Source organism: Peromyscus leucopus, chromosome 16_21 (assembly GCF_004664715.2).
Source record: "Peromyscus leucopus breed LL Stock chromosome 16_21, UCI_PerLeu_2.1, whole genome shotgun sequence".
NCBI classification, from domain to species: Eukaryota; Metazoa; Chordata; class Mammalia; order Rodentia; family Cricetidae; genus Peromyscus; species Peromyscus leucopus.
In genome coordinates, this window is record NC_051084.1 from 40,185,889 (window position 1) to 40,257,977 (window position 72,089).

At 46.1% G+C, this 72,089-nt stretch overlaps 1 protein-coding gene across 1 annotated transcript; it reads right to left on the minus strand.

Annotated features, from left to right (window-relative positions):
* Positions 1–22,835: 22,835 nt before the first annotated feature.
* Lonrf2 (LON peptidase N-terminal domain and ring finger 2) lies at positions 22,836–54,083 on the minus strand. Its single transcript, XM_028865745.2, has 12 exons — positions 53,403–54,083; positions 42,440–42,558; positions 39,282–39,404; positions 38,158–38,313; positions 37,169–37,370; positions 36,707–36,800; positions 35,475–35,589; positions 33,662–33,783; positions 32,865–33,023; positions 30,022–30,184; positions 27,619–27,768; positions 22,836–23,494 (listed from the first exon to the last, which is right to left on the minus strand). The coding sequence occupies exons 1-12, from the start codon at positions 54,064–54,066 to the stop codon at positions 23,300–23,302; spliced, it is 2,262 nt and encodes a 753-aa protein (XP_028721578.1). The 5' UTR covers positions 54,067–54,083; the 3' UTR covers positions 22,836–23,299.
* Between the last annotated feature and the right edge of the window lie 18,006 nt (positions 54,084–72,089).

Here is a 72,089-nt window from a genome sequence, read left to right on the forward strand (position 1 = left end):
TTAACAATTTTCTGATATCATACTAACACCAGCTAATTATTCCCTTGGAGACAAAGCAGACTCACAGAACGCCACTAGTAAAGAGGACACACCCCGCCCAGAAGCTCAAACACACACTGTGACAGTTACATTGCCAAAGGGTTCCCAGACAGGCTTGGTGACCTGGAATGTGGCTGTGAGACAGAGGTAAGTGAGTGTCAGTTACCACTGTGGGAGCCCAGCCTTCTCTCTATTAGGCTTGCTCCCTTCTGGCTCAAAACCACCAGAGTTTTAGGGACATGTTGGCCATCCTGCCAGCCCTTCACTGACACCAGGTCTAGCCCAAAGCAGTCCCAGCCTGGTCTGAGGTCCTAGGGTGCAGAAAAAGAGGCCCTCATCTCCACCTCTTCCAGCTGCCCAGACACCCTAACTGCACCCACCCTCTCTAATGTCCGTTTGCACATTATCTGAGCGGCACACCGACCAGCCCAGGCTCACAGAGGCACATTAACACAGTCACTCCTCACCTCTGCAGGCAGGACCTCTCACAGGGGTTCTTAACACAGTGCTGTAAGAGAAGGAAGGGTCTGGGCCCAGACTCGGCTCTCAGACACCTGGGACAGATGGCCACCTCACCTCCCGTAACACCTCAGCTCCCTAGTGAAAACAGGAAGCCAGAAGCGAGAGCTCTGCTCACACTCTGACATGGGACAAACCACAAACCCGCAAAGACTCATTTGAGGAAAAGAAGAAAATCAAACCCAAGGCTATTTTTGCTGAGGGGCTGTAATGGCCCAAGTGGACACTGGGTTTTCTTACCTCAGTTACTCAAATGGCAACGCCAATGGTGTTTTCCTTTCCCAAGCAAGAAAGTCCCCCCTGAGGGGAAAGTTCAGTCAGCTCTTACCTGATGCCTCTCTGTGTTCAGACACTGCTTTTAGTAGCCGATGTTTCTTAGAAAAGTCTCAGTTCCAGCAAACTGGAGAGGAAAGTACAGAGATTTGTTGGATGTCCGAGCCCCACACATACACAGCCTCACTACTGCAAACAGCCCCCACCAGAGCGGCCCATTCCTCACAACTGATGAGACCCAGGACACATCCTTACCACTCAAGGTCCACCGTGCCCTCAGCGTTTGCTTTTGGGGTTGGACAGACAGTCTATGTGTTTGGTCCAAGTTGGATGACTTGGGGCCACCCCATAATATGCATGGCATGGTGGCTTCCCACCCTAAGGACTCTTGCTTTGCTTCTGCCTCCCTTCTTCTCTGAGCCCGACTCGGCCACCACTCATCTTGTTATTGTCTTCCTAGTTTTGAATGTTCCAGAACTCAGAGCATATGGCACATAGCCAATTCAGACTGGATTTTTTTTTTAAATGTGGGAAATTACCCAAAGTAGACCATCTTGGACTGGAAAAACGGCTTAGCATTTAAGAGTGATTTGCTCTTCTAGAGGTCAGTTGGCTCACTACTACCTGTAACTCCAGCTCCATGGAAGCTGACACCTTCTTCTGGTCTCTGAGGGTACGGCACACATGTGGCATACACTCATACAGACACACACATACACATTAATAAAGATAACAAAGTGAACCATCTTAGTCATATGCCTGAGTGACTCCATGTTCAGGTCTTAGTAATTCATTTCTTTCTGGCACTGAAGAACATTCCACTGTCAGATATACTACCATATCCTTAGTTGTTCAACAATTATAAGATACTGTGTTTGCATCCAAGGTCAGGCAATTGCGAATCAAGCCATGAGTAGAGTTTTGTGTGAATGTAGACTTTCAGTTCATTTGGGACAAATATGAGGAGAACAGCTCTGGATTGTGAGGTAAAGGTGCTCAGGTCACTTTCACTTCTTCATGGAGGAACAGCAGACAGACGACACAAGGGATGTACTCAGGATTAAGGACAAAGGAGTTGAGCTGATGACTCACTCACTGGTAAAGTGCTTGCTGATGCCTTTGGTCTGAGTTCAAATCCCGAGAGCCTACCTAGGAGCAGGTCAGGCAGCTCCTCCTCAATCAGTGCTCCTACTGGGGTGGGAGATGGAAGGAATTCCCGGAAGCTCCTGGATTAGCTTAGCTCAGCTAGGACAGCATCACAGCAACAACAAGACAAGACAGAACCACAAACAAAAGCAAGACCCCGGCATCAGACAACGGTGATGGAGCGACAATGTCTGAGGCTATCTCCTGACCTTCACATGCATGCCTAACCACATATCTACATGTTCATCACACACACACACACACACACACACACACACACACACACACACAAAATTCAGGGTGAAAATGAGCAATTAAGACTTCTTCCTCCATCTTCAGTCTCCTCAGAGGAACCCCACATTCAGCAGCATCTACAGTCTGCATGGAATGGGACCTCTAAACTGCAGGACACCAGAGCTGAGTGAGGCTCATCACCACCTGTGTACAAACGTGTGTGTGTGTGTGTGTGTGTGTGTGTGTGTGTGTGTGTGAACACACACTCGGAGGGGAGACACATCAGTCTCAGCACCTATGAGGCATCATTTTTTCCCTATTGCTTTATCACCTATAATTTCTCATTTCATAAAAATGAATATGAACCTAATGAGGCATGTTAGGATTTGAAAGCATCGACAATGAGGCCAATGGCATGGATTTTATCCTTTGCATTTACATGGCATTTCATCCCCCAAATTGGCCCCTAGGTCCTGTCACTATTACATGTCATAACAAGAGGATGATACGAAATGAAAGGCTCTGGAACCTTTGCAAATGGAGCTCGCACATTCATCCTGGACCCTGCTTCTCTTGACAGGGTTATCATAGGAGCTCCCAAGACAGGCTGGTCCTTTGGATGTCTTGTCAAGTGGACAGTTGGGGAGTCTGCATCACTCTCCAACCAGACTTGGAAACAGGAAGCCAGAGAAAGACTTGGGACTCTAGAACCTGCAGGGACAGAGGTAAGAGATATAGATAGATAGATAGATACATACATACATACATACATACATAGATACATAGATACATAGATAGATACATAGATAGATAGATACATAGATAGATAGATACGTAGATAGATACATAGATAGATAGATACGTAGATACATAGATACGTAGATAGATACATAGATATATAGATACATAGATAGATAGTTATATAGATAATAGGCAGACAGATAGAGGAAGCCACTCAGTGAGCCCCACCCATACCATCCCACTTCATCTGCACCCAGGTAGCCAGCAGAAAACAAGCCCCAAGCCACAGGACACACGCCCTTAGATACAGAGCAGTGATGGGAACCAGCCATCGTCCCGCGGCCTCACTTCCCTTCACAGCTGTTCATGCTCTGCACCATTAGGGACGTTCCCGCCCCCTGCCTTCTCTCACACTGCCTCTCAGCAGGAAGGTGGTGGGCTGTAGGGACGAGATAGGCAGTGTGGGTGTGGATGCTGAATCAATCCTACCGAAGAGAAAACAGAAGGAAGGGGCTGTAGCTCAGGTGCCTAGCCTGTGCAGGGCCTCAGGGGTGGGGTGTGGGGATGTGGGGGTGTGGAGGGTGTGGGGTGGGTTCCTATTCCAAGCACCTAACAGCTCATAAATGAAGTATGTGAATATGTTCCATTCCCCTATGTGATTTGCACATGTGACTGACTTTGTATTTCAATTGTTTTGAGGAAATCTATATATGCTAAGGATGTGGGCTCTAAAAACTTTAAATAAAAAATGGGGGCCGGGGGGGGGGAGAATGCCAGTGATCAAGCTGGTTTGCTTTGATGGCCTGAGCATCCCAGTGGTGTGTGTGTGGGGGGGGGTACGGGGACATTGTCCTCTTGGCAGGAAGAGGTACAGTGTATAGAGAATTTAAAAACAATAATCCATCCAGCTCGAGCTCATCTGCCCTTCACCACCCCGCAGGTCACTACTGTGAATAGTGTAGGTGACAAATAGTTCCCACAGGCCCATGGACACAAGGCCTCTTTGCCTGCATGTGGCTCCTGGGGTGTCCTCCTCTGTAGAGGTGCTGGGGGAGAGTGGATCCCTCCTTTCCTGACCACTCCCACTTTCCCTTTCTTCTTTTCTTCCTTTCTTCCTTTTTTCCACCTTTCTGTCTGTCTTTTTCTTTTTCCTTTTACTTTCTGGTTTTTCAAGACAAGAATTCTCTGTGTAACAGCTTTGGCTGCCCTGGAATTCGCTCAGTAGACCAGGCTGGCCTTGGACTCACAGAGATCCACCTGCCTCTGCCTCCCGAGTGCTGGGGCTAAAGGCGTGCGCCACCACCGCCTTGTGGCAGTTTTCTTTAATGTGAAGTCTTTCACCTTTGCCTTGAGTCAGTGTGCAGCCATCCTCCTGCTGCCGAATCTAAAGATTTGATGTCCTAGTTCTGAGGGTGTAGGACCAAGGAAGAGTCAAGGTCCCAGTTCTGATGCAGGCAGTTGGGTGAAAGTTGCCCCAGCTCCCCCGGGGGCTCTTCTCACTCTATCAACGGATTGGCTGGGACCCATGACATGTTGTTCCTGCTTTCTTGGTCTATATGTTAACCTCATCTCCAAATACCCTCACAGAGACACCCAGACACGTGATCAAGTGACAAAATTTCCCATCACAGCTCCTCACCTGCAAGAGATGAGGGGGAAAAAAATACATTAATTGATGGTCCAACTGTATGATTCAGATTCTTGGCTACAATACTGCTCACACCCGGGCAGGCCATTTGGGTTCTCTCTGTGCCTGTGTCCACATCTCACTCGGGGCTCTGCCAACACCCACCTCTCAACCAGCATATGCAGAGAGCCGGTTCCCTAAATGTCATTACTGGTGGCTTTATAGTGTGTGTGTGTGTGTGTGTGTGTGTGTGTGTGTGTGTGTGTCCCAGATGGCTGGGGAATTTCTGATCAAGGGAAACAATAAACTAAGGCAGGCTTACCCAAGGCTCCTGAAGAAAACTCCAATTACTCCCATGGCTTTGTCTTATTATTTTTTTATTGCATCTAGCTTTATGACATGGGGCCTCTGAAGGGGAAGAATCTCATCAGATCACAAACACAGCTCTTTCTGAACTAACTAACTGTGCACATGTGGGTCAAAGTCCCGGGAGGCTAGAAATCCTTTCCTATGAGGCCCAGCCACCCCCTAACCTGCACTTCCAGGGTCCCAGGCCTCACCGAGTCCTGAATTTCACCAGGATGCTGAGCCCAGGTCTTATTCTCTAACTGAAGCTCTTTCTAGCCAGGCATTCTGGTTTATTTGCTACAGCACGTGTGAATTCAAGCTACACTCGGGTATCTACCAGCACAGGAGCGAACAGCCCTTAGAAAACAGACTATAGGCACTTGGAAAAATGGCCCAGCAGTTAAGAGCACTGGCTATCTTTTAGAGGACCCATATGGCCTCCATAACTCCAGCTCCAGAGGATCTGATACCCTCTTCAGACTCTTTGGTCTATATAGGCATAAGGCACACATGCATGTATTACACACACATGCATGCAGACAAAGTACTCACACACATACAATCAACAAAACAAAAAGAAAAGAGACTGCAGGATCCACAGCCCAGCAGCTTTGGGTTGATGAGCAATTATGGGTCAATATGTATTTATTGAGTACCTACTGCATACAGGACATTGGAGGCAGAGACCACAGTGTCCCATGAGGGCAATGGTTCTCCACCTGTGGGTCACGACCCCTTTGGAGGGTCAAGCGACCCTTTCACTGGGACAACCTTAGACCACTGGGAAACACAGATACTTACATTCCGATTCATAACAGTAGCAAGATTACAGTTATGAAGTAGCAACAAAAATAATGTAAAGATTGGGGGTCAGCACAACAGGAGGAATGTAATAAAGGGTTGCAGCATTAGGAAGGCTGAGAACCACTGCTCTAGGGCCTCAGAGGGAAAGGTCACCCACTTCACTTACCCCAGAGCTGCTCCTCCTCTGACTGGTTAGAACTTGATATTTCCAGTCTGATATACCTGTTCTCCTCTCCTCTTGGGTGGGTGCTCCCGTTTCCTTTAGGGTGGGTGCTCCCCTCTCCTCCTGGGTGGGTGCTGTATGCCTTCAGGGCCCTAGTCTAGGTTTCTCTGTAGGAAAAGAGCTGATGATTCCTTTCTCAGACCTCCAGGAAACTGCTGGGAACCATAGATAGGTTAGCACGAGGCACATGCCCGGCGGCCTGTAGTGGTTGGTCTCTGGACTGGGGTGCTCCGGGTTGTTGTTTCCTATGTGTTGGGGTGAGATGCCCCTCTAGGGTTTAGGGGCACAACGGCAGAGGCTCAGAGGGGTCGGTAAAAGCTCAGACTTCTACTCCTGTACAGAGGGTTGAAAGGAAGTCAGTACTGTCCAGAGTCACTGGGGACATTGCTACCTCACTGCAGTCCAGTGAGTCCAGGGGCTCAGGAGGTAGGGGTCTCCAGTCAAGGCTCTGTGCTAAGTCCTCAGGGAGCACTGTCTGGCCAGAGAGGGCACCCCTGGCAATTAATAGGCTCGGCTTAGTCCCCTGCAGGGACATTTCACAGCCACCATCTCATGTAGTGAGGAGGAAGTAAGGGCAATGGAGGGAATGTGTGCCTGGGCCCAGGCCTAATCAGAAGATGCTGGGCACAATTCTTCCGGCTCCCTTCTGCGCACTGGTGCTGAGGAGGAACAGCCCCACACAGAGGCTCAGGGTTGCCTGTCCTGTTCTCCAGCATGTGCCAGGTCTAGCACAGGCCAGCAGAGTGTGTCCCTGGGGATGCTTTCAGCATCGGTTGTGACAGCAGGTGTGGGTGGTCTCAGGAAGGAAAGGTGGATGGTGGAGAGGGAGCAATCTACCTCCAGGCCTAGGTGGTACCCACAGTCGAGGTGTCATTAACATCCCTAGTCTCCAAAGGTGAAGAAGAGTCATGGATTGCTAACTTTTCTCACTTCTTATCTCACCACTGGGAAGTGCTTGATTTATCCCACAGATGATAAAAAATAAACCGACTACTACCATCATGAGTGCAAAGACATTTTCAACACCCAAGGTTAGTGAGAATTTCCTTAAAAAATAAAATAAAATAAATGATTGCCTTAGAAAAATGTATGAGTGTGCATAAATTATTTAACATATCAGGAAATAGATTAATCATGTAATACATCATAAATAGAATAAATGCCATGTACATTTATATAATAAGTAGTATATAATATACACTGTGAACTATATTTCTTAAATTTCATTTTTCTTATTTATTTGTTGGCAATGAGTGCCTTGCTGGCATTTGGAGAGCTCACAAGAGCTCCCAGCAATGCTGGATACATCTCCACTTCCTCTACAGCAGTGGTTCTCAGCCTTCCTAATGCTGCGACCCTTTAATACAGTCCCTCATGTTGTGGTGACTCCCAACCTTAACATTATGTTCATGGTTACTTCATAATGGTAGTTTTGCTACCATTATAAATTGCAATGTAGATGTTTTTTGGAGATACAGGTTTGTCAAAGGGGTTGGGAATCACTGCTACGCTGAGCTGTGGCTCACACTGACTGCAGCATCCTTGAAGATGTGTTTTACATCATCCCACCTGTAAATGCTGCCCAGCTGGACTCCACCAAACCTGTCTGAGATGGGCACAGGCTTGGTCACCCCGCTGCACCTGGGCACCCACAGTCCGGGGGGTACCCCTGGCTGGACTCCTTCAATGCAGTGAAGGCTGGACCAAGATTCAGTCTTGCTTTGGAGGCTTCTCTGTGAGGTACCGTTACATGGCTGTTTCCTCAGAATTGAGACATTCCCGTCAGAAGAGAGTGGGGGAGGTTCCAGATGGGAAGGGCAACATGTCTAGGAAAACAAAACTTGGAAGGTTCTTGGGGGGGCCCTACCCTGCCTGTACAAGAAGTAAACAGCTGTAAGGGTGGAGATTCTGACCACAGAGCCGGAGCCAAGAATTCTGTCTAGCTGCCTGTAAGCTGTGCAGAACTCCAGGCTTGCCATTCTCAAAAGTGGTCACCATGTTGGGGGGGGTTGTGTTCCCCCGAGACCCTGCTTCTGAGTCATCTCTGCTTCTTGTAAGTCACCCCTCCCCCACAGTCTTGTTAGTAACCTGGATGCAAACCCATTGCCTCGCCAATTTGGACCTTGGTGCAATTGTCTGTTGTGGGCTTCTGGGGTGAGTAGATGTGTGTGCGCCGTCTCCCCAGGAAAAGTCTCACTGCAGGAACCCAGATGAAAGGAAAAAGCGAATCTGGCACAAACCCTGGTTGTGTGCTCCTACCCAAAGAGCCTGTGACGTGTGGAAGTGAGAATAAGAAAATTGCCCGAAGTCCCGAGTAGGTGACCTTGAAGGGACGTGGCTTGCTGGAGTGGATTTCAGCTGTCAACCTCATTAGCCCTGCCTAAGGCCAGCTGGAAGGCTCTGCTGTGGCAGCAGGGGGAGCTACGCAGGGAGGTTCCACCTCGGAGGCTTGGAACGCAGATCTCAGAGATGTACAAACACCCCTGATTCCCTCCAACTTTCTCCATGAACCGATGGGAAAATAAAATGTCATTGCAGGTGGAAGGTGCCTGAGACAACTGTCCAAGGCCCTTCCTAGGACACGTGCACCAGCCAGACCACCCAAACCTCCAGCAGACCCTTCTTCACTCCGTATCCGGGCTTCCCTGCCACCAGCTCCGTGACAGAAGGCCCCGGGGGTGGCTGTGGTCTGGCAGAGTTTCCACAGGAGGTGGCCGTCAACCCCTAGAACCAATCTCTCCAACCTTGGGCTAGGCCAGCGGTGCTGTGGGATAGGGGTTGCTCTCGGGGGTCTTCTCCCAGAAGCCCCGTGGCTAGACATGTCTGTTTTCTCCAGGAAGTAAGACTGGAAGCTGGGGTGAGCTGAGAGCTGCCCATGCACAGGCCTCTGTGGAGCCTGGAGCAGGCTCCTGCCAGACAGACGGATGATGTGGCTCTCTGGTCTCACAGACTCACCTAATGTTCCACGCCTCACCCACATTCACGCAGCAGCCCAGAAGGAATGAGACTTTTCATCTCCCAAGTCACAGAAGACAGACACCCCAAAGTGGCTTCTAAGTGTAGCCACTATGCCCCACCCCCCTTGATTCACCTCCACAGACTGAACAAATCTAGCCTGGGGGGTGCTCACGCACTAGATGAGTATCCAGACAAGGGGTGCAGATCTGGTCAGCCTACAGGAAAAGCTCTTCCAACCAAACTGCTAATGCCCTGCCTGCTGAGACCCTGGGCTCGGGGGTGACGTTGGCCCAGGGCAGCGTTGCCTAGGGTGGGCTGAAAGGCCTGCCCTCTCTTCCCCCCAGTGTGTGAAGGTAGGTAAGGCTGCCTAACTCTCCCAGACGCCTTACTGCCTTCCTCTGGGAAGTGTAACCGTAACTGTGGAAATCTCACGGGCTCCTGTGAACAGCCCCCACGTGGCAGCTGCTGTGGCTTGCTGGGATTGTCACCATTATCACTGCCCCTCTGATGATGGCTTAATCAACGGCGGCCATTCTCATTAGCTCTTCACCCTCATCTTCATTACGGGGCGGGGGCGCTGTCCCGACACCACCGCATACACTGGCGCCTACATCTGTCTGGCTCTGCAGTTGGTTCTTACTCTGCTGTCTTTAGCAGTTCCTAAGGAAGCATGTGCTCTGCAGGTGGAAAGCTGGGCAGGAGCCACATTCCTTCCCTGTGGACCGGGGAATGTGAAAACATTGTCAGGGGCTGATGAGGGGAGGTGGGCAAGGCAGGGATGGGGATGCCAAGGAGCAGAGGGCCCCTCTGAGGAGGGTGGCGCCGCCAGCAGCACACTGATGGCCCCCTTCCTTTCCAGCACGGCTTCCCGGACTCTGAAATGCAATGTGTCACCACCAGCTTGTTAACACTTGCTGGCTTGTCTCCATCCCCAGCTTGTCACTAAGGGGTGAGAGGGGCCCAGGGCTCACTCGTACATGTGAACTCCCAGGTGATGCCAATGCTGCCCGTGTGGGGACACAGACTTTGAGAAACGCTGCTTTGGGTCCAGGCCCGATGACGTATCCGTCAGACGAAATCACTGGCATGCGAAAATGAAGCAAATGAACTAAGCAATGATATGACAGCTTTTTTGGGGGGAGTGGGGGCCAGGGGGGCACTCTGGACACTACCAAGGCACAGTTCCAAACCAAACAGAAATTCACCTTCGGCTTTAGATCAAGCAGTAAAGAAAGAAGAGTAAGTCCAGACCTCATAGGGTGCCTCCTCAAAGAATGGGGTGCCTCCTCAGAGAATGGGGTGCCTCCTCAGAGAATGAGGTGCCTCCTCAGAGAATGGGGTGCATCCTCAGAGAGTGGGGTGGATCCTCAAAGAACAGACTAGTACCCCTCTATCACAAAGGCCTTGCTACACAGGAAGCCCCATCCCTGTGCCCACAGCTTCCCTGAGAAGGCAGCGGAGGTCCCCGTCAGCTTCAGTAATGCTCCAGTGGTCCTTCCCTGCCTCCCCCAGGCTACACTGAGCCCACCTCCTCTCCTCTTCCTGTGTTCCCAAACCTGCAAGCGAAGTCAGGGCCAATCGCTCACCCCAGGCTTCCCCTGACAGATGTTATGTGCATCCATCCCAAACCAAGGTATATGTTACAATCCCTAGTGTGGAAATAAGACAAGAAGGATGCGCGATTCCAGGCAGCTAGCCCGAGGTTGCTCATCTTGAAGGATGGTTCTTGAACACCATCACCAGCACATCAAGCCAGAAACTGATTCACCACACAGGACTCCCGGCTCCCAGGCCTTGACCTTGATTTATTGGATAGTTGTTTCCTCCCAGAGAGAGGCTCTGTAGCTTCCTGAGCTGTGAGCCAATGCAGAAGGTACAGGAATTCCAGTCACTGGAATAGCTGGCAATAATCAGAATAACATTTCAGATGGCTACTTCCAGGTTCACAGCCCACCATGTTAAGACCCTTCCTGTCCGACGGCAGAGGGCACTGAGTCCCAAAAGTTCAGCTTGGCTGGAAAGGGAAGGTCTCATCCCTTTCATAGGCAGTTGGTTTCCAAGCTAAACCAGTCCAGAGAGCGGTCTAGCTGGTGTTTCCTTCATTCTTGAGGATGCAGTGCCCCCATGTGGCCATTGCCCAGCATAGCCACCAACAGGCTATAATAGCTATTTCTTCCCCCATCAAACTGTTGTGTGTTGAGCTTTGAGGACAATTTGTCCCTGGTGTGCGTGAGACCATAGCCCCCCAGCATGGTCTAAGCACACCCCTTCAGGGACTGCTGGGGAGGCTGTGAACCTTGTGTTCAGGGTGGCTGACTTTCAGGTCTGTTTTCTCCCTGTAGGGTACCACCCTCACCCCTTCATCCCCCCCAACCTGCATCTTAGTGACAGGTGAGACCAAGGGAACTGTTGTGTGACCTCTAGATGCAGGAGATGGAAATGAGGGGCTTTTACACAGAACAGAGGGTCTATAGGGATTGGTTAAAGCTATGTCCACATTTATAAGTGCAGGTGGGCCAGAAGTATTGAAGAAGTTTCTCCCAATGCCACCCAGACCATGTGCATGGATCCAGGAGGAATTGCATGTGGCTGTGGCGGCTGCTGACGCTTGCTGAGCTTGACACAGCTTAGGAAGGGTTTTCCCCTCCCCCACATAATCTTAAATCCCTGAACACAGGTAGGTGGATCGGTGGGTTATGACCTCCCCTTACCTCCCCTTTCCGCACATCACTTCCCTTTCTCTGGCTATAAATAAAACCTGCCTGAGCCACAGGGCACAGAGCTCTGAACCACCCCTCCTTGTGTCTGTCTGGTTCTGTTCTGAAACGGCAAATAAAGTCAATTACGATCCTGCAAAACTAGACTGTCGCAATTTATGTGGATTCTTAATTGTAAATGGAAGGAATGTTCTGAAACATTCTTTTCGAAGAGGATGACTCACCACTATCTGAAGTGAGAGAGACGAGAACACTAAAAAAAAAAAAAAAAAAAAGCTATTTTCCCCAAACTCTTTTTTTTTTTTTTTCTTCCCCCAACTGTTATTCCTGTAATCTCAAGGAGAAATTCTCCTGGGAATGAGTTGTGACTGTGAACACCTAGACAGTGTTGGTTCAATAATGACCAGTCTGCCATATATATCTCGTATGTGTGTGTGTGTGTGTGTGTGTGTGTGTGTGTGTGTGTGCGTGTGTGTACATATATATACTTGGACCTGCACAATCCTGATCTTGCAGCTTCCAAATCTCAGAACTAAATAAGCTTCCTTTCTTTATAAGAAGAGATTTGAGTATTTTGTTATAGCAACAGAAAATATGTTGTGGAGTATTATTTTAAGATGCGTTTTGTTTATGTTGCATTTGTTTAACTGTGGAACTGTGTTACTGTGCCTGTCTAATCTAAAACGCCTGATGATCTAGTAAAGAGCTGAACGGCCAATAGTGAGGCAGGAGACAGGAGAGGCGGGGATGGCAGGCAGAGAGAATATAGAGAGAAGGAGAAATCTGGGAGGAGAGAGCAAGCCAGGAGCCAGAGAAGGAGGAGGACCCCAGGGGCCAGCCACCCAACTACACAGCACGCCACAGAGTAAGAGTAAGAGTTACAGAAGTAAGAGAATGGGAAAAGCCCAGAGGGAAAAGAGAGCCGGGATAATTTAAGATAAGGAAAGCTGGCAAGAAAGAAACCATGCTAAGACCAGGCATTCATAAGTAATAATAAGCCTCCATGTGTGAATTTATTTGGGAACTTGGTGGCAGTTCCCCACCCCCCCCCAAAAAAGAGCTAAAAAGCAAACAAGAACAAAACCACACTGAGATCTTTTCTAAAATCCATCCCTCTCCCCACTCACCTTCCTTCCGGTCTTCCTCACTTCCAGTGTCCTGTTCCAGGAACTCTATTGGGTTTTGAAGACACAGATACCGCAGGCCAGTCCCTGTACTGACTGTATTCCCAGCCCAGTGAAAACGGCGCCATCGTGATGCTCTGCCACCCGGGGCCATCAACACCTGTGTAAACTTGAACATGGGCTTGAGGACCCCCTGGTGTCAGGGGCAGGGCCTGAGCCAAACTGAAGCGCACTGAGGTTTAAAACGCTGGCTGTGGCTCGAAATGCACCTTGGTTATTGACTGCCGCAGGCCAAAGAGAGAGCCTCAGGTATCAGGAGTCCTCAGATGACCTCACCCCTCCCTCTTGCTGGTGATGGGAGGGTGTGAGACACTGCTCAGGTTCCTTCCTGACTGAACAGTGGGTATTCTCCTATTCCTCTTTCCCCGGATGGACTGCTTAGGCTTCTGTAAGAAAGTACCTCTGACTGGGTAGCTTAAACAAGACCTTCGTTTAAACAGTTCTGGAAACACAAGGCTAAGGTTACTGGCTGCTCCTGAGGTGCCTCTTTGGTTTGCTGACGGCAGCTCACACGGTCTTTCCTAGGATTGTGCATCCCTGGGCTTCTGAGAACACAAGGGTTTGGATTCGGGCCCACACTCATGACCCCACTTAACCTCAGTTATCTCAAGCACATTTAAATTCCCATCTCTCCACAGTCCCATTCTAAGTCCCGGGGAGGTAGGATGTCAACGCGTGGGGTTGGGGGAACAGGATTCAGTCATAGGAGAATCATGCAAATAGGTCTAGGGTACGAGCAACTTTGTGAGAGGGCATTATTTCACCAACATGTTCAATCAACCCATCTAGACGGGGACCAAGCATTGATCTCTTTATCTCCAGGCCAGGAGAAACCCGAAAGCATGGGAGGGCTTCCCCGTTTGCCTCAGCCAGCCCCCCTGGGTATGGAGGGCTTATCATTGACAGGCAAGTCCACACAGCCCTTGCTTGTGCCCCGCGGGGTCTTTAATTGTCAATACCCCTCCACTCCTGATGTGGCCACTAGCTAGTCCTCCGATACTAGTTTTGGTTCTCAACAGTCTGCAGCCGGTGCATTCCACATCTGTGAACGATGTTACAGCTGGAAACCACCAGATGGACTGTGGCGCACAGAATGGTTATTAAGGAGAGTCCCCGGAACTGACATTGACGGACGAGAAAGGGAGGAGACGTGGGTCAAGAGAGCAGTCAAGTGACAATGCCAGCCCATCAATAACCTCAATAGCCAGAATGATCCCTCCGTGATGGCCTGTGTCAGGCAGAGCCAGCCTTTATAGACCCGTATCGATCCGTCGCAGATGTGAGCTGCTCAGGAAGTAGACTGACCATGGGCGAGGCGGCTCTCTGTTGCTCAGCCAGCTCTAAAAGGAGCAGGGAACAGGAGCCTGTAGACAGACAGCATGGCTGGCCGGTGGCCAGCGAGCAGCGTTTCACTGCAAGAGCCAGGGCAGTGCATCCACATGCTAGCTACCGTCCACACTAAGCCTCTCTGGTTTGCGTCTAAGTGTGGATTCTGGAAGCATCTCTGGCAAGATCCCCCTGTTGATGTGCCTTCTTAGGAGGAACTTAAGGAGGCAGGGTGTAGGTACATGGCTCAGGGGCAGAACAGATGCCTGGTCGTGCAGGAATTCCTGTCTCGGATACAGGTCCTTACAAAAAGATGATAGAAAGGGGGTTCAATGTCAACATCTTTGGCCGTGTTGCTGGACCTAGGGCTATCGCTGGTGTTCCACAGTACCCATCTATACTGTCCAGTCTGCCCTTGCCCTCAGCCATGTCTCAGCTATTCCCAGTGGCTTTCCTGAGAGGTGTGAGGCCCTCATCTTCTGGCTAGGGTAACTACACTTCGCCATTTACTGTCTACCCCGAACAAGAGACATCTCAGGGGGTCACCTCTGTTCCACATTTCTCCTTCCCTTCCCCAGTATATGACAGCATCTGGGCATCCCCTTCCTCTTTCTGGTTAGACACCACCTCTCCCATCAGGACCACAACTACTTCTGGTCATCCTTAAGTGCCCAGATTGAAACTGAAGTTCCAGTGTGTGATTCAGCCAGCTTTTTGTCATCTTTCCAGACAGAAGGCTCCCTTGAGAACCAGATATTTTGATCTTGAGAGCTTGCACGTAGGGCTTTGGGAAGCATGTATTTTCCAAGAGGTTACTGGGAATTAGAGGTACCACTCGTTGGTTCTCAGACCCTTGGGTCCTCCTCTATGGAGACAGAATACTTTGTAGATTGATTGACCCTAAGTGTCTCCTGCATCCTGGAGAGTGGCATTCTGTTCTTGTATCTCTTGAGCTGGCCCTGTGCCTTTGACAGGCCACACTGACTTCCTGTGAGCCTCGATGGTTCACATGGTGTAGTCCCCTGGTTACAGCCAGTTTTCATACCTTTATTCTGTAAGGAAGTCCTTTGACAATGATACCCAATGCTAAATAAACAAGCACTCTGGGGGCCCTCTAGCGGCGCTTCTGAAGAGCTCTGTGGTCAGAACAGGCAGGGGTATCTGTCTGTTTCTATCAGAATGAGTCACCGGCCTTAATAGGGTGAAAGAGGTCCGTTGAGATCAGTTTGTTGCAAGCTCAGACTCGTCTGTTATGGCAGATTGGGGATTTGTAGGGTAGACCAGGCTGATGTCAACTTTGGCAAATGAATGCCTGCACCATCAGACCCATTCACAGTCTCCATTTCTCCCACCATTGAGCCGGCCCTGGGGTGGCCAAAGTCATCTTGTCTACTAGGTCACGAGGCACCTCTTCTGTGGTAGAGGATGGCCTCCAGCAAACTAACATGAAACATGACGGCCATTATCCTCTGTCAATAGCCCACAGATGCTCCAACACCCCTCTGCATCAGACACCCTGTCCCGAATCTTCCAGGCCTTGTCCTTCCAAGTTCCTAACAGTAGGAAAGCTATTGGTCCTGCCTGCGGATCCATCTATATTCTCACTCGGCCTGCTTTCCTTCACCTACAAAGTGAACTGACAGGTTCCCTGCCCTCCGTTCTGCCCTCTATGAGGCGTGTCCTGCACAGTTCTTCCAAGACTACCCTTGAGTGGGGCTACATGGAACTGTCATTATTTCGATCATGTATCCATATCACGCCCACTTGGACATAAACTAAGCTTGGCCATTTTCTTCTTGTCGTCTGGTCTTATTTGGAATCCGTTACATAGCATGGGTATGAAGATGGAAGGGTGGCATTGGTCCATGAAAGCCTGGGTCACCTGTTTGTGTGGTGGCTGTGCCCTCTGGTCTTGCCTGTGTACAACTGTGAATATTCCTCCTCCGTCTTCAGATGGATTCTTGCTGTCCCACGCCACTGAATCTTTTCTGTTCTGCATCAGAGAAATGATCTTGAAAAGTAATGTTTTGTTATTATTATTGTTGATTTCTTTTTGTTTTTAGTCAGGGTCTCGCACAGCCCAATTTGGCTCTGAATTCACTAAGTGTGATCTTGACCATCTGACCTTCCTGCCCCGTGTCCCAGGTACTGGGATTACCCACAGGCATGCACCATACCGTCGATGTGGTGCTGGGGCTCAACTCAGGGCCTTGTGTATACCTGGTAAACATTCACTGAGCTACATTCTCAGCCCAATAGAGTTTTTTTGTTTGTAATGAAAATCCACCGATAGTCTATTCCCTTGTTTTTCTACTACTGAGTTAAGTAGTAGATGGAGTAGTAGTTAAGTCGTGGACTGATTCCACATCTCTACTGTGTTGAATAGCGTTCCTCCAAAATTCATGTCAGAACAGAGTCTGTGAATGTGGCTGTCTTAGTTAGCTTTTCCATGGCTGTGATAAAACACCATGACCAAAAGCAACTTAGAAAGGAGAGGGTTTATTTGGCTTACAGGTTACAGCCCATCACTGAGGGAAGCTAGAGCAGGGACCTGGAGGCAGGAGCTGAAGCAGAGACCACTCAGGAGTGCTGCTTACTGGCTTGCCCCCCATGACCTGCTCATCTAGATTTCTTCTATATACCCCAAGACCACCAGCCCAGGGGTGGGACCACCAACCTAACATCAGGATAGGTTTTCCCATATCAACCATCAGTTTGCTTACCCACAGGGCATTCTGATGTGGGCATTTTCTTAACTGAGTTTCTCTCTTTTCAGATGACTATAGCTTGTGTCATGTTTACAAAACACACACACACACACACACACACACACACACACACACCCATCACAGTGGGTTTATCTGAAAACACTGCTTTTGTGGGTGTAATCAAAGTTGAAGGGCGTGTTCTAGAAGGAGAAGGCCATCTGCGCATGTTGGGAGCAGAAGGCCACACGCTCATGAACAGGAGGTCCGAAACCTTCATGGAAGAGCCGAGGAACAAGAGGGACCGCTAGAAGATGCAAGGGAATTCTCCCTGAAGTTCACAGGACGCATGGCTCTGCCACCACCCTGATCTTCATCTTCTAACTTCTAGGATTCTGGAATGATGCAGTTCTAGTGTTTTCAGCCAGAAGTCTGTGGCAGTTTTGTTAGGACCACACCAGAAAGCTAATTTAATAGCCTGCACACATCTAGCCATTGACCTTGTTATCTTGGAGGGATTATTTATTAATGAACATTTACAACACTGTACGTTTCATCTACCCCAACAATCACATATTAGATACACAATTTCAGTTAATTAAAATGAACAGGCAAAGAATACAATGAGGTAAACATTGCAACATTTAAATTGGCCTTGTGGAAGAAACAACAAATGGGCAAATGTTGGTGCTAATGTCTTCCCCCCCTCCCCATCTCAAACAAGAAACAAAAGCGAATCTGGTGAATACGCCACAGTATATGAATGTACCACTACTGATCTCTAAAGCGGCAAAAATCTTGACATTCATTGATATGGGCTAAACTTGTTCAAACCTGCTCTAAATAAAAAAAAAAAGATTACACACAATTCTTAATTGGTAACAATCATTTCACAAGTACAAAATCAGTTGCTAACATCTCGTAGTAGAAATGGATGAGTTGTGAATATGCAGCTTTCCAGCCTACCTATTAACCACTTTCTCCAAAGCTCAGTGGGAAATAGTGTGTCGGGGTCCGAGCTGTATGAGAGGTAAGGTGGTCCAGGGACAGCCTGTAGACAGTAAAACACTACTAAAGTCAAAACAATGCTGTAAACAACGGAGACCCCAACTCAACCTGACAAAAGCCAAGATTCAAGATACCTAGCTGCAAACGCCATATTCTCCTGACTCTGGGACCTGACAAAGACTGAACGAAATAGAATCCAAGAAGATTAAAAAACCATTTCATCAAAACCTCTCCAAGAGGAGGGCCATGGGGACTGAAAGCCCTTGAAACTTCTCCCCTGGAGTTTTCCCACCGAAAACTAGCTTGCAGGCACAGACAGGAACGAGTCAGTTTCAGACTCCAGATTCCCTCAAACACCATAGAGCATTCTGAGCTAGAAATGAATCCAGGATGTCTCTTGTGGGGAATGAAAGGGCATTAACAACTTTACCTGTAAATCACTCTGGTCCTGAACTAGCAGTGAAGAGACAGACGTCTGGGCATGGTGGTAGATCTTTCAGTGGACTCAAGCCCATGTCTTCTCAGCTAGAATTACAGGGTCAGTCCCAAGTCAGAGTGACTTTCCTGTTCTTATTTAAACCAAAGATGAAAGCTCACAGAATGAGGAATTCTCTACTTCTGGGTAGGTGTCTGCCTCTGCTGCAGGCAGACACGGACGCCCTTCCCCCTTTTACATCAACCTGCCAATCATCCTCTCTCCTTTGCACCAGACGGTTTTCTCCCTACAGGCAGTCCACAGGAAAGAATAATCAACATTAATGGGGCTCTATGAGATTCTCCAACACAATAGTCCCTACGAATACCCTCGAGTAAACAGGAGGGAAAAGAAACAAGGCATCTTAGTTTGGGTTTCTATTGCTGGGATGAAACAGCATGACCAGAAGCAAGCTGGGGAGGAAAGGGTGTATTTGGTTTACACTTCCCACAGCTCGGTTCATCAACCAAGGAAGTCAGGGCAGTGGCTCAGCCTGCTTTCTCATTATCACCCAGGACCACAGCCCAGGGATGGCACCACCCACAATGGGCGGGGCCCTCCCCCATTGACCACTAATTAAGAAGATACTCTATAGCTGGATCTTACTGGAGCATTTTCTCAACGGGGCTTCCCTCCTTTCATGTAACTCTAGCTCGTGCCCAGTTGACACAAGACTATCCAGCAGAGCATCCTGTACCATGCTTGGTGGATACTAGAGCCATTTAATACCACAAAGCTCTAAGTCAGTGAGTCAGTAGGTCCCTGGAGCAAAAAGGTCATTTTTAAGGTGGAGGATTCAATTCTCAGGTTCCATGTCTGACTCTGTCTGGTTGACCGTGGGGCCAAGTTTGGAAGAAGATGCCCTGTTTCGGTGAGGCTGTGCCAGTGAACTTGTGAGGGCAAGACTTAACTCTTCGAGACACATGTGTTTTTATCCAGAAGGTAAAACAATCCGAGTTTCCTGACTTCCCTGAAAGAACCGTGGGTCTCTATAGGCAGAAGTTGGTATGCATGGATCTCGGGTCTCTCACATCTGATGTTTTTTTTTTTTTTTCTCAGTGTTTAGGAGTGTTTTCTTTTGCCACAGGAAGAGTAAAAACAAGGAATCTGCAGAAGTCCAAACAGACTGAACCCCACCCAAGGGAAGTAAGCCCCCCGCCCATTATAGGAGACAAAGCAGCAACCTCCAATTGTGTGTAACAGTCCCCATAACACTCACGTCCAACCAGGAGAGAACTAAATGGGTGAGGATGGAGATCTGGGAATAGTTAGGAAAACACTGTGATAGCTAGCTTTCCTGGGGCTTCAAACCCCAAGACCCCATTGTCTAAAGTCCCGAGGCTTTCAAAACAGTCCACGGTACTCAATCTCCATCCAGCTTTAGTTCATATTTCCAGTTGTGAGAGTGCGTTATTTCCTTTCCCGTTGCTCCGATAAACACTATGACCACGGCAACTGACAGAAGAAAGGTTTCCTTTGGGCTTATGGTTCCAGGGGGCGAGTCCATATGGCGAGGGAGTCATGGCAACAGGTTGGCCAGAGCAGGAAGCGGAGAGCTCACATCTTCAGTTACAAATGTGAAGCAGGGGAGCACACCAGAAGTGGGGTGAAGCCATACAGTCTCCAAGTCCACCCCCAGTGACATGCACCCTCCAGCGAGGCTCCGTAACACTGGCCAGACAGCGGCTCCAAGTGGAGATCACGTGTTCAAATGCTGGTGTCTATGGGGGTGGGGGATGGGGGTGGATTTCTCATTCAAACGAGCACACAGAGAAAGTCATTACTGTTTGTCTTTTCTCTGGAAAGCCACCAGCACACCTGGAATGCAGCACACGGTCTACTAAAACCGCGCCTTCTTTTCCAGGTACTGCCATGGGGCCTGGCCGCCCTGCGAGCACAGTGTGCAGCTGGTCTGTCCATACGCTCTCCCACTAAAGAGGGCTCTGAAAATGACTCTGGCTACCACTTAGAGCGATTCACAGAATGCCAACGGGAGCCGATGGAAAAGCATCCGGGTGGAAGGCAGGACTATCCACTAGGGAGGGAGCAATCTGATGGCTGAAGGAATTCCTTCCTCACCAGGGAGAATTAAAAACTATTGCAGTTTGCTTTGGCCTACAGCAGAGAGAAGCAAAAAGTCCTTCTGGATTTTTTTTAATTATTATTATTATTTTTTTTTGGTTTTTCGAGACAGGGTTTCTCTGTGTAGCTTTGCGCCTTTCCTGGAGCTCACTTGGTAGCCCAGGCTGGCCTCAAACTCACAGAGATCCGCCTGGCTCTGCCTCCCGAGTGCTGGGATTAAAGGCGTGCGCCACCACCGCCCGGCCCTACTTCTGGATTTTGTGGGATACGACAGGTTCCAAGTCCTTTAACTTTCCTTCACTTCCGTAGGAACTCAGCATGAGCCCTGGCCTTGAAATCAGGATGAGCAGCTTTGGGCCAGATGAAGCTGGCCTTGTAAACAACCCCCACTATCCGACTTCCAAATTACACTAGGCCTTTCCTGTCATTTGTTTGTGAGCAGAACCATCAGGAATCAGGGGTTTTAGGCAAGGAGTGAATGGGGAGAGTTGAGGACCACTGTGTGCTGTGCACTTGGCCTATCTGGAGTGGGCCCTTTCTGTCCACAAATATTATGTCAGCAACTCAGAGAGAAACCATCAGGCAAAGTGTATGCTGCTGCAACCCAGTGTGAACAACAGAGAACAGAACTCTAAATTCTGAGTTGGCTCAGGCCACAGAGCTTGCTCAAGTTTGCCATAGGGACAAGAACAAATCAGGAGACTTTTTAGAGAGCTACACAGCTACTCACGAGCTTTAGCATTGTCTGCAGTTCTGGCTGTAACTCTGGAAACAGGGCTTTGCACGTCTAGTGGAGGGCTCTTCTGTTGCCTGATGCTGTTACACATCGCCACTGTTAAGACTGAAGCCCACGTAACAGAACCCGAAGACCACCTCCACTCCCAGCCTGACTTGAGCGCTTCCCCACACGACCCTAGGCAATGGGCCTCTGATTTGTAGAGAACCCGGGACAATCCACTTTTCTCTCAATGGCATCCTTCATTCACTCGTTTATAAATTAAGTACAATTCAGAGAGAACATCTCCAGCTGGGTTGAGCGCCACGGTGGCATTCTAACTTCATTATTTTGTGCCACAGAACTATTGTAACAAGCAGTTTCCCCCGCAAAGCCTTCAGGGAGTCCTGGTCTGCTACTGCGCAGGGGCTGGAGGTGTGATGTGGAGCCCAGCGTGGGCGGGGCAATCAGACCACATTCCCTTTGGTATTGAAACCCCGAACACTTGGGTCTTTCCTCTTCGAATCACTGTGGTGTGGGCTTTTCCACAAGAACCCTGGGGGGTGAGAAGACTCTAGAGAGGCAGACAGACTCAGGACGAACAACATAACAGCTCTGAGGCCAAGAACTCAAGCAGTTATAACACGTGACAAGTCAGGGGCGAGAGCAGAGCCTTCCGAACACTCACTCAGCACAGACACTGGAGACGCCACCATCACACTGGCTGGACACTTCCGGAGGGAAACAGTAACAATACAACTTCCTATTTGTTTTTTTCCAAATAAAGCAGGAGAATACGTCAAACTAATCTCACGAGTAAATTCTAGTAAAGGATTTCAGTCACAGGGGTTGCAGTTTTGTTTTATGTAGCTGAGCTGATGTCATAAATGCCAAAGAGAGTTGAATGGCTAATGCACGGAATTGCTTGCCCAAAGGGCTTTTAAAAAAGCCTCTTTCGAGATGACATTGAAGATTCACAGTAAATGAGATGGGTGTTGGATTCTAAGACCCACTATGGAGAAGTTGAGTTTCAGTGACTGGAAAGAACAATAAAATACATTATCACTGTGTTCATAAGATCTTCCTAATAAAATGCTTGATGGATTGATAAACCGTCAACATTTTGTATAATCAAGTGTACTTCTAAACTAAAACCCCACACCTTGAAGGAATAAAGCAGAACTCATCACTGGGGTTTGCTCAGCAGGGTCTTGTCTGTCAGGATTCTCACCTTACAGACTGAGCAGCTGATGTCTGGACAAGCTGTTCAGGACAGCAGCAATGTCTGGGTATTCCCATCCGTATTCCCAACATGCACTGGAGGTCGGGAATGACACCTACATTACCTGATGGAAAATTCCCAGTTGAATACACATAAAACTTTGCTTAAAAAAACAAGTTTGGCTGTGTGTTTGACACCCCAATGCACATACAGTTTTAACTCATTTTTGATTACTCTTTTGGAGTGTTTATAAATATATAGTCTCAAAATAACTGCTATTTTCAATCTTTTCTATGCGCAAGATACATATTGTATTTCCACGTTCATTTAATTACAACATGCAATTTACAACACCTGGAATGATAGCAGGACATGAAACACAAACACAGCTCCGTCCAGTAATTACGACTTCTTGGGTAAGGGCTGGACAATGATTCCATTCCTTAAGTTTTGTCAACAGGTTCACAGCGACACACAGAGCCCAAGTCCTTTTTTTGGGGGGGGGGGCTTGCTTGTATTCGAATAGATCTGTTTCCACTTGAGAATGTGGTTCTCACTTGCTGCCTAGCCACTGGCACACACGTTTTCCATCTATCATGTCAAGATGCTGACTAGGAATGTAATCACGTTCGACACGCAAGTCACATGTTAGCCACGTGTGCGTCCCAGGCTGGTAGTGATCTGGACTCTCGAAACATCTGGTTCGAAGAGATTTTTCTCATGGGGTTCCCAACTGCCCCTTCCCCTGGAACTTCGGGCTAACCTTGAACAGTGTCAGAGTCCGACAGCCATACTTCTAACGTGTGAGAAAATCGGTATTTGACAAATGTCCCATTTATCACCTTACGGACAACAAGCATTTTTACAAAGAGCAGTGAAGACGATGGGAACTTGTCCCTGCCTGGAACTCATAAAAACACAGGGGTTTCCAGCAACCTTACGGTAGAGGAGAATCAATTATCTCTCTCTGTGTTGTTAGCCAGCTCCTGGCGACTATTCATCTTACGTGTGATGATGACTAGTATCCGTCGGATGGCAAGCAGACGCTCTTTCAAGGAGGCCATGCCGAGAATGGCCAGCTGGGCCTTGCGCTCCAAAGGCAACACAGCCAGAATCCACCAGGACCAGGCAGGGCCGCTGGAATTGCTCTGTGAAAGACACGAGGGGATAAGCAAAATGAATGCCTATCACACAGGCGTTCCCTAATTCAGTTTTTTTGTTTAACCAGAAAATACGGGCATGAACGGCCCATACATTCTGTTGTAGGGGTAGGTCACGACTCATCAGGTCATTAAAATGCAGAGTTCCAAAGGTAAAAAGGAAAGGATACGAAAGAAAGGACTTGCTGAGAGAAACGTGTTCCTCAGAGAAACTCCATGAACGATCTGTCTGTGTTCTCCTAAGTGTCCCGATAACAACGTACACCCATCAGAAAGAAAGATCACAAATGTCACCTCTAGGTACCAACGCTGTATGGGATTGCTTTTTAAGCTGTAAGTGGGCTAGCTATCGCTTACTGTTATGAAGGTCAAAGGTGTTTGGATAAGTTTGAGTGCCATGGGAAAGTTGACCTTAAAGCCAATGTGGTAAAGCATGTGTACACACATCACTACATGTGGTAACTCTTGTGAATTTATACATACAGATAATATATTTAAGTTTTGTTTAGGTACATGTGTATATGATGTTAGTCTTTGTTGCATGTAACCAAATGAGCATTCCGGCCTGAACTCTAAGCAAACACAGATAGATGCTCAATCGGTTTCTGGTCTTCCTGGTACTGGAATGAAGACATTTGAGCCTAAGCCTCTCTGCTGACAAGGTTTGGATTCTCCTCTACTCCCTTTAAAGAGGTACCACCCCGGAGCTAGGGACAATGGACCCCAGTGGCTTTAGCTTTCGAGTTGAGTAATTTCACCGGAGGATTAGGAATAACCCATTAACCAAAGCTCAAAGGGGCATCTCAAGCCACTGCCAAGAAGATCCTGGCCTGCCCTTCAGAGGTAACCTCTAACCCAAATGCTGGGCAAACACCACGGGACTCAAACTCTTCCCCTTCCCGTATCCCACGAGATGGGGAAAAATCGGCAACATGCTCAGTGAGAAGCTCCTCACATAAAGACTCCTCCCTTAACTAAAACCCTCGTCACTGGCAGGACTACGGTCTTCAAAGATCTCGCGGCCTAACGACTCAAGCCTGTGACTATGCACTGTAAGTGGAAATGGGGGCCTTGGGAGATGTGATGAAGTCATTACAATGGGAAGATTATCCTGGGGCACTGACGTAGCCACAGGGATCCTTCCGGGGCTGTGATCTGGGGGGAGATGGGACATAAGAGAAAGAAAGGGCTAGAACTGGAGCGCGGCTGGCTTTGCAATGCCGAGGAAGGCCGGCAGCTTCAGGGGCCAACAATGCCGGAAGCAGTCTCTCTTACAACCACCAGAGGGCGATGTGCACCGCCAAGGCTATGCCAAGCCTGGTCCACACCTGCGGGGCTTCTGACCCACACAACTGTAAGATAACACACGGGTGTTGCTGCAGCCACCACGGCAGTGACAACGTGTCACAGCAGTGGTGGGGGCACGTCCACCCGTCAGAGATTGATCTGAATTGATCAGTCTAATTGCTTTCCTGGGAGTGGTAAGAAGGGGTAGGTGGCCAGGAAGGACTTGGAGGTGATTTTGGACTCTAAAGCATTGCCTCCTAAGCTTTATCCACTCATGACATTTTTTTTTTTTTTTTTTTTTTTTTGGTTTTTCGAGACAGGGTTTCTCTATGTAGCTTTGCGCCTTTCCTGGAACTCACTTGGTAGGCCCAGGCTGGCCTCGAACTCACAGAGATCCGCCTGGCTCTGCCTCCCGAGTGCTGGGATTAAAGGCGTGCGCCACCACCGCCCGGCCCACTCATGACATTTTTAAACTAAGAATTTTTTACAACTCTAGGCAGAGTTACCCTGCATCTACTAATACAGATTGAGCATTTACTACTAATAAATACATTTATTCTTAAACAGTTCTTTTATATACACATAATTGTACCATTTATTAAAGGGTAAAGTACATTCCACACTAATTAGATATATGTGACTGCTTATTTTTTCACATAAAATATAAATCTCGGTTGAGAATGAAATACTGTAAGACACAGAGCATCATCGATGTTTTTTCAGAACCAAATGATACTCTGAATTTAAAATAACTATCAATGTCGAGAATGCCAACTTCATATAAATACAGTGTGCTTAGGGTCATTTCAGCAAATGCTGGAATACTGTTCTAATCCCAAGCCAACATTTATTTATTGTTGTTGTTGTTTTTTTTTTTCCAATGAAAACCAAGCTAGCAACTGTGCTAGTTAGCTTCACCTGTTGCACTGACCCAGCCTGGCATCATCTCAGGGAATCTCAATTGAGGGATTAGCTACATCAGATTGGCCTGCAGCCACAAGACAGTCTATGAAGCACTGTCTTTGATTGTTAATTGATGTAGTTGGGCCCAGACCACTGTGGGCAGCACTGTCCCTAAGCAGGTGGCCTGGATTCTGTAAGAAATTAGCTGCTTATGAGCAGGCAAGCAAGCCAGTGAGCAAGCCAGTGAGCAGCCAGTGAGCAGCCAGTGAGCAAGCCAGTGAGCAAGCCAGTGAGCAGCCAGTGAGCAAGCCTGTGAGCAAGCCGGTGAGCAGTGTGCCTTCATGGTTCTCCTTCAATCCCTGTTTGACTTCTTGCCTTGGCTTCCCTCAGTGACAGACTGTCTGTCACCTGGAAGTGTAAGCCAAACAAACCTTTCCTCCAAAGTTTCTTTTGGTCACAGCACATCCTACAGCAACCGAAAAGAAACTGGAAGGGTGACCCAGACAACTTTCCAAATCAAGCATTCTGATCCAAAGACACACGGATGTGACAGAGACCAAGAACGATGGTAGGAGAGGACCGAGTCTTTGTTTTCTGCAAATTAAACCATGATGTTGCTGTAAAAGCAGAAAATCATACGTATGGGGGACAAAACACTGCAACATACAACGTGCACACGCCTCGACTCTTGGGTCAACAAGATTCAGGCAGCATCCACTGGCACTGTGCAGCATGGCAGCATGGACAGGCAGTGCAGAGTAATACACTGTGTGCTCAGAACCAAGGCTGCAGCGAAGACCCTGGCCCAGCACAAGCCAAGCGAATGCTGCCCCAAACATCCCAAATTCACCATGCACTCGACTTAGAATTCATGTTTGATCATGGTGCACTCAGAAACCTTTACCTTTGGCAAATTTTTCTTAACCCTCACATTTAGTTAGGTGAGCCCCAGAAGGAGTTCATCCACTGTTTAGGAAACTTGTATTGAAAGCCCTCTTCTGAGCCTGAGGAACAGCACTGAGGTACAGGGTAAGACAAACACACACACACACACACACACACACACACACACACACACACACACACACACACACACGAGAGCCAGAAGACAGAAATGGATGGGGGAAGACAAAACGCCTTTCACTTTATACTAAACATGTTGACAGCCGGTCCTCCCCCTACATGCACGATGTCTGCCATCCAGATATGCACCTATGTGCAGCTGGCAGGAACTACATACTTCGTAACAATTCCAAACCTGAGCAGCTCTGCCATTAAATGGCCAGGCATGGTGCTTAGATATATATACTCCCTGAACTGTCCCATTGGTTTCCTGAAGGGCCAGCAGCAACAGAAACTACCAGACAGCTAACAAAGAACTAGGGCTTCCAAGGTCATGATGACCGTGAGGCTTTCTCTTAAGGCAGTGAACATCTTGCTTGGTATGTGCAAGGCAGAGATGCAAAACATGGTGTGTATGAAGCAAGGTGGTGGTGGCCCACGCCTTTAATCCCAGCACTCAGGAGGCAGAGCCAGGCGGACCTCTGGGAGTTCAAGGCCAGCCTGGGCTACAGAGTGAGTTCCAGGAAAGGTGCAAAGCTACACAGAGAAACCCTGTTTTACTGTTTTAGAAAAAAAAAAAAAAAAAAAGGTGCGTTCGAGCCAATGGAATGATTTTTGTTTGAGGCGATCTTCATGCACAGCTAGAAAACATTAATGCATCCACTCTGCTACACGAGGCACAGGGTGCCGTATTAAGTTTCCTTTGAGCAGCTGGTGCACGAGCTGGCTCGTCATCACGGTGGAGTCCGGTGCCACGCTGCTGAATTTCCCGTCAGAACGATGAGCCTCGTCACAGTGCTGCACTGGACACAGCAGCATTGCATCCAGCAGCACTGCAAGAGGAAGGAGGAAACGCCTACCTGCGGCTCAGGCTCCCTGTCCGGCATCGACCCAAAATGGCTGAGGATTTGTTTTTTCATGTGATCCTGGAGAGAGGCGAACCAGGAAACGGACTGCTGGTACACCGACTCGTGGAGGGCGGCAAGTTCTTCATACTCCGGGCCTTCCACCTGGCCAGAGGAGAGGGGGGAATGTTTCGGTCATCCACGCAGACACCAGGTCTCCGCACGTCGGCGACCTCTAACAGCTGAGTGGGTTTGTGACATTGACTCCTTCGCTACCTCCGCAAAAGGACATGTTTACTATAGAAATGTTGTGCTTGTTAATATCTCTGAGACCCACCAATTGCACTGTGATTTTTCTCTGAAGACTCTAATGGGAGCACATATTCAACATTATAAATAATTAAGTTATTTAGCCACATACATAAGATGCACGTGTATATCCTGACCTTTGGACATCCTGACATTTTATTTTTAAAGTGCCAGTGATATCAATATGTATGCAGAGGAACTGGCAAGATGGCTCAGTGAGGAAGAATGTGCAACACCAAGCCGGGCCACCTCAGTTCGATCCTCAGAACCCTCATGGTAGAAGGAAAGGGCAGACCCCTGCAAGTTGTCCTCTGACCTCCACATGCACACTGTGCTGTGTGGTATGTGTGTGTGTGCCTGCACACACACAAAATCACAAATAAATACATGTAAACAAGAGACTTTTGTGTTGGGTATTGTTGTCTCTGGATAGTTTCCCAGAAGCAGAACAAGGAGTCAGAGTCTGGTATCTTACAAATGGTTTTCCTGATATCAAATCACACTCCAGGCACTGTGCTGGGACCACCACATCAGCGACCGCTCAGCCACGTTGCCATGTGCCACGCCTGGCTTCTGGGACTCTGTACTGTCCAGCCAATCATTGAGCGGCCCCTCTGCCCTGCCTAGGATGGCCTGGCAGAGCAGGACTAGCACTTCGAGATATCTTAGCTTCCTCGCTGGCTCTCATGTGTGCATGGCAGCCAGGATCACAGCCTTGGAAAGCGGAATAAACCACCTCATGTCTTTCCTGGATAGAAAACTCTAGCAGCTACGAAGCCCACAGAAATTGTAACCAACAGAAAGAACCCTCAGAACCCCACTTTTAGCTACTGATGAGACAGTGTGGAGATCTCTACATATCTTTATGAATACCTATTCAAAATACTTTGCTTATTTGTCAAAATATGCGTACTGATATTTTTATGAGATAAAAAATGATTCTTAAAGGCTGAGAGATTTTTATGCTGGCTTTGGAAGGCACTTTTAAGCACTACTGTTTTATTTTATACCTCATTCTGAACCATACCAGGAATCACTGTTTGTGACTCAAGTGCTGGTCATCTCCATATTTTTAGTATTTCCCCCCCAATTCTGTATTTTATATGTATGGATGTTTTGCCTACATGCATGTCTGTGCATTTCCAGGGAGGCTAGAAGAGGTCAACCTGAGATACAGGAGGTTATGAGCCACCACGTTTGTGCTGGAAATCGAACTTGGGTCCTCTGGAAGAGAAGCCAGCACTCTTAACCACTGAGCTATCTCTCCAGCAACTCCCACCGCGTCTTAATAACTAACACTATTGAAAGCCAGGCTAGCACAGTCATTTACATATGGTCTACTGCTGCTTTTAACCCTAAGAATAGAAACTAGTAGTTTGCAACAGAGACCACATGGCTTGCAGGGTCTAAAGAACAACCTTCAATTTGTGTCTATAGGGAACTGAGCCAGGATATCTTCCATAGATACCCAAGTCCATATAAAATAATATATCATTTGCATAAAGCCCCCACACATTCATCCCCCTTATATTTTGAGTCATCTATAGATCACTTGACCTAATAGAAACAGTTGTTACATTCTATTGTTTTGTTTTTGAGAGGGTGTCAAGCTATGTTGCCCAGGCTGGCCTCACACATGGGCTCGATCATTCTTTCTTCCTCAGCCTAGGGAATCTAGGACTACAGATGAATGCTACATGCAGCTATACCCTGTTGTTTAGAGAATAATGACAAGGCAAACATGCCTATACATTTTCTTTAGAGGCAAAATTTATTTTTTGTAATACTTTCAATGCACCATCAACTGACTCTGTGAAGAAACCAGAGACAGAATGTCAACTGACATTGATCTGGCCTTTATAGGAAAAGTGTGCCAGTCCCCAGGCTAGAATATCAACCATGGGAGCAGAAGCCCATGTTCCCTAAGGGCAGTAAGGGCATTTTATTTTAGGAGATTTCTCTACCAGCTCTAACTCAAGTAAAAATGCATGTAGGGTAAACAACACGTATGTAGAGCGCTGGATTAAGAAAGTAAATAACACTGTGAGCACAATGGAGAAGAAAACAAGATGGGTGATAGTGATGAGACCCCAGTAAAACGATCCGCACCTTCTCATCTTCCAGGTACTCGATGTCTGCTGTGTTATAACCGTCTCTGTGGCGGTGGTTCAGGACTTTGAAGCGGCTAATGCCAACTGCATCCACAACGGAGCTTCCATCGGGAAAGGTTCTGACATCCTTTATCTCCAGCATGCAGCCGTATTCTGAAATCCTGAAAGGACGGACGGGTTGGGAAAGAGACAATCGTGTCTAACATTCAGATGCCTTCGCTTCCCCTGAAGTCTGCCTTCTAAAAGGGATGCAAAGCCAGACCGAACAAAGGGTGTCTCTCCATCAGGCCAGCAAGATTATCATCCCGTGGATAATGCGTCCTTCTGTTGAGTACCACCTACACATACTGGAGATGGTGGCTGGGTGGGCAGAGGCCCCAGGCCTCAGCGTCAAATAAAGTAGAGCTCTAGAGGGACCCAAGGCATGGGAAGAGACCAAATCTTAAATGTGGTGCTTTAGCCCTTTGGCCTGGCCATGTTGGGGATGCAGTAAGCACAAGACTTGGTGTTGATCAGACACTCCGCTCCCGGCCCACAGAGCATCCCCCCACTTTCATTGCTTTGTCCTGATCAAAACCCTGAGGCAGGCAGTGTACAGTCACTGTCTATGTCTCTCTGCCTCCCCTTTACACTCCGCCATTCCACATATGATCCCAACAGGAGCCACAGATACCCTCCAGGTGGCCACAATCAGTGGGCACATCCTGCCACTGAACTAAGACCTCCTACCCTCTGTGACCTCTCTGGTCCACCACATTGCTTTCCCCCTGCCTCCTTCTTACATGCTGGGACACCCAGGAGGGATGGCATCCTTGGCTGCATCTATTCTCACTGCAACTTTCCCTAGAGCTCTTCCCGTGTTCGATACTAAAACTCTCATCAGCGTTCCGGTGATACTCATGATGGTCCACACAGCGGTACATAATACGTACCCGCTCAAGCCTCACAGAACAGGGAGGCTTATTTAAGATTCCAGTAAGATTTAGAGTCAAGATTTGAATCCTAAGATGCCTGTTTCCTAAGTTCTTACAGTGAACAACTGCACTATGTACCTCCCAAACTAAAGACGAATATGGATTCTAAAGTCACAAACCACTTCCACGTCTAATACAATCTTTCCCTTCCTGGTTATCCAACAGAATCATCTCATTCCTGCCTGTTGGCGTGCACTGTGTTTTCCTAACTACTGGTAAACAACCTCCGAATGTCAGCTCTCCCATGTCTGCCTCAACTGTAGAGCACATCCCATCCAGGAGCATCTTATCTCCTCTGTTGAGTGTGGCCAACTTCTCCTCCCTGCAGCTCTCAGAAGATGCAGTCTCGTTCTGTTCCACGAAGGGCCATCAATGTGCTTTTAAAAACTAGCCGGATTCCAACACACTACTGTTTCTCTGGCTTCCCTTCATGCCCTTTGCCAGAAGGACTTGTGTGCCCTCTGCTCTCTGACGTGTTTGAGAAGCACGGTTGATCATTCATCTGGCTCATTCTTCTTCTTGCTCTCTTGCTATAATTGCAGCAGCTTTCGTTATCCTGCTTTCATTGACTTCTGATGAGCCCAGATGGAGCACACACTAATTTCCTAAGTCCTCACGTGCTACTCAGCATCTTGCATTAACAAATCATTGCCTGCTCCTAACTGTGAAAATACTCTCTAATATTTTCTATTAATTATTTTTACATTTTTCTGATTTACAGTTTTCACAACAGGAATTTGTTAAAAAACATATATGTAATAATATAAAGTGTGGAAGGGATTCTTGCTGTCCTATTTAGACTGCCCATGTGAATTTGGAGTTCATATTTGAGCGGATCTGTACTGATCTCCATGTTCTGTTTCTCTGCTGACTATGGCTTATGACTCTGCTATCTCTTTCTGATCATTTGATTTATTCAAAACTACCTGGTCTTGGTCTCTTTCCCTGTCACATTGATTCTAAAATGGGCAAACAAAATCCTTTTGGGATATGGATGGAATGAATTAGTTGGATAGAAATGGCATGGAGTCTTATCATCCATTAACAGAGGCCTTTCAGTTATAGCTTCATGGATGTGAATCAACAAAGTTTTAGGGTTTTCTCATACATGTGTATTCTCTTAAAAAAATGACTTATCCCCAGGTATTCGTGGTAGAATATGTTGAGTGGCCCCTAAAATACATTCTCCTCTTCTTCCTGGGCACATGGACAGACTACACATCCCACCCTTCTTCACAGCAGGTGTCAGCATACGGGAGGTGGCCTTTTCCCCTCCAGAGTCCTCTAGGAGTACATGTACCACCCACTGGTATTTGAGTATGACGTCGTCATCTCCGTGACTACGCAGCAGCGGTAAAGTCTCTCTTAGGACAGGAAGGGACTCTCCAAAGAAGCCCCAGCAGCCTGCTGCCTTGCAGCATCCTCTCCAGACCACTGAGGTGAAGGAACAAGAAGAGAAGGAAGTCACGTGGCACAGTTTGCAGAAAACTGAACATTTTAGAGTTGTGGAGAGGGAGAAAAGCTTCACTGGTAACGGAACCATTTTCCTAAACCAGAAAGGGCGAGCCAGCGCCGTCTGTGTGCAGATGGGCAAGAAGAGAATTGTAAGCAGAGGGTGGTGTGGAGGATGGAAGCATGCGCTTCCAAGAATTCGGACGGCAACATGGAGGTGGGCTAGCCAATGCAACAGCTGAACAGAAGGAGCAAAGACGAGGAGGGATGGGGTGGTATTTTGGCTGGCCTTGAGCTAATGCTTTTTGAGAAGAAATGGCCACTACTAAAGATTTCCAAGCACCATCCTTAGCTGTTCTTCCAGAAAAAGAGGAAGCCTGATTTTCATTAGGACCCTGGAGACACGGTTTCTTACCCGGCGTTCTCGGCAGATAGGCACATGCCGAACCGCTTGGTGCCAGTTTCCATGCATCTTCTTATCATGAGCCGATAGCGGGGCTCGAAGACATGGAGAGGGCAGGGAACCGTCGGGAAGGCCATGGCACACACAAAGATGGGCACGTCTCTGGTCAGGCTGCAGAGCAAGGGAAAACGTGAACTGAGACGCTGAAGCTGTTCAGAACAGACGTGAGCCATTGCTCCGACAGCCAGAGAGGCCAAACAAAACCTGAGCCTGGCTCACGGCTGAGAGGGGACAGCCAAGGATCCTGGCACGAGTCTGTCATATTTAATTTGATGAGAGAGAGCATCCCGAGTTATATTACGGTACTTGTAAAAGTTACAGCTTTGAATTACACTTAAAAATACTGCACAAAGCAAAAAAGGACACAGTAGACCAAGGCATCAAGTTTTAAATAAAAAGTGGAGGGTGGACCAGGTCTGTATGGAAACACACACTGTAACCAGCTGGAGAGAGGAGATCTCCATGAGTCATACATAATCCTGCTTCCTGTTCTGATTTTTGTCTTTCCAAGTAGAGAGTTACTCAGTTACAGAAAACAAGTCCACAATTTTCAAAAAACATACTTTGAAATATTCCTTATAATTACTTACAATTATATGTCCACAAAAATTTTGCAACTTTTTTTTTTCTATTTAAACATCAATAAATTCTGTTATGAAAAAACAAAATCTAAGGTAAGGCTCGTGTCAAGGAAGATTTTCCTCATTATTCTGCACCAAGGACCGACTTCAAGTGGCATCATCACTTACTGTGATAGTTCCGACATTTCTTCGTCATAAATCCTCTTCCTATCAGACAGCTCCTCTGGTAAGTATCGGAATATCAATTCTTCAGCCAGAACAGTTACATTAAAATTTCGGGTTGCCAACAACTGTAACAAAAAAGGTGTGTTAAGTGACAGCAGAGAATAATGAATCCTGAAGGGCAATGCTTAGCAGTGAGTCTGGCCTGCGGGTTTGTTCTGTACATGAGAGAAAGGGGTTGGCTGGTATTTGCTGTTTGGGTGACTAGTGCTTCCTGGCAATACAATAAAAACTGGAAGCTGGGTAGTGGTGGTGCATGCCTTTAATCCCAGCACTCGGGAGGCAGAGCCAGGCGGATCTCTGTGAGTTCGAGGCCAGCCTGGTATACAGAGTGAGTTCCAGGAAAGGTGCAAAGCTACACAGAGAAACCCTGTCTCGAAACCACCCCCCCCCCAAAAAAAACCCATACAAACAAACAAACAAACAAAAAAACCCAAAAACCCCAAAACTGGATACTTGAAGTCTTTGTCCTTAAAGGGCTTATATTTAGGAAACTTCCAAACTTCATTGATTTTTTTTTTTTTTTTTGGTTAGCACACAGAGCGACGGGTATCACTGTGCCATTTTCATCCACATACATGATGTGCAAGACTTTGCTTCTTCACCCAGCCCTCACGAGACAGCCGGAAAAGCGCAAGCAAAAGGCTTGTGTTACAAATGGTCACAGAGGCAAGCTCTTGCTTTCATGAGCACAGGGAGCCATCTGCAGGTCCCTGGATCCCTGGATCCCAGGACCATGGGTGCATTAGAGAGCAGGGGAGGTGTGCCTGTCAGCAGGAGATGATAAGAGCGTGGGGGAAGGCCACAGAGGCACTACCTAATGAACCGCTGCACACAGAATGCGTTTAAGGCATAGAACAACACTGATAATCGTCCTGCGACCCCTGAAAAGTTTAGAAATTTGCAATGCAAATGCAATTTAATAATGCAAGCGCATCATGCAACATACTAAGGCAAGTATGTACGAATGCTTTAGAAAGGTTTTAATGACGAGGACATACTTTAACATGTTTTGGCAATGAATTTAAAAGTTATAATTGCAGCCGGGGGGTGGTGGCACACGCCTTTAATCCCAGCACTCCGGAGGCAGAGCCAGGGGGATCTCTGTGAATTCGAAGCCAGCCTGGTCTACAGAGCGAGATCCAGGACAGGCACCAAAACTACACAGAGAAACCCTGTCTTAAAAACCAAAAAAATAAAATAAATAAATAAAATAAAAATAAAAAGTTATAATTGCTTTAAATTTTATCTCATTTTAATACCCTCTCCTGCAATGTCAGATTTTTGTTTTGTTTTGTTTATATAAACGGACTCAAGAGTTTCTATTTGGGTTAAATATCAACAAATAGGTTTCCTATATACCTAAATTTTACTGGATTTGGTTTCAGACCAAAGACAGCAACAACTGATGATTGGAAAGGGCATAAAAGGGACTGGACAGCAGTATGGAACAATCCGGACACACACTAAGTGCACCATAATGTATTAAACCGTTAGGAGGGAACATGCACTCCAAACGCAGATTCTGCTAGCTTTTTTCAATCTAACTCAATGGTTTAGATCTGAAAACGACTTTAATACTCGGCTACTTCTGCATCTAATGCTCCCTTGTATGTTTTGGTTGATGAAAGAGGTGGGAAATGATCCATCTTAGATTAAAAAAAAAAATCTGATTTTAACAAGTAGATGGTGGAAGAAAAGCACGAAATGTCTACCAAAGAACCAGAAGAGGGGCCTGTTCATCTCACAAGTCACTTGCCTCGGAAAGCTTGTCTTTGCACAGTGGACAGTGTGGAGCATGGTCAAGGCAGCGCTCAAGGCATTTCAGGCAGAATGTATGTCCGCAGGGTGTAGTCACAGGTTCAAAGAGCAACCTAGAAAGAAGATCATGGTTTTCACCAAGATACATGCAGAACAGACTCTCAGATAAGCTGCCTGTTTAAACGGATACCCCATGCAGAGTCCATACAACCGTGGAAGTTGTTCATATCCACTCCTCCTTTACATTTTCATTCAAGTTTTAGAAAACAGATCAATTATTATTGATATGTATTGTGCTGGCGAATGTTATGTTCATTTGACACAGGCTAGAGTCATCTGAGACGAGGGAACCCCAATCAAGAAAACGCCTTCATAAGATTGGGCTGTAAGCAAGTCTGTGGAGCATTTTCTTAGTGATTGATGTATGGGAGGGACCATCCCGTTGTGGGTGGGACCACCTCTGGGCTGATGGTCCTGGGTTCTATAAAAAAAAAAAAAATCAGGCTGAGCAAGCACTGGGGAGCAAACCAGTAAGCAGCACCTCTCTGCTGTGGGATGTTCTGTATGTTAAATGTGTTGCTCTGATTGGTTAATAAATTAAAACACTGATTGGCCAGTAGCCAGGCAGGAAGTATAGGCGGGACAAGGAGAGAAGAGAATTCTGGGAAGTGGAAGGCTGAGGCAGAGAGACGCTGCCAGCCGCTGCCATGACAAGTGAGATGTAAGGTACCAGTGAGCCCCAAGCCACGTGGCAAATTATAGATTAACAGAATGGGTTAATTTAAGATATAAGAACAGCTAGCTAAAAGCCTGCCACGGCCATACAGTTTATAAGTAATATAAGTCTTTGTATGCTTATTTGATTGGGTCTGAGCAGCTGTGGGACTGGCGGGTGAGAGAGATTTGTTCTGACCATGGGCCAGGCAGGAAGACTCTAGCTACACCCTCCATGGCCTCTGCATCAGCTCCTGCCTCCAGGTTCCTGCCCTGTTTTAGTTCCTGTCCTGACTTCCTTCAGTGACTAGGGATGTAGAAGTATAAGCCAAATAAACCCTTTCCTCCCCAAATTGTTTTTGGTCATGATGTTTTATCATAGCACTAGTAACCCATATTAACACACACACATCTTAGAGGTGTGTGTGTGTGTGTCCACTAACAGTACCTTGCAGGTGGTGACAGAACCAGAAACATTTACTTTTAAAAAGTAGCATGTATTCTATGCCAGCCTACCTCATGCACAGAGCACACTCAAAGTCAGTCACGTCAATCGTGAACTCTGGCTCTTCCAGAGAGTTCACCTTCCCCTGAGGTGAGGAATCCGCATCTGAAAAAGTTTTCAAATGTTGTAACTAACATCCAAACTTCTGAGAAACACCACACAATGAATTTATTTCTTCTGTGCAAAATGTTTCAATATAAATGTTAACAAACGATGCTGAAAAAGAAATTCTTGTCCAGCAAGTTTAAAGCAAGAACTGATCATGTTGGTACAAATTCAGGAGAAAAATTCATCCAAGTGTTCTCTTTTTCACTATAAAGCCCCTGCAAAATTAACACTAGAAAATAAACTGGTATACTCATTTCTTTATGGATTTCACTTGTGTAAAGATCTTTTAAAAATTCATTTGAGTACTAACTAATACTCTACCCCCTTGGATTTCAGAACAGCATGGCAAGAAACAGCTTGCTGACCTTTCTTGGGAACTTTTTCAGGGGTGTTCCTGTCACACTCATCTTCGGTGTCACTTGGGAGTTGTCTCTTTAAAGTGCCACTCGGTGCTGCTGGGATGACGCTTTCCAAAGCCTTTTTATCCTCTTCACAGTGTAGGCCCAGAATGAAATATAGAACCGAAGAACTGGCATTCCTGAATATATCAGACTTCTCAGATGGAGTCTGTTTAAGAAGGAAAAAAAAGAATCCTGAATATTCAAGAACCATAGGATACAAGGGAAAAACAAAACAAAACAAAAAGAACAACATGAATAGTCTTCTTAGAAATCTCTGGAAACGGGTTGTGGAGACGGCTCAGTGGGTAAATTACTTGCTGTGCAAGTGTGAGCCTTGGGTTTGGATCCCCAGTGTCTGTAACAACTGGGTATGGCAGAGCTGAGCATGTCTGCAACTTCAGTGGGAGGGGAGACAGCCGGGCCAGTGGAAACAGCATGCTCCAGCATCAGTGAGAGGTCCTGTCTCAAAACATACATGGAGCAACAGAAGACGACACCCAGTGGTCACCCCGGTCTCTACACACACAAACCAGGTCTCCGAGGAAAAAGAGGGCCTGTGCTCTTGAGCCTGATTGCCTTTTCCTGTTAGGTGATCAGAAGTGCTTTACACTTTTCGTGGTAAAACACAGGGTAATTTCTTTCTGAGAAAGAATCTTCATATCTATAGCATATACATCGGCGTATACATTATATATCATAAGCTCAGATCTATCTCTGCTCTCTTTTCTCCAAGACAAAATAATAGGAGATCTCCTGATGTCCTGGAGATGTTCCAATATGTGTGGAGATGTTTGGAGGGGCTCCAGAGTTCTCATCTACACTGTCCCGTTAAAGTTCCATCAACTTCATTTAAAAGTCTTAACTAATGTTTACATCTAGCCTGTGTGATCCATGATGCCCAAGGAACTGCTGGATAGTAAAGCACCCCAATGGCAGACACATGCAATCCACACCTCAGGACTGCCTGTGTCCTTAGTGTCGCTGCCTTCTTCCAGAGGATGCTGGGGATTCGTCTCCTCATCACAATGGGTGTCTGGTCTACTTTCAGTGGGAGCTGTCGAATCCTGATGTTCATTTTCCGAAGCTGGAAAGAACACCTCACATATTACCTATAAATTTTCCAAGAAGAGAAAATACATTGTAAAATCCTCTGAGTGGTGTATGGGGACTTCTCTAACATTTCTTTTAAAGGTTCAGAGTCAGCAGAAGCCAAACAGGCCCTCAAAAATGGAAAAGAATAACTGCCATATTTCCAACTGCCAACCTTTTAAAATACAAACATTTTGAGGCTGTACACAGTGTGTTAAGAACTGCAGACTCCAACCCCTCTCCACCTATATTACCAATGGAAATATATGGGAATGCACCCAGAAAAGGGAACCCCAGAAACCCTTTTCTGTGCGAAAAAGATATTTCAAAGAAAGGAAGCTGTTCTTAAGTCCCTAAAGTGGTTCCACACAACTGGAAAAAAAGACTGACTTGTGTTCTATTGCACCACAAAATGAAATCTGCTCATCAGCAGAGATTTTAATGTAGACACATGGTAGCTGTTAAACTGTGTTAAAACAGGAAACACTGACAATAGGAACCCCCAAACTCCCAGTCACTGGGAATGCTACATAAAGACCAGGTGGGTACTGTCTAGGCATTTGGCTAGGGTAGACGCCTACATTAAGCGTGACTCAGCTCTTCTGGGCCAGGCTGGTGAAGCGTTGCTGCTCATCCCAGGTCGGTCTGTGGAGCTGAACTGTGCATGCCACTTGCTTCACAAGGCAAACTCTAGGATCAGGACAAATCCTAGAACTAGCACTCTGTCTCCACAGCCTCACGCGGCAAGTTGGCCTCACATGGCAACGCCTCACCACAAGTGAGGTGTGTGTACATTACCCGGACAGACATTCTGCTGCATATCTAATTAGAAGTTATCGAATGTGGTACACGTGATTACTGTGCTGTGACTCACACTATCTCGGGCATTTGAGACCATGTGTTGCTCTGACAGGCAAGGAAGACTCCTGGCCTGACACAAAGCCACATGCAATACCTGAAGGAGGAAGTCCTTTATGAGAGCTCATACCTTCTGTGTTTCCTTCTTTGCTGAGCTGCATTCAGGGTTTAAAGCAAGGCAGTAGATAAACTCCTTTAAGACTTCTTTACTTCTTCCCAAGCCAGAAAGAATCTGAGCTTTTATATGATGCCCCTGGATTTGCCCAAAGACAAAACACAGCAAGATTATACACATCTGGCAACAACAGCCCTGGAGAAAGTGTTGGAACAGTTCGCTATCAACGCAGATAGGTGGATGTGTGTGCACAGCATCTCCCTGTCTTGGAACAGCTCTCAAGACAAGCTTCGCTGTTCAATAAACACATCTACAACCAGAATGCACTTATCACTGTACCTGAGATTTGTGCCCAAAGATGTTCTAAAGGACATGCTAAGAAAGAAAGGGAGTCTACCAACCTAACTTTATTGTTTATGGTATTTATGAAATTCATATAGTTTACAAAAACTCTTGAATAGCTAAGAAATTAAGTGTGTAATATACTTATCATTAATTTTAAAGCAATGTTGAACAAAAGATCAAAGCCAGGCATACTTTGAATTCAAAATATATGGTAAATTACGACAAGTGAAACGGTTATGACTTCTATATACTAACAGTCACCATTTGTTTAATCATGCACATGTGTGGATGCCACAGGTAGAGGCGATCCCAGAGATCAGAAGAAGGTGTTGGAACTAAAGAGGTACTGCACCTTTTTATGTTTCCTTGATAGTCTGATGTCTTTTAGTAAAATACACTGGAATTCCTTATCATTTAACCAGTTGTGTGGATTATTATTTTATTTTTTTTTTTTTGGTTTTTCGAGACAGGGTTTCTCTGTGTAGCTTTGCGCCTTTCCTGGAGCTCACTTGGTAGCCCAGGCTGGCCTCGAACTCACAGAGATCCGCCTGGCTCTGCCTCCCGAGTGCTGGGATTAAAGGCGTGCGCCACCACGCCCGGCTAGTTGTGTGGATTATCACTGAATTGGTAGGATCACTTCATATATGCTGAATACCACTTCTCCTTATCTTGCAGTCTTATCTGTTCCTAATCTGTGTTTAGCTTTTCATCTCTGCACCGATGTCTTTCGAAGATCAGGAGTTTCAAAAGTTTGTGAGGAACTACTCACCAAATTCTTGCTCTTGTATTGTGTACCTTCTGGTCCCATCTGCTGGCTGCTGATCTTATATTTATTTCCTTTCTGCCGTTCACCTTGGTTTTATTTAAGATTTATTTTTAGTTCTGTGTCTGTGTGTGACTGTTTGAGTATATATGCCCTGTGAGTACAGGCTTCTGCTGAGGCCAGAGTGGGATGCTGGATGCCCTTGAGCTGGAATTGAAGGCAGTTGTGAGTCACCCACCATGGCCAACCTCAAGTCTTCTGGAAGAGCAGCAAACGTTCGTAACCACTGAACCATCTTCCAGCCCCTCTCCTTGGGTTTTGTTTTGTTTTAAAGATTTATTTATACAGTATTCTGCCTGCATGTGTCCTTGCAGGCCAGAAGAGGGCACCAGATCTCATTATGGATGGTTGTGAGCCACCATGTGGTTCCTGGGAATTGAACTCAGGACCTCTAGAAGAGCACTCAGAGCTCTTAACTGCTGAGCCATCTCTCCAGCCCCTCTCCTTGGTTTTAATTTGCTCTTCTTGATGTAGTTTCATAAGATAGAAACAAGATTTGGGACCTTTGACCTTTAATAGGAGATGATAATAATGTAAATATCCCTCTTAGAACGGCTTGTTTGTTTGTTTTTTTTTCGAGACAGGGTTTCTCTGTGTAGCTTTGTGCCTTTCCTGGAACTCACTCTGTAATGTACGCTGGCTTCGAACTCCCAGAGATTCGCCTGCCTCTGCCTCTTGAGTGCTGGGATTAAAGGCGTGCCTGGCTCCTAAGAATGGCTTTAACAACATCTAAGAAATCACACGTATAACATATTTTATCATTACTTTTAAATACTAGATAGTTTCCTTTTGATTTCTTCTCTGTCCAAATGATTGTTTATGAGGTAAGTTGTAGATATATACGGACTTCCTAGATTTTTCTTGCTCTTGTTGACTTCTATTTTTAGTTATTTTGAGAGAACACTCATTTGAGGATTTCAATTGTTTGGATCTTGATACTGTTTTATGCACACTGGATCTAATGCATTAAAAAAGATATGTATTAGGCCGGGCGTTGGTGGCGCACGCCTTTAATCCCAGCACTCGGGAGGCAGAGGCAGGCAGATCTCTGTGAGTTCGAGGCCAGCCTGGGCTACCAAGTGAGTTCCAGGAAAGGCGCAAAGCTACACAGAGAAACCCTGTCTCGAAAAACAAAAAAAAACAAAAAGCAAACAAAAAAATTTTATGCTACAGTTAAATGCATTGTTCTACAGCTGCCAATTAGGTTGAGATGAAGTCTCCTTCTAGGTCTCTAAAGTATTCCTTAAGTTTCTACTGATGCTCGTTGAGATTAATATAGCCGTTCAATTTTGTATACTCATGTCTTCACATTTAAAGTGAATTTCTTGTAGATACTGTATCGTGGGTCTTGCTTTGCAGGCACGCCGATGTTTTCTATTCCCACTTTGAATATGCTGCTCCCGTGCTGACTGGCCTCATGGAGTCTCATGAGATGTTAATCATCCATCTTGCTATTTCCCTGTGTGTTATGTTTTCCTGCTACTTTCAAGACTTTTTTAACAGCTCTGGCTCTCACAGCAGATTGATTGTGATTTGAGTTATTTCGTGTGGTTTCTTGTTCAAGTCATGCATCTGAAATTAATGTTTTCCACTTCGGTAGTTTGAATGTAACTGGCCCCCATAAGCAATGGGAGTAGCACTATTAGGAGGTGTGGTCTTGTTGGAGGAAGTGTGTCACTGTGGGGGTGGGATCTGAGGTCTCATGTATGCTTAAGCCACTGGAGTTCTGAACCCAACCACCCATGTGAAAACAGCTGAGAGGGTGACATACTGGGAGGGGGAGACAGGAGGACCCCAGGGGTTCACTGAGAGACCCTGAATAAAAAATATAAGGTGGAGAAGCAATTGAGGAAGACATTGCATATTAACCCCTGGCCTCTACACATACCTACACAGTGAGTGAAATGGGACACACACACACACACACACACACACACACACACACACACCCCATAACCTTAATCAAACAGATGCTTTCCAAAGCCAATGAATAAGCATAACTCACCTTAGTCAGGAGAGGCTCCCTCTGACAAACTGTGTCAGCATCCCACAGGGCTTGCTCATAGTTCTTCATGGTTAGATATATCTCTGCTCGCAGCAGCAGTAGTGAGTTATCATCAGGGGCTGAAAGACAGTAGAGATACATGTGACTGTATTTAAAGATACATTGCTTTCAGTCATTAAACATATTAAATTAGGAAATAAGCACAAAGACAAATATGAAACAGGTCTTCTGAGGGATCGCATGTACAGTGCACTAGGTACATGAGTATAATTTACAGAGTTTCTTTCAGGAAAACAGAAACAAGTTTAATTGGACTTCAAAATGCATCAAGGAAAAACAAATTTAATATTGACCGTTCCTCCAAGCCCAATATCCAATAACAAATCAAGTAATTCTGTAATCCGATAATCCTAATCTAAAATGCTTTCAGATCTGGTTCGGAGGTATTTGTATTTTTAATTGGAAGACACTCAAAAAGAGAAAGAGAGCCTCTAAAATGTGGAAGCACTTATAGACTCTACAGCCGTTTTGGACCAGATAAATAATTAGGTATTTTAAAGGGGGTATATGAAGTACATTTCATGGGAAGCACACTAAGAAATTTGCGCTTTAAAAAACTAATAGAAAGGGATGTGTAGATGGCTCCATCTGTGAAGTGCTTGCCAAGAACCAAAGTAAAAAGGGAAGGTGCATGCTGTGGAGCATGCCTGAAGTCACAGTACCGGAGAGGTAAAAGGCGGGAGGCTCCCGGCGGGGGTGGCGCACGCCTTTAATCCCAGCACTCGGGAGGCAGAGCCAGGCGGATCTCTGTGAGTTCGAGGCCAGCCTGGTCTACAGAGCGAGATCCAACACAGGCACCAAAACTACACAGAGAAAACCTGTCTCAAAAAAAAGGGGAGGGGGGGCAGGAGGCTCTCCAGTGGAGTCCCAGTGCATCAAAAACAAGGTAGAGAGCCACTGGGAAAGACACCTGACACCCACTTCTGGCCTCCACATTCACACACAGGAACACATGTGCACACACATGCCACACACCAAGAAACTGTATCAGAGGAGTAAAACATAATTTGTTTTCCTACACAACCATGTGCATGCCCGTTTACCTACGTAACTGTATTCTACCCTCAGTACCTTCTCAACTTTCCTCCCTGTGCTTCTCATACGGAAGATGTATTGGTGACCATTCATATGATGACAGAGACAAACCCAGCTCCTCAGAGAAGCCCCAAAGTGACCCTCTCTACGGAATGACGGCGCCTAACAAGTGCTGAAGGGGCAGGGTACCACGGAAACTCACAAAGCCAGGGCTCCCCAAAGTTGAACCTTCACAGCTGTTTTTCACACCCCTTGACTGTGCTCACTCCACCTCCACCTTCTTAGGAACCTCACAGCAGGACCAGAGCTGCACTTTTCAGTGGATAACTATGTTGAGCACTTAGACATACTCCTTTGTCTCTTCCTGAACACGTTTTCAGTTTGCCTTGAAACCTTGACTTTGACCTCTAACGTCTTACTTGGGCCTTTGCAAAGGCCAATATGCTTCCTATTAGTTTATGTAGATAACCAAGCTAATGTACAGGGAAAAAACTCACCTAAGACAGGACTTAAGACATGGTAAGTTGCAAAAAAAAAAAAAAAAAAATGTGTATGGACACCTGTCATTGAGAGGCGTGGCAGGGAAAAGGATGGGGCAATGGGGAGCAGGAGTCACAGGTAGACATTCCCAAGTTTGTTTCTTTTTAACTGATACAAATCAAAGCATAACACTAATCGTTTTCTCACTGAACTGTGATTGAAACCTCCTGTTGCTAATTTTTAAGACATAAGGTAAACAACACAAAATAGCTCCAGGAAGTACCTGAAACTGACCAGATTCACTAAGCCCCTCCCTCTCAATAGTGAACAATCAAGACCGCTGAGAGACAAAGCTGCAAGGAGGACTCTCGGACAAGCTAAGCTGCAAAGGAGACTCTCAGGATGAGCCAAGCTGCAAGCAAGAAACAGAGATCAGCCAAGAAGCCTGGAAGGAGCAGAAACCGGCTGAGCTACCTTGGAGAGGTGTAGACCAACGGAGCCACTGGGAGCTGCCTTCAAGTTGTACAGTATACTCTAAATATCCAGCTTCTATGAGATGTCACCAATGTTAGGGTGGGCTTTGGTGGTGCAGCTGTCTTTGAGTTAGTTCTGCTCCAGTAAGTGATGCCTCACCCATATTCCTGTAAGTAACACTTTGCTCCGTCATGGGCTATCTATCTGTGGTGAGTAGGTGTGTGTGTTACATCTCCCAGGAAAGTCTTGTCACATAACACTCACTTGCTCACTCTTGTCTCTGGTAATACAGGTCTATTATGGAATTCTTTGGTAAAGGGAGAATATTTCCCTTAAGGTTGAAAGCTCTCCCATCCTCAACATCAAGTGAAAATGTCCATCTGTTAGTTAGGCTCCATAATCAGATCTTATATGCTCCATCTTTGAAAATGTACATACAAACTGAGAGGCATTGACAGAACTCATAAGCAAGTGTATGGTTTTTTAAACACTTTTTATTGTATATGTATGGGTGGTTTTGCCTACATGTAAGTCTGTGCATCACATGCCTGCCTGGTGCCCTCAGGGGCCAGAATAGGGCATCCAATCCTCTACAACTGTAGTTACAGACGGTTGTGAGCTGCTGTGTGAACTCAGGCCCCAGCCCATGCTCTTAACTTCTGAGCCATCTCTCCAGCCCCGACTGTATGTTTTTTTAAAAAAATATATATTTTCTTTATTCTTAAGAATTTTATACATGTATACAGTGAAATATGATCATATCCATCCCCATTCCAACTTCACTAATATCATTCCCAACTTCCTGATATCTTCCATGTACATACAGGCAACATTAATTGTACTCAGAGGGTTATCAAAAAGAAACCAACAGCGAACAAACATATCTTAAAAGGAGACTTTTCACTGCCTGGAAGAAAAACAATTCTTAATTCTCAGAGGCTCTGCCTTTGAAAAAAGTATGTCATTATATGGGAACTATAACTGTAGCCTAATAATTTCTAACTGAAAGATTAGGTAAAAGTTCCTAACTGCACAATTACATGCATTTTGATAACTTCCCTTTGGAGAGTTTTAGAAATCTAAACCAAAGAAGCTACTGGAACTACAGAATGAGCTTCAAAGTCAGCTCCATGGGCCGCATACTCTGTGCCTACTACAGGAGTTTCTCATGGCTCCTGGCAGTCTGCCGGCTGGTTCTCTTGAGTTCCCCACACAGCCACATTGTGTGCAGACAGTTACATTTCTTTGACTATACTATTTCCAGACCGTATTTCCTTTCACTCTCACCTTATAAAAGTATTGGTAGTGGATTCTCATCCTCTCTCACAGCTCTGCACAATTCCCCCCATTCTTTCTTTTCTTTTTTTTCTGAGACAGGGTCTCTCAGGCCGGCTTCAAACTCACAGAGATCCGCCTTCCTCTGCCTCCCAAGTGCTGGGATTAAAGGTGTGCGCCACCACACCCGGCTTCCCCCATTCTTGACTTCAAAAGACTACGTCTAGGGCTGAGAGTTGGCTCAGTAGCTGAGAGCATGCAGCTGGTTCTTCCAGAGGATCTAGGTTCAATTCCCAGCACCCACACAGTGGTAGTTCACAGTCATTTGTAACTCCAGTTTCAGGGGATTTGATGCCCTCTTCTGGCAACTGGTAGCACGATGGGCACACACATGTGAAATGGTTAAGCTGATGCCATCTTGTCCTGACTTTATTTCGAGACATTCCTCAGCCTTCCACCCCAACAGCCACATCCACATTGGCAATGCTTTTGGTGGGACTGTCCATGACCCTGACCATGGTCCAGACATATTAACCAGAATGACTGATGTTTGTGCAGGCTGAAACTAAAATAGCTAAGTGGAAGTGAAAATTAGAAATAATTGTCATGTAGTGTCTAGAAAACACCATTAAGCTCTGCAAAGAGGCGGATGTTGTTCTGACCCCCCTCAAACACTGATGTAATTGTGGGTTTTGTCTTTAAAAATGCTGCACTCCTGAGCTCTGCACCAAGAGACTCCACGGCATGAGCCAGCTCTTGATCATCAGCTAAAATAGGACTCATTGACTTCTATACTTCTAATTGACTTAATTAGTATGGTTGTCAGTATCTCACATGGATCATTCCACAGACATGTAAACATCCATACATAGATAATTGCAAAAAATAAAGACTGTGTCCAATCACTGATGAAGTTAGCCAGGCTACCTTCGATCCTAGATTCCTACCAGAGGATGCTATGTTCCAGGGGGTCGTTCCAGGATCTGAAAGATGAACGTACCGTGTCTTCCTCCATCCAGAGGATTATGCTAACTGACTTGTCTAATACTGAATTGTCCTTAGATTCTGAAAACAGGCTGCTAGACTCATTTGGTGAGGATTTCTCACCGATGCACATGTGTAAGATTGGTCCACACATTTTGTCTCATAAAGAGAGATGGAAATATTGCTGTGTTCCTCTATAGTCTGAGATATAAAGGAATCAAGCTTTGAAAGTCTTTGGAGCTTGTGGGCAGAAGACAATCCCTCAGCAACATTCCCAATTCTTTCAGACTACTCATTCACACTAACCTTTTACTTCTTCCCGGGCCCCTTTGAATCATTCATGTTTTCCTGAGTAAAAGCGTCTATTTTACATTGTTTTACCATGGGTGCTAAACTGTTGTGTTTAATTGTACCGCTTCTTCTCTGATATACTACTTGGGTTTTCCATTTTCTTGCCCATTCCTGGCCTGGGTGATGACCCAGCTTGACTAGTTAAGTAGCTCTATTTCTCAACAGAGTAACTATAGCAGCGTGTGCAGATGCAACCAAAACACAGAGCCTGGTGACAGATTATACAGCCCTGAGATGCTAGACCTGAATTTGAGACCCATATTCACTATTACTTCATCAATCCTCTGCTTATACCAGCTGCCGGCTGCTAGCTTAGTCTGGAAGCTGACTGGGTTAAGAACGCTTTGCCCTTCCTTCCAATCACTTTGCTTTTTCTAACAAAGGACTTAAGTTTACTCCTCACTTTCCAAAGGCTGCTTTTCCTGGAGTCCAGAACTAATCAGATTCACTTCTCACGTAGACATCAATCAAACCACTTTCTAAGCAGTAAGATGTACACTGATAAAATCAAGGGAAATCGTCCATAAATCACTCAAAAATCAATGGGGGAGGAAAGGTAACTTTTGATTCCCTCTGTGTGGAGAGAGCATATGGCAGAAACTGTGTGTGTGTACCTTTCAAGTAACTAACCCAAATTTAAGAAGGGCCATCAATTAGCTCTGCTGTAAGACGGTGTCAGGAGGGCCTCCTGAGAGAGTGTCTGTGAGACAGCCAGAAGATTCAGGCTCTGTATTTTGAGTTTGTCAGAGACTGTCTTCCAGTTGCCCAGAGCAGCCGCGGCCCAGGGAGCTACTGTTCTGCTGTAAATGCCGTCAAATGTGTGTGAAAGCAGAGAAGGGGACCACGTCCTTTAAAAGGAGTTCAATGAACAGACATCTAAACGCAGTAAAAAACCTGTGCCGAGTGCCCCGAGAACAGCAAAAGTGAGTGGCAACGCTCCTCAGGGGCTGTTTATTCAGGGTGCTGTAGGACTAAGCCCACGTCTTCAAGGTGTATTTTGAACACTTACTCATGTAACCTCGCCATCTCCACCGACCCAGTTCATGCTCAGCACCGAAAAACACTCCCTTAAGTGTTCTCCGGTGTGACAGGTCCCTGGAAAGAGGGACCACCATTCTGGCTGTCACTAGCAGTTGATGTGAACACCACTGGACACCGCTGCAGTAGTGTTTGAGAGCTGATGTATTGCATTACATTTTTTTTTCCCTAACTAATTAATTAGTGAATGAGGGTGCGCACATGTCTCAGTGCACACGTGGATGTCGGAAAACAACTCTCGGGAACTTTCTCTCTCCTGCAACCGTGTGAGAACGGAGAGTCAAACACAGTCAGGTCTAGGCACAAGTGATTCTACGCACTGAGTCTTCTCCCCAGCTCAACAGAAAGTTTTCATTCTCATTCGGGTCAAATGTTTCCTTATTTTAATGGTGATTTCTTATTTGATCCATTGGTAACAGTGTGGCTGGAAGCTCCCCAAGCTCACATAGATATTCTGCTCTGTTGTTAAGGAGTATTAAGAGGTAGGGCCTAATGAGGAGATCAGGCCAGGAGGGCTTTGCTTCTGTGCTTGCCCCCTGCTGGTCTTGCCTTGCAATGCCCTCTGCTTCCACAGAGCAGGGTCCTCAGCAGATGCTAGCACTCTGATACTGGATTTCTTGGCCTTCATGACTATGTGGAATCAGTGTCTTTCTCTTATAACTTAGCCAGTTTGTGGTATTTTGTCATGACATCAGAAAACTGACTGAGACAAGTTCTGGTACAAATGCACTGCTTTGTTTCTAAATATTTGAAGACTGTCTACTTATCTGTTGCTTAATTTTCCTTTAAGATTAGTGTTCCAATAACACACTCTGTTTGATTTCAACCTTCTAATATTTGTTGCATTTATCTTACAGTCTAACCCAGGAGTTGGCCTACATAGCAACAGGCCCATAGTCCTGTGAATTCGAACAGGTGGTATATTCTGCAAGTACTCCATGTAGTAACGCCTATGAAATAAATAAAAATGCCAGTGTATCTGTTCCAACTTATGTCCTTACCTACTTTTCATGTTTTATCAGTCACTAAGAGTTTTGTTTAAACTCTTTAAAACAAAAGTTTAGTTCTGCCGCCTTGTATTCTTGGCGTGTGCGCCCGCTCACATACTTGTCAGGTGTCAGGACACTCAGAACACCGCTTTTTTCCTGTTCTGATTTCACCAGATCATATAGCCTAGACATCTCCACCCCTCTTCATACACTTTGCCTTTGATTTACCTGATGCTAATTTTGTCACATCGGGGCTCTCTCTGTCAGTCTTTTTATGCCAGTTCTTACCAACTTGGACCTTTTTGTCTTTGTATCAAAAGTTTTTCTCACATGGAAACACCAGATAGCCATGTTTCATTGAATCCAGTCTGTCGACATTTTAATGGAATATTCACATCACTTCACACGAAATGTCAAGTAAATCCTTGCTTTTCTAGGTGTCTCCTTTGTTCTCGGCGGCTTCGTTTTTTCACTTTTACATTTTTTTATTGTGTGTTTATGACTGGGGCGGGATTGCCTTGCTGGGGAGGTCACTGGCTTTGTGGTTAGTTCATTCCTTTTATGTTCACGTGATTTCTGGGGATAGAACTCGGATGCCAAGGCTGATGTCTTTGCCTGCTGAGCCGCCTCAGAGGTCCCTTTGTTACTCTTATGAATGGGTCAAATATTTGTTATTTCACTCGAGCTTTTAAATTTCACCTTTTCGTCCTTTTGGTAGTTGCTCAATTGAATATACTACAAAAAGTTCCCAGGATGCTTCTAGTATTTTTACCACACCCGAGGCAGCACACTCACCACACAGTCTTAATCGCTCACCCTGGCTTTGTGCTACCTCTTGGTTTTGCTTTTATGTAAGTCATAAATGCCACACAACACCAATGTCTTTTGAGACACCACTTTCATTCTTAGGGTTATATTTCTAGTCTTCATCCCTTCCTTGGTCCCTTGATTTTACATGGGTCATTTTTCTTCAGCGAAGCCTTCCCCTTAGGATTCTGTGTAGCACAATCCTGATGCCAATGAAGTCCCTCAGCGCTGCCCATGGCTTTGGCCTAAAGCATCTTGACTTCCTTTTCACCTGTGAAAGGTATTTTTAGATGGAAAACAACTTCTAGATTAGGCTTTTTTAGTCTTTATTTTATGTTTTATTCTTTCATCTGAAGATGTTAACCCATTGTCTTCTGGCTTCATTAGCTCGGTGTGAGAGTTGGCTGCCAGTCTTATTATGACCCCTTCAAAGGAAACAGGCGCACTCTGTCTTCTCTAACTGCTTCCCAACGTTTCCTTCTTTATTTTGGGAATTTCGATTCAGTGAGTCACAATTTTTCATCAGCTGTGGAACATTCTTAGCTCTTTTTTTTCTTTTAAATATTTCCCTTTCTCTTCACTCTTCATCTGGGATTCCAACTCCACAGACTTCAGAACCCTTGTCTGTGTCCCACAAACCTCTGCTCTATTTTATCTTTGTTTCATTATGATCCGGCATGAAAATGTTCTATTAATTTGTGCCTTAGTTTCCTTTTCTATTGCTGTGATAAAGACCATGAGCAAAAGCAACTTGGGGAAGAAAAGGATTTATTTGGCTTACATATCCCAGGCCACAGTCCACTGAGGGAAGTCCAGGTAGCAACTCAAGGCAGGAATTGAAGCAGAAACCATGGAGAAATATCAGTTACTAGCTTGCTCCCCTCTGGCTTGCTCAGTTATCTTTCTTACCTACCTCAGAACCACCTCCCCAGGGGTGGCACCACCCACAGTGAGCTGGCCCCTTCCACATCAATCATCAATTAAGAAAATGTGCCACATGCTTGTCTACAGACCAAGATGGGGGCATTTTCTCAATTGATGCTCCCTCTTCTCAGACAACTCCAGCTTTTGTTAAGTCGACAAAAACCCTAACTAACACTACTTGTTTTTGGGATTTTTTAATCCTAACTTCTGATGTGTGCAGTCTCCCCCCCCCATCTTATTAACTTCCAACTTCAGACACAATCCTAGATTATCCATCTTGAATGTGGTGTGTGTGTGTGTGTTGTGGGTGTGTATGTAGGCAATTATCTGTAATTCTTTTCATACATATCTGTTCTCTTTAACATATGTATTCATTTAATTACATTCACAACTTATTGGCAAAGATTATTGACAAAGCCTCTACTTGGGTGAATCAGGACATTCGATCTTTGTGGAAGGAGTCAAGAAGGAAGTATTTGGGACATGATGCTAATGATTGGTACAAACACAAACATTCTAACTTGAAACATTTATGGCCTTTTGTACTGTACCAAAGCCTCTAATTCGAGCTAACATTATCATGAAATTTAATTGTGTGTGTGTGTGTGTGTTTGCGTGTGTGTCTTTGTGCAGTGCTGGAAATTGAACTCATGGCCCCGTGAATGATAAGCATTCACTCTACCACTGAGCTACATTCTCAGTCCCCTTTTTCATTTATAAACTTTGAAACTAGGCAACCTGATTTTTCTTTTCTACTCTTTGACTAGAAAACGAATATGGGACATATTCAGATGATAGGATCGAAGTAGTCAAGATTCTAAACTCGTAAACTGAATTCTAAAATACACAACATACATACAAGGCTTAAGACATAGCTACACAGTTTATGAAATGATCCGAAAGTTAACACGCATGTGTCTCCATGCCCAAAGTCAAGAAATACACTGTGTCACTACCCACAGTCCGCCCCTGCCTCCTCACAATCAACAGTCCCTTTCACTCACCGACGATAACCACCACCCTTCCTTCTCCCAACCTACAGCAGTGGCTCTCAACCTTCCTAATGCTTCGGCCCTTTTAATACTGCGCCTCGTGCTGTGGTGACCCCCAACTGCAAGACTATTTTCCTAGCTGCTTCATAACTGTAACTCTGCAGTGATGAATCTTCATGCTGCTATCTGTGTTTTCTGATGGTCTTAGGTGTCCTCCGTGAAATGGTCATCGACTCCCTGAGGAGTTGCGACCCCAGGTTGAGAACCACTGCCTTACAGTGATTTGCCTGCTCCCCTTCAGACAAAGAGTCACACGGTAAAGATGTTTGTGTTCATGGCTGTTGTTTCTTTTCTTCTTTTTCCATTTTTTGGGGGGTGGTGGTGGTACTGAATATTGAATCTGACACTTGATCAATAGGCATTCAGACACTGAGCTATCCCCCCCCCCCAACACACTTTTCATTATAGGACAGAGCTTTGAACTCACACTATAGCCCAGGCAGATGTTGAACTTGCCATGCTCCTGCCTCAGGTTCTCCAGTAGCTGGGATTACAGACAGATCTGTTCCACCAGGCCTGGCAAGCCCAGTTGCTTCCACTCTGCATTGTGTTTGTGGGGTTAAGCGCTCCATAGTCTGTAACTGCAACTGGCCGTTGTATTTTTTTTTTCTTGTGGTATTCCACAAAGGCAATCGAATGTACAGGCCCATTCTGCTCTCACAAACATTCGTTTCCCACCTTAGTTGTTATTGTCTGTGTTCGAGTGCTTTGCCTACATGAACGTTTGCGCACTTTGAGCCTTCTTGGTTTCCAAGGTAGTCAGAAGAGGGCGCCAGATCCCCCGGGACTGGAGTTACCGTTTGGAATCCCCTGTGTGAATGCTGGGAATCTTAACAGCATTGTCAACAGCTGCGAGTGCTGTTAACCAGTGAGCCGTCTTCCCATCCTCAAGAGCAACTTTACAATCATTCGGTGTACATGCATATGTAATTCTTTGAAAGTGTTAGAAACCAGTCATATTTAACACACGGATGCTACCAAACAATTTTCCAAGAGGAGAATTTGCATGGGACAATTCTCATCTTCTCCAACATCTAAACACAGGTGAAGTATTTCAAATGAAAAAGTCATGTCTGAATTGGGAGTGGGGGATTGCGTGGATGCAAAAACCACAATTGACAAAAAAAAATAATAAAGTAAAAAAATAATAAAGTAAAATATTGATCTTTTAAATACTGAAAACATGTAAATAATATTTTCGATATAGCGTGAAAAACACTGTTAAAATAAATATCATTTGCTTCTTGTCACCCTAGTTAACATATCTACCAGAAAATTGAAAGCTATGTGGTTTACACTACAGCTCTTCCACATTACTTTACATCATACACCAGAGTCTTGGAAAAGACTCAAGAACGATGCACCTGGCATGTGACACTGGCCACCTTGCAGGGTGAGGCTGTTGGCCTTGTGCACCCTACTTACTACCTTTGAAATTAAAATGCCCCCGGCCACCGCCCAGCCCGTCCGTGGTCACCCTCGAGGCTGACTCACCCATGTCCAGGGCCTGCTGGCACCTGAGCAGCGCGGTCTCGGGCTGCTGCTGGCGCTGCAGCCCCCGCGCCTGGCACGCCAGCTTGCGCAGGCGACATTCGGCGGGGAAGCATCTCTCCAGCACCCCGCTCAGCACCACGTTCACGCGCCGGGCCTGCCCCCGCCCGGGGACCAGCTCCACGCAGCGCTTGCACACCGTGATGCCGCTGGCCAGCGTCACCGGCTTGTAGAGCAGCCGGCCGCAGCGCGGACAGCCCAGCAGGTCGCGGGGCGCCACGGGCACCGGGGACCCAGACGCGTAGCCGGGCCTCGCCAGCAACGCAGGCGGCCGTTTGTCGCGCAGGCCCAGGGAGCGCGCCAGGCCGCTGGCCAGCTCCGCCAGCTCCTCGGGCCGCAGGGGACCGAGCAGTGCGGCGCCGCGGAAGGCGCCGATGGCCTCGGGGAGGCGGCCGGCGCGGGCCAGCGCGTCCCCCAGCTGCAGGCACAGGCCACGCTCGGGCTGCGCCAGGCCGGCCAGCAGCGAGCGGAAGAGCTCGGCCGCCTCCTCGTAGTCGCCCGCGAGGAAGGCCGCGGAGCCCTGCTCCAGGCGCTCAGCCGGGGGCTCCTCGAGGTTGCAGCTCACGTCCTGAGGGTCCGGAGGCTGGGGTGCCGGCTCGGGGCTCATCGTGCCGAGATGGGGTGCCCGGAGGCAAGAGCGCGGCCTCCGCCTCCGCTGTCAGACACGCGCGTCCGCGGACCGGGTGCTCCGAGCCGCCGCCGCCGCGGTGACGGACCTCTGCACGACCGGCCCCCGCAGGAGGCGCAGCGCAGCGCACGCGGCTCGATCCCCAGCTCGCGCCAGGCGCCGTGCGCGCCCCAGCGGCTCACGTCAGCTAAGTGGCCGTGGGAGCGGGGCGACCCCCTCACAGCTCCTTGGCTGAACCTTTTCCGCTGCTCCCGGCGGGCGGCCCCCGCGCGTGTGTGCGCGCGCATCCTCTTCCCGCCGCCGCCCCCGAGTCGCTGCGCAAGCAGAAGCAAGCATCCCAGTGTCCTCGTGGTCCTCCACCCACCTGCATCCTCGGCGCCTGCCTCTTCCCCGAGGCCTGGCTGCCTAGACGACCCGTGGGCCCCAGCAGTTTCCAAACCTGTCAACCATCCCCAAGAGAATAAGACCCTGCAAAAGAGACCCTGCCCCTGCGCTCTCCAGTAACACGAGAATCCAGACAATGAAGATTACATATGTACATACAAACCATCCAGTTTACATTAAACGTCTTTAAAGTACAAACGAAGCTACCGTATTGGGAAGCAGATTGGAGGTCATTTGGGGTTGGGAGAAAGGACATGCATGAAAAGTCACATGAAGAAATCTTTAGGGGGGATATCTTATTGTGGTGATGGTCTTGAAACCAGGTAGGTGAGCAGTCAGATGAGGTAACCAAGGAAACCGCAGCCCTGGCTCCTGATGGTTGGAAAGCCCCTTTGTTGTTAAACACCATTGAAACTGCAGATAGTTTGTTCTCAATGAAAAACCAAGGTAGGGTGACATTTCCCACACATGAGTGCACTAACGAATTATAAAAAAAAAAAAAAATTAAGTTAAAAATTTAAAAAGATGGGAGCAATACTGTCATGATGAGGTCGACTAGGGTAGCAAGAGCTGATTGTTTTTCTCTGCGAATTTAGAGAATTTAAAAGGCAGGAAAAGCAAGATCTCAACCAGGTTTTGTTTAAAGCCAAAGTTCAGGCACACGGCAGAGTCCACAAAGAAACAGACCCCGTAGAGAGGAGGGGATGTGAACTCTGGAATCTGAGGTTTGTCTGGTAAAGCCAAAAAGCTTTCATGTCTGTGGGTAGGATGGCGTCTTCTCCCTCAGAATTGTCTGGTTTGGGCTATTGCAGCGAGTTAGAAAATCCAGACAAAGAAAGCGAAGCAGATCGGTTCCTACCAGAGGAGACCTCTGGTTGGGGATTTGAAATCCTTGTCTCGGAAGGGGAGAAGGACCATGAAGTTGGCCATATGAAATGTTCAAGTGAACAGAACATTAATCTACTGCATTTGTCAGGGTTCTCTAAAGGAAAGAACCTGATAGAATGACTATGTTAAAAGGGATGTATTAGACTGGCTTGTGGCATGTGATCTGGTAGCTCAATAATGACTATCTCATGGTGGGAAGGTCGGGAATCCTGGAGCTGTTCAGTCTGTGAGGCTGAATGTCTCTGCGGTTCCAAGTGGGCGCTGAATTCCTAGAAGGCTTCTGACGTCCAGTCTACATTGGAATCCCAAAGTAGTTGGTTCTAATACCAGCAAAGGAATGTGGACAGACCTGTGAGAGTGAGGCAAGCAGGCAAAAAGGAAAGCCGTCATATTCTCTCCAGCCCTTCCATGTTCTTTTATGCAAGCTGCCTCCAGAGGGTGTGGCCCAGATTTAGGGCGGGTCTTCTTGCTTTGAATAATCTGATCAAGAAAATCCCTCACAGAAGTGTCCAGCCACTCGGGTTTTAGTTGATTCCAAATATAGTCAAGTTGATAATCAAGATCAGTCATCACATCTACCCAGGCCCTTTTCCCTGTCTGTCTGTCTCTCAGACTGTCAGACTCTTGGTCTCTCAGAAGTATATAGAATGTAAATAACAGCAAATGTAAAGCTAGAGTGGTTGCTTCAATAGATGATTAAAGAGATGTTATGATAGAAAGGAATGATTAGTGATAAGGTCCCTCCTAGTGACAAAAAAAAGTTCAGCACCATGATATGGAATTCTAAGCAGGTATGTAGGCAACGTAAGAGCCTCCATATATGTCAGGAGAAAGAGAGCTCATGAAACAACTTAGTTAAGAGTTAATGAAGAAGAATAAAAGATTACCTTTTTTTAAAGGATAACTTTGGTTTTTGGAAAGATGGTTATAATGTTATCCTTTAAAAAAAAGGTAATACCTGCTTAGAATTCCATCTCAAGGTGTTGAACACATGAGCATCCTTCAAAAGAAGATGTTTAACCTGTCTTCCTCTTGGAAAGCTGGGAAAGGATGTGGTTTACAACCTGGTGATCCTCTGCTGTCTGATGAGCCAGGCTCCACATGCATCTCCCAGACAGTTTCCTACTAAATCTTGAGCATTGCTCCTAGGCCGTAAAACTCATTCTTATGAGTGATGTCACTTGTACTTTACAATGACCTAAGTAACTTCTGTGTCATCTCAGGGCCAGGCCAATCCTGACACCCACAGGCATTATGTTTACCTCAGTCAATCTCCTTAGACTCTAAATCTTGGGCATTATCTCTGAGTCAACAGTGCCCATCCTTGTGAAAGAAGTCAGATGTATTCTGTAAAGAATTTCAGTGTAAACACGTCTCAAATTTGTTGTGCACTCGGGACTGCATTAATTGTCATCAGAAAACTCTTTTTCCAAAATTGTGCTGTGCTTAAATACGACTAAAGTAAGTGATCTGGTGTTAGACTGTAGATGGCCTGGCTCAGCACCACTACAAACATCTGGCTGATCCTAGCTTCATTCTTTGCTCACCCTGATCATCTTCCCTGTCTGCCTTAAAGCCTGAAGGGACCCTTCCACAACACTAGATAGAGTAGAGAGGACATGAATAATGAAGTCTCCTTGATCCATCTTGCCATTTCTCAACTCATGGCCCCTCCCACTTTTCTGCTGCCCTAAACTTTTCAAAAGGCAGACGACTTGGTGCATATCTCCAAAGGGTGAGGAATGCCTTAAAAATGAAATTGCCATGCTCCCATTCATTAACTAGAATCACTTGATATCATCACAAGTCTAGTTAGTTCATAAGTCTATGGCTGTCATTTCACTGAGAATAGCCATGAATCCCTTCACTGAGAATCAGCCATTTTATCAGCTTATAAAATAACACTAAAATATCACACACACACACACACACACACACACACACACACACACACACATACACAATGTGTGTCCCTTGGACCTCAAAGCCTGGCTCGTGGTAAGGAAATGAATTTGTTATCCAGATGGGCTACGTCCAGTGATCCAGACTTGAGCTTGAGATCGTATTATCTCCTTTATTTAACAACATAAGCCCATCATCTGAGCATCAGTTTCCCTATGCTCAGGCCTGGGGAGGGAACACTGCTTCCAACAGTGCCAAGCCACCTGGCGCTCTCACTTCTGAAGGTTCCCAAGAGGCAATAACAGTCTGGGGAGCCGGACCAAAGATCCCATGTGCCAGCTTGGACTGGTGCCGTGGGCCTGCCAGCTGTCTGCACCCCAGGATTACAGGGCCAGGCTGAGCCAGTCCCTTGGCTGAGACTGCAGACGTGAACATTCAGACACCACAGTGGGGTACCACAATACCTGTGGCAGCATCCTACATATCTACAAAGCTCAATTTGCACAACCTAAGCATGATCTATGCACCCACATACCTCATCCAGTGTTGACACACTTCCCTTCTAATGAAAAGAGGAACCAAAGGAGCACCTGTGCCCTCCCCACTGTCCCCCACATTTCTCTTTATGCGATAGTTTGAATCTGAAAGGTTCCCCAAAGGCTCACATGCTAAAGGCTTGGTTGCCAGCTGATGGGCTTTGGGGACATGACTGGGTCCTGAGGGCTCTGAGGGATTCATAATTCAAGGGTATCATTGAGAAGTGGTGGAAACTAAAAGATGAGGCCTATTTGGAGAGAGTAGGTGTGGGGGTTATCTGGTCAACCTGAGGAGGTTTAGACTTACCATGGAAACAGCCTCTGGGCATGTCTGTGGAGGGGTTTCTAAATTAGGTTAAGAGATACGGGAAAATCACAATAATTGTGGGTGGCACACTGCATGAGGTGGGGTCCTGGACTGAATAAAAAGGGAGACACTCTGAGTACCAGCATTCATCTCCATCTGATTCCTGAATATAGACACAATGTGATCAGCAGCCTGAACTCCTGCCACATGACAGTCTTAGGTTGACTATTGCTGTGTGAGACGCCCTGGCCAAAAGCAACGTGGGGAGGGAAGGGTCTATTTCACTCACAGTTCCATATAACAGTTTATCATCAAAAGACAGTGAAGGCAGGAACTCAAACAGGGCAGGAAACTAACAGGAGGCAGGAGCTGATACAGAGGCCATGGAGGAGAGCTGCTTACTGGCTTGTTTCCCATGGCTTACTCAGCTTACCTTCTTATAGAACCCAGGACCAACTATCCCAGGGGTGGCCCCATCCACAATGAGCTGAGCCCTCCCTGATCAATCACTTATTAAGAAAATGCCCTATGACAGCCTCATCTTATGGGGGCATTCTCTCATTTGAGGTGACCTCCTCTCTGATGACTCTAGCTTGGGTTAAGCTGACATAAAATTGGCATGGTCAGGTCTGTCACAGCAATACCCCACTCCTGATAACAACGTCTGTTTTAGTCACTGTTCTATTGCTGTGAGGAGATACCATGACCAAGGAAACTCATATAAAAACAACAAAACCAAAAACATTTAATTGGGAATTTGTTTATCATTTCAGAGGCTTAGTCTGTTGTTATCATGGCAGGGAGCATGGCAGCATGCAGGCGGGCATGGTGCTGGAGAAGTAGCTAAGAGTTCTACATCCTGATCCACACAGGCAGCAGGAAGACAGAGAGAGAGAGAGAGAGAGAGAGAGAGAGAGAGAGAGAGAGAGAGAGAGAGCGAGCACGCTGTGGGATGTCTTTCTGTATGCTGTGAATACATGATGTTCTGATTGGTTGATAAATAAAGCTGCATTGGCCTATGGCAAGGCAGTTTGGAGGCAGGCAGGAAATCTAAGGAGAGAGACAGGAAGAAGAAAGGCAGAGGAGGAACAGACGCCAGCCACCACCAAAGGAGAAGCAAGATAGCCACAGACTGGTAAAGCCACAGAATACGCGGCAAAACATAGGTTAATAGAAATGGGCTAATTTACGATATATGAGCCAACTAGCAAGAAGCCTAACTCATAGGCCATACAGATTGCAAATAATATAAGCCTCTGTGTGTTTACTTGGGAACAAGCGGCTGCAGGACATGGGAGGGAGAGATTCGTCCTGACTGCAGGGCTGGGCAGGACCAGAGAAACCTTCCGGCTACAAGAGAGACTAGGTCTGGCATGGGCTTTTGAAACCTCAAAGCCCATTGCTAGTGACACTTCCTCCAAAAAGACACCACCTCCTAATCTTTCTACTCCTTTCAAATAGTACTACTCCTTGGTGACTAGGCATTCAAATATGTGAGTCGATGGGGACCATTCTTATTCAAACCACTACAAGGATTCCCCACCATGAAGGGCTATACACTGGAACTGTGAGCCAGAAAAACTCATTCTTCTTTAAGTTGCTTTGTTGGGGCATCTTTTCACAGTGACAAGTCAAATCTCTAATACAGGGGTCACTAGAAGAGTGTGCCGTGCCTCTGACCCCTTCTGTTGTACTCCTCCTGACTTCCCTGACCTAACAGTGGTTCTCAACCTTCTTAACGCTGCAACCCTTTAATACAGTTCCTCGTGTTGTGGTGACCCCCCAACCATAACATTATTTTCGTTGCTACTTCTTAACTGCAATTTTGCTACGGTTATTAATCATAATGTAAATATCTGTATTTTCTGATGGTCTTAAGTGACCCCTGTGAAAGGGTCATTTGACAACCCCCCCCCAATGGATTGTGACCCACAGTTCACTACTGCTCTGAAGCCAGGGGCCAAAATTAATCCTTCTCCCTCTACATTGTTTCTCTCGGGTACTTTGTTACAGTATTGAAAATCTAATACATTTTATGATAAAAGTAAAACTGAGGAAACCAAGGTACCTCACTTAAGAGACCTGGGAAAGGTTGGTGCTGAGGGTTGCATCCAAGCAGGTGTTATATCCAGATCACAGGGACCCCCAAAGACCACCACGAAGACCGAATCCCGAATATAAAAGCAAAGAGCCTTTATTTCAAGCTCCAGCTTGGACTCTCCCATCTGGCCCACAGAGTGGTAAGAGCAGAGAGCCCCAAGCCCTGGTGAGGTAGGTTTTGTATCATAGCAAAGGCTGGGTTATGGCTTTTTCTGGGGAGTAGGTGGTACCTTCCAGTAAGCCTGTCATGGCAGCTGTGTCTGGGCCTCTATGGCAGCTCTGTGGTCAAGCTGTCTTGGGCCCCCCCACAGGCAGGTTCCTGGGGCCTCTGCTCTCAACCATTAATCCCATGCCCATGACTTAGTTATCTGCAGTTACTGAAGTGATAGTAAGGGTAGTATGATGGTCCAATTGGAATGTTCTCTTACCCTGATCTTACCCATGGCATGTTCCTCTTACGAAACGATTCCTATGAGTAGTACTTCCTTTTTATAATTTACTTGGGACTTCTACTATAACCTTAAGATCACCATGAAAACAAGTCATTCATTTTAGATGATATCTTCATCTGTGAGAGTGATTTTCACAGGGTAGCTAGTTGACTTGTAGCTCCGGTAGGCCAGGATGACTGAAACATCCATCCAGTGCATTTAATTAGAAATAATATTTCACATCCTGCTGGGAATAAGATTGAAGATGTTAAGAAACACTTCATTGGACTATATTTCAAATACACATTAATTACAGCAGCTGCTACGAATTTTAGCAAGTTACTCTGGTGTTCAACCAGTATTAGAGCCAGGTGTGTAAGTATAAGTGAGACATAAAAATGAGTTGGATCAACATGAATACGTTAAAGCAGAGGTGAAAAATATCTATTGCTGGGGGCCCAGCCCTGGCAGTTGTTGACAGGTTCCAGAGGCGAGACAAGGAGTAGGTGGTGGAGGCGGGGTTTGAGCCAGGCCATTGGTGGTGGTGAGAATCTTGTAGCCTCACTGATCAGCAGAGTGCATCTTTATTTATATAGAATTCATTAGGCAGGAATAGATTCATGTTGTTCCAAAACATGTATCATATCATTTCTGCTCTCAGATACATGTTCAACTTCCTCTTGCATATCTTTTAGTCATTGATAAATCGTGATAAAACAGAGTAATCTATTGCAATCATTTTTATTCATCAACCCCATAACCCAACCTCTAGGCAGCTCTTGTGGTTTCAAGGACTCCAGACAAAATCTCCAAACCAGCTCAGGAAGATTGCCAACTCCCAGGCAGTATATTAATTCTTAATGGTCAGGCCAAAGTTGCTGCAGTTATTATTCAATTTCTGGAATAATACAATGTAAACATTTATATCTTTATAGAATTGATTTGCATGTCTAATCCTGGCATTCTTTTGTTCCCTGGTCATATGACACCACAGGGTCTTTGCACAAGCTTTTCTAAGTAAGGGAGGTCCCAACACCTCATTCTTTCGTCATCTCCCCCCACCATTCTTGCCCATCAATATAAGTCCCTGTGTAGGGCAGAGGTAACTCTAGTTAGTCTAACTGTGTTGCTGTAGATGCTATATAATTGCCCGAGTGTATAGTAAGAAGAGGCTTGGAATCTGATCTGCGGCTAACTCCTCTAGCCTACCAAATCTTGTTGACCTTTTAAAGTTTATTTTGTTTTGATTATCTTGTTCCTGAGTAAGTACAGGGGCAAGTGTTTCGAGAACGTCTCATAGCCTCATGAAGTGACCTCTGGCTTCTTTATGTGTGTCACAACCTCCAAGTCGTTAAGGAAGACCTTCAAGTAGATAAGGATATCTGCCTAAAAGTGGGAGGGCTAGTATGCTCAGGACTTTCCTGGGGAAGCTTGGAAGCAATACTCCTAGGAGAAGGCATAAATGATTCATAAGAAATTTCCCGTTGTCTTAGTTAGGGTTTCTATTGCTGCAGTGAAACACCATGACCAAAAAGCAAGTTGAGGAGGAAAGGGTTTATTCAGCTTACACTTCCACATTATTGTTCATTACTAAAGGCAGACAGGGCAGGAACTCAAACAGGGCAGGAACCTGGAGCCAGGAGCTGATGCAGAGGCCATGGAGGGTGCTGCTTACTGGCTTGCTTCCGATGGCTTGCTCAGCCCACCTTCTTAATATTTTTTTTTCAAGACAGGGTTTCTCTGTCCTGGATCTTACCCTGTAGCCCAGGCTAGCCTTGAACTCACAGAGATCTGCCTGGCTCTGCCTCCCGAGTGCTGGGATTAAAGGCGTGTGCCTGCGCCGGCGCCACCGCCACCACCACCTAGCCCACCTTCTTATAGAATCCAGAGCCAGCAGCCTAGGGATGGCACCACCCACCATGGGCTGGGCCCTCCCCCACTGATCCCTAAATGAGAAAATGCCTTACGGCTGGATCTCAAGGCGGCATTTCCTCAGCTGAGGCTCCTTGTTCTGATGACTCTAGCTTGTGTCAAGTTGACACATGAAACCACCCAGTACACCCATCAATCCAACATTGATATAAATTGTATAAATATTAAAAGCCCCCTAAGCATGCAACATATGGAGATCAAAACTAAAAGTGGCACAGCAGCCATCCTGGGGCTCAGCTTTGCTGGATCTTTGTCAAGCAGCTGTGCTAGCTTTCTGACTTTTGCCGTTCCCATCAGATATGGCTGTGCCAGTCTATGAATTACTTGCTAACTGCTGGCATGTGTAAAGTAGAGCCTTCCTCTGAAGCCTGAAATGCAGGCAGTGGACTAGTTGCAAGCATCTTTAAAATTGTTTCCATTCCTAATTCTAGAAAGTTTTGTTAAACCCGTGCTTTATAAACTGTCAAAAATAAAACAGTGGGTGTGCACTGATGCTTTCTTCCGCGTCACTGGATTGGGCTTCCAGCAGCAATGGTTTCGTATCTCATTGCTACACTTGACGGCAGACAGAATCGCCAGTTTTCCCTGAGTCCTTGCTAGATTTCCTATGAGCATGACATGATCATGCCTGTGGGATGTACATTTTTGTGGAAACCAGAAAACAATAATAATACAGAATTTACTTCTAGGGATTCATATATTTTCTAGAAGGTTTGCCGTAGCCTGAAGTCTCACTGGTCCCGCTCAGCCCTGCCAATTTTAGTTGGATGATTTCCCCAGTCTTTCCTGTCCCTGCAGTCAGGATGAATCTCTCCTTCCTGAGTCCCACAGCCACTTGGCCTCAAGTAAACACACAGAGGCTTATATTATTTACAAAAAAAGTCTTAGTTTTTAAAACATTTTAAATTCCATATTCTGTAGGTTTTTGAAGTGTTTGGAAATTACCTATCTATCTGAAATACATCTCTGCATATATAGAAAACCTAGTTAACATGACTATAAGTTTGATTATCCTAGATGACTATTAATCTGTATTTCTTAGTCATATATTACAATTTTAAATGAGCTGTATAAACATAATACCCTAAACAAGAGTAGAAATATACATACAATATAACAAAATTAACTTTAAATTTATATCAATAAACTGAAACTCATAGCAATGTAAAACATTTTAAACAAGTTGTTGTTCTTTAAAAGTAGATTCAAAGCTGGGTGGTGGTGGCACATGCCTTTAATCCCAGCACTTGGGAGGCAGAGCCAGGCGAATCTCTGAGTTCGAGGCCAGCCTCAGCCACCAAGTGAGTTCCAGGAAAGGTGCAAAGCTACACAGAGAAACCCTGTCTTGAAAAACCAAGAAAAAAAAAGTAGATTCAATAATTTACCCTTTTATCCAATTATATCTATACTATCCCCCCTTTTTTAGAAAGAGATTGCATGTATAGCCAACCCTCTTTAAATAAAAATAAACACCACAAACATTTATAAACAATATTTTGGGAATTTGGGCATAGCTTTTCATACTACTTCCTGCTGGATGGGGGCACTGGTAATCTTATGGGGATCTTGAGAAAATTAGGAATTATAGTTAAATCTTGGCTGTAGCAGTCTGTGAAGATGGATCATCCCAGCTAATTGCTTTGAAGCTGATTTTGGCCCTAAGTAAACACCCAGAGGCTTATATTATTTCCAAATTGTATGGTCTATGGCAGGCCTCTTACTAGCTAGCTCTTATATCTTAAATTAACCCATTTCTATTAATCTAAGTTTTGCCACATGTTCCGTGGCTTACCAGTCTGCTGGCATGTTGTTCTTTGGGTGGCAGGCTGGCTTTTCCTCTGCCTCTGCCTTTCTTTTTCCTGTCTCTCTCTTGCATCTCCCACCTGCCTCTAAGCTGTCTTGCCATAGGCCAATGCAGCTTTATTTATCAACCAATGAGAGCAACACATATTTACAGCATACACAAAAACATCCCATAGCAGTTAGCATTAGTTGGCATGGCCTTTATCTTATGAAGATATGTTTCGTAATTTTCAGAAAAAAAGGTAACCATGAGCTCTTGGTGGAAATCTTAAAATGGGGCCTGGAAAGATGACTTAGTGTTTAAGAGAACTTGTTGCTCTTGCAGAGGACCTGAGTTTGGTTCCTAACACCCGCATTGGCTGGCTCATAGCCATCTGTAACTACATCTTCAGAGACCCTGTCATCCTCCTCTGGCTTCCACAGATACCTGCACTCACATGCACATAGCCTCACACAGATACACAAAATTAAAATTAAAAAAATAAATTAAAAATATAAAAGGTGTGTTAACCCAATGTTTTGCTAATGTATTTATGACTGAATGCACATGGCCAGTGGTAGAAAAGAAGCTGCAGAAGTCCAGATGATACCCAGCTCTGTAGCTACTACGGGAGATTTGGCTTTTACTTTAGTGTGGCAGGCCTGTTTGGGGGGGGGGTGGAGTGTTGAGCATTTGATTGACAAAGTGAGAAAGAGAAGAGAATGGAGAGTTAGGTTTGGGAAGCCTTGCTTAAAGTCTTAAAAGTTAGCATATAGAAAAAAATCAGGCTGTCAAGTGTGGGGTCTTGCCCCACCGGGAACTTAGGTCACCTCTGAGGAGGTGGCCTGGAACAGAGGAAAGGTAAGTGCTCAGCTGGCCGGTTTTCCCAGCCTTCCTCTTACCTGGAGACCATCGGACACAGTAGGGAGTCAAGTCAAGCAAGAACTCGTGTATTATTAGGCAGTGAGCCTCTTTTATAGCAAAACCCTCAGACCCCCTTGGAGGGGGTGGAAGGAACCAACCAATCGTTTTAAAGGTCACCCTATGGTCATCTCTTTGTTTACTAGCTGTTTATGCACTGACATCATCTCCTGAACTTTGTTTCTAATCGCAGCATAAACAACTTGGACTCCATTCTAACTTCCTCTCTGTACCACCCTTGCAGCCCATGTATGGCCCACAGTCAAGAGGAGGGCTGAAAAATCCCCCTTTCCCTGCATGAGGCCTGTTGGACTAAAACGGAGAAATATAAAGGATAAAATCTACCTCCAGCTGTGGTTCTCAACCTTCCTAATGCTACGACCCTTTGATGCAGTTCCTTATGTCGTGGTGACCCCCACAATTACATTGTTGCTACTTCATAACTGTAATTTTGCTACTATTGTGAATCATAATGTAAGTATCTGATATGGAGGCTATCTGATAGGAGATCCCCAAAGGGGTCATGAGCCACAGGTTGAGAATCACTGTTCTAGATGGAGCTATTTGTTTGTCTTACCCTTTAAGGGTTAATCCAGTGGGGCAAGTCAGGGACCCGACTAGGACACTTTTCAGAAGGTCAGCTCACCTTAAGACAATGAATGTGGTTTTTCTTCTGAGAGTCCTTCCCACGCCCCACACCCTGCCCCAAACCCCACACCTGGAGAGGGACCAAGAACAGTCCCGAGGAGCGTCCATGGGTCCTTGGGCTTCCTGCCTTTCTGAGTTCTGAATTTCTCTTCTCTTCCTCCTTTTTCTGATGCCGGCCAGAGCCCAAGAATTCCTTTACATTTCCTAACTCGCACTTCCTTACTCTTTTTTTTTTTTTTTTAAAGCTGCCCTCCCTGCCGTATGGACACCTGGCTGTGCTGCCCCCCCCCCTTTCAAGCATCATGGCTTCATTCCTTCTCTTCTTCCTTCCTAGGCAACTGTGAGATTCACCGCTTGCCTGCCCTAGGGCTTTCCTTTGAAACTCTAATAACGTGTGCTCAGGCTTCTTGGAATCTGGTCTTTGTCCTCAAGCTTCTGTGTGTGTCCATTTTTTTGTTATCAAAACTAAGTACCCCAAGAGTGGAGCCCCACTTCCCAGGTATCTCATGGTGGCTCAATTGGAACTCCCCAGGATTTCTAGTAACACTTCTCTCCTGTCTCTTCACCCATTTTCCTGCACCCCTAGCCAGCATCAGAACATGGGCTCAGTCATGACTGTGCCCATTACTATGTGACTAGAGACACTGATGGAGGAGCAATGACAGTCCTCTACCCAATATCCAGGATTGTTTTCAGGATCAAAAGAAGCTGGAGGACAGTATGATCTGTAAAGTATAAAGGGCCAGGTAGAAGGGGTGTCGTTTCTAGGGTAGCCAAGATGATATTGTGTTTGAGTATCATCAGATTAGAGGGTGGAGCGTAGGCAGCAAGCTAGATAGTACCTCATGAACACGTGGGGGCTAACAGGGTGACGGCTCCATATATATCTTCAGGGTAGAGTTGTGGGTCAGCACCTGGAAGTCAGTTGGCAGGAACCTTCATCTCGTCATGATGGGAGCCTCAAGGGCCCACTTCAATTTATTATACTAAATGTCAGCTCTGTGCTATGTTGGAGTTCATCCCTGGTAGGTTAACTACTTTGAGTTTCCACAGGACGAGGAGGTACCATGGGTAGGCTCAAGACCAGCTCCAGCTCCTCTTGGAGCAGCCTAGGCTGGCTGGGCTCTAGGTCCTCCCTTTTATCGTCCCCTCTTGGCTCCTTGAGAGGAGCCTTTCCTTCGACTCCTTGCCCAGCCAGCTGGCTTTCTTTTTCTGTACTGTGACACTTAGCAATCCATTGTAATTAACTCCTGCCTAATTACCAACCCAATTAGGAGACGCTTTCCAGGCTCCTTTTTTTACCTGCCATAGTTAATTTATGTCTTAGTCCATTTTCTGCGGCTAAAATTAAATACCTAAAATTGAGTAATTCATAAAGAACAGAGGTTTATCTGGCTCACAGTTCTGGAGGCTGAGAAGTCCGAGAGCACAGTGCTTGAGGAAGGGCAAGCATGCATTTATGTGACCGAGAGCAAGAGAGGAGGGACACTCACCGCCATGACATGGATCTTGATCTGTCACCAAGGGTGACACTCTAGTTGTCTAATGACCTTTAAAGGCCCCAGATTTTAATACTGTTACAACTGAAACAAATCACCAGTGTGAGTTCAAGTGGGGACATCCCAGCCACAGCAACTGGCCCCTGGGGAATCAGAACTGTTTTTTAAATTTATTTTTATTTTATTTGAGTTACATACATAATGTGTATATGCACATGCCAGTGTAGGGAACCTTAAGAGGATCTTGGGTCCTCTGGAACTAGAGTTACAGGCAGTTGTGAGCCACCCAACATGGATCCGAACTCAGGTCCTCTGAAAGAGGAATGCAGATTCTTCACCACTGAGCAGCTGTCTCTCTAGCCCAGGACTGTGTTCTTGTCTTAATCATACTGGATGTCTTTAAGTCAGCTCCTTCTTGGCCACCTGGGGTCATCAGGTAGAACCTGTGCTGTAGGGTCCAGCAGGAACAGGAAGGCGAATTCCTTACATCTCGCTGCTCAAAGGGGATCTACCAACTAGCAGCACTGGTCCTGCCTTACACCTATTGAGTGGGAATATGCATTTGAACCTGAGCCATAGGCAGTTTGTGTTTTCATGGGATGCTACTCCATCTCCATAGCCCACCAAGCCTTGTTAGTAAACGCTAAAGATACGCCCAGTGGTGCAGTTTCTATGTTCTGGATAATTATACTTTCAAATATCAACGTTCATCTAAACATATTGAAACCTGGCCAAAGTGGACAAGTCAGAAGGAACCCTAAGGATTTATGTCAAAACCCCAAGTGAGAATCAAAACAGACACAAATGGAGGCCAAAGCAAATTAAGGAAGTGGTACTTACATATTTCATGGTGAAGAGTTTGCTATGAGAGATGGAAAGGACCAGAAGATGCCATCCAGAGAGAGCACGAGATAGAGAATTAGAAGACTTAAATTTGAATTCTGGTTCCACCTTGGCACACAACAATGTCAAAGCTTTGAACCTGTTAATAATCTCTGATAAAAACAAAGCTCATAAAATGTATCTCAAGGACTCTTTGGAGACTTAACTAGGATAACTGCATAACCCCCTTTCTTGGCTGATCCCTGAGTCATGGAATGGAGTATTAGTTATTCTTCATTTCTCAACCCAAGGTGATACACAGACTCTGGCAGCCACACATGGAGATTAACCATGCGTGAGCTCTCGGGAATGAGAGGGCTGGAGGACCGAAGTGCTCCTCTCTTGCAATACAACTTTCTCACCCAGACAGAAGCCTTCATGGGACCTCTGAGTGGTGCTCTGGTGCACGTGCCCAAACGTGGGAACCCATCTCAACTCTCGTATTGGCCAAAAAGATGGAAGGCAAAAGTGAAAAATCACCTCACCCAGTCAATTCTGAAAGGTGCCGCACTGTGTTTATATGCTTTGTGGACTTCTGCTTGATGTACAGAACTTTATTTCAATTAACCCAGGTAAGCCTAGATGCCCAGCAGAGGGAATGGGGGAGAGGCACTAGAATCCCTTCAGCTGTTGTAAAAGAAGAAATAGCAAGCACTCTACTGTGGCTGTGTATGACTCTGTAATTCTCAGGTCTTCAAAGGAAGTTCTTGTAGTTTGAATGTGAAAGGTTCCCCCATATGTGTTTGAACCCTTGGTCCCCAGCTGGTGACACTATTTAGGGATGTTATACAACCTTCAGGAGGTGGAGCCTGGAGGGAGGAGATGTCACTGGGTGTGGGTCTCAAGGTTTTATATCCTGGTACCCTTTCTCTGCTTCTGGTTTACCAATGCAATGTGAGTGGCCAGCATCATGCTCCACCACCATGCCTTCCCCACTATGATGGACTGTCTCCCCTTGGAACTGTAGGCCACAATAAACTTCTTCTCCCTTAAGGTGTTTCTGTCCTGGTATTTTTATCACAGCGACCAAAAAGGAACTAAGACAGAAGTTTGCCAAGCATTCTAAGCTATCAGTGGCTACAGGGGGCGTGTACACCCGTATGATAGATACTCATTAACTGAAGGGACACACACACACACACACACACACACACACACACACCCCACTATGGGATACTCATCAGCTACATGGCATGGGACCCCTCCTCCCCTATGAAACCCAAAACAGGGAACCCCTGCTTAGACCCAGAGGCCTGAACTCTCCTAGGAGTCCCTGCCATGCTGTCTTTCCATAGCATTGACTCCTAACAGATCTCCTACCAAAAGACAAGTCTGCCTCGGTGTCTCACTCGAAAAACCAGAGACCTCTTAATGTAATATTGCCATAATTTCTTCTCTCAAATCTTCAACCACAGTCCTCATTAGTACTTGAACATATTTTGAATGAGTATTTGGAATTCTCTCCCTGCAAAATCCGACGTGCAATCACAATCACGGCCATTTTTTTTTTTTTTTTTTTTTTTTTTTTTTGCCTGTTTCCAATGTCACTTTTTGTTGTTTTGTTAGGAACTGGTCATTGTATGCCGTAGTAACTCTGCTACTACCCACCCCACACACACTCACACACACTTTTTTTTTAAATTGTTACTCATTTAGTGACTGGCTGAATTATTTTTGTGAGATCTATTCCTGTCACTGTCCAGCAAGTGTGATGCCTCCAATGCTGCTCGGCAGAGGTTCAGGCTTGGGTGTGTTCATGGCCACTTTAGGTCAGTGGTGATTATTTTTGGCAAAGCTCTCTTTGTTTGCTTTATTCCACCCAGCTGTGAAGCTTCACTAATTGCCAGTTGCTTTCTCTACTGGATTCATCAATGCCTAGCACACAAATTGCTTCATGGACTAATTGAATCAACTTTAGGATCCTTTGAAAAGACATTTCTTTCAGCCAGTTTTTGAAGTGAGTTCTGTCTCATTCTGTTTTGCGCTGTCCTGAAAACAGCTGATCCACGGCTGACCTATATATGCAGTAAATGCATCTTCTTCTCCAAGATGCCTTTCACCATAACTTGTACCCTCAGCTCCAACTTCACTCTGTTGCCCAAGACATCAATCTTTCTGGAAGCCTTTGCAGCTTTCCACCATATATATATATGAGCAGGATACATACATACATATATATACATATACATATATATGTATATATAGTATATATGTTCACATACATATGTACACACACACACACACACACACACACACACACACACACCCCTTCTGGTCATGTTCTTGGCAAAATCTCCAAGCCAATTTTCTGGACCTGGGTGTGAGGATGCTGTATGACAAATATGAACAAACATCTTCTCACTCCAGAGAACCAATGACTTACCAAAGTAAGGATACCTCCAAAGTCCAATGTGGTGAACCAACAAGTTTTATTAGAGTTGCTTGCTGGAGCAGAAATGATGGAAAGACGGCTGCACCAACAAATGCCAGCATGAGTGACAACTCACCACAGCTCATACCCTGGGGCACACTGCATGACTTGCAGGCAGTTCAACAGGTCAGAGTGTGTCTTCTAGACAGCTCAGGTGGGCTGAGCCTTTTCCAGGTATGTTGGCTGGTCTCTGTCTCTTTGAGACAGCTTGCTTTTTCTAGGCATTTCATCTTCTCTGAGAGTACCTCTTAGCAGTTCTTACTGATTATACAACCTTGGTGAAGAAGTGGGGGGGGGTCTAGTGAATCTGATCAGTTTCAGGGACTTCCTGAAGCTACTGTGTTGTGTACTTCCTGAGTTTACAGAGTTTCCCTGCAGGATGGACTGTTTCACCTCCCTTTAGAACTTTCTTGTGACTTAACGGCTTCCCTCCAAGATGAAATATTTTTGTCTCAGAGGAAACTGCTAGACAGCTAAAGATAAAGGCAAGTTTTACTCTGAGAAAGCTTTAGTGGTTGAGCACCTGGTCTCATCTTCTTTAGAGGACAATGTAGATCACTATGTTTCCAGTCTTCCTTCTAATTACCTGTATGTGCTTTTAAAGCTGTACATTGTATACCCATTGAAAGGAGCATGGCAAACATGGCTCTGGCAGGTCTTGCCCTTCCTCTATTCCCCTTGCCTTGCTAAAAACAGTTAGATTGCATTTCTAAAGCCAGCTCTCATATTTATCTACTTCCTCCTCCTGAGGCTGACTATCAAGGTCCAGCTATCAAAAGTATTGAAATCCAGCAATCAAAATCCTCCCTTTGGCCACCTTAATTAACACGCCCAATCAAAATAAATCAACTCATCCTAACATGGGAGTTTCTCCTTTCACCTTCATAAACTGCCATTTGCCTATGGGCCATGTCTGACTCACCCTCTCTATCCAGAGGCAATCCTTTGTCCCTCTGAGACAAATATCCCCTTCCCCTTCCCCTCTTTTCCTTCTCCCTCATCCTCTATCTCCTGTCTTTGTCTCTTATTTCCTGCCCTTTGTCCCTCTGGGACAAATAAATCTCCTTTGTGCTGAGGACTTGGTCTTTGGGTGTTTTGCATTGAATACTGGTCCCTTCACCCTTCAGCAGTGGATAGAATATATAGGTGAGGATGGCCTGAGTCACCCCGGCCCAGACTCAATATGAAGTATAGAGTTCAGTGAGTATAGAGTTATACAAGTACAGACTTCAGTAAGTGTGAGGTATAGAGTTCAGTAGGTATAAAGTTATATAAGTACAGAATTCAGTAAGTATAAAGTATAGAATTCAGTAAGAAGATGGAAACACACATTCACATGTAGAACTTATGGCACTGGA

What these genes read in the sequence shown, in the direction of transcription:
- Lonrf2 (XM_028865745.2), bottom strand. Translation starts at nt 54,066, where the DNA reads ATGAGCCCCGAGCCGGCACCCCAGCCTCCGGACCCTCAGGACGTGAGC. An exon ending in GCAAAGACAAGCTTTCCGAG is followed by an intron (nt 33,784 to 35,474) that starts GCAAGTGACTTG and finishes TTTTTGTTACAG; the next exon opens with TTGTTGGCAACCCGAAATTT. An exon ending in CTATCTGCCGAGAACGCCGG is followed by an intron (nt 30,185 to 32,864) that starts GTAAGAAACCGT and finishes CCGTCCTTTCAG; the next exon opens with GATTTCAGAATACGGCTGCA.